The sequence below is a fragment of the Macrosteles quadrilineatus genome, unplaced genomic scaffold (assembly GCF_028750875.1).
Source record: "Macrosteles quadrilineatus isolate MER2022 unplaced genomic scaffold, UCM_ALF_1.0 Scaffold_3__2_contigs__length_128488019, whole genome shotgun sequence".
NCBI lineage: Eukaryota > Metazoa > Arthropoda > Insecta > Hemiptera > Cicadellidae > Macrosteles > Macrosteles quadrilineatus.
Genome location: NW_026542596.1, coordinates 73282276 through 73354364, shown reverse-complemented (window position 1 = coordinate 73354364; position 72089 = coordinate 73282276). Strand labels below are relative to the sequence as shown.

Here is a 72089-nt window from a genome sequence, read left to right as displayed (position 1 = left end):
CATTACCTAATTTTAACAATTTTTATACATTATTAAACTAATTCATAAATTATTAATAGAAATAAAACTTCACCAGGACAGCACTTATAATGAAATTAAAATCTAAAAAAGATGAAAATACCCCACCGCAGCAAACCTGCCGACTAAGCGAATTTCCATTTGTCTTAATTGATTTTCAATTAAATATATTTAAATAACATTAGGTTTAACGAGTACCTCGGTTTGCTGCTACAACGAAACTAATAAAGTGTGTTTTTTAGTAAAATGTTGATAGCTTAGTATAAAATAAATAAATTTGCCAAGTTTGATCAAAACATATCCATTTATAATTTTTTAAATGGTTAAATAGTGTTTGCAATCTGAGTGACGTCAGCATATGACGGGAATAGCACACCTATGTATTTTCCTATAATATTTATCAAAAACGTTTTCCAATTATTCTAATTCATTCACAAGAAATAATTAAAACCAGCTGACAATCCAATTATTTATCTGAATGCACATTCTGGTAAACAAACGTATTACACCATGTTAGGAATTTCAAACATTGCAGTTCTTGGCAAGATAACTTTTGAACCTAGCTTCGCTTTGATAATGTAAGAAACCGAAGTTTCACAGCGATGTTCATCATGAACGGTGACAAAACACTTCTATTGACTCTGGCGCTGATTTCTGTCTTCACTCTAGGTTAGTCACTTGGTATTTTAGACGTACAATATCACTGTAGATATCATAGTTTGTGAAACTATCCATGTAATATTGTGCAGAATGGTTCTAAAAGTTTTCCATACATGTTTTGTTACTTTATTTATTTATAACTTAAACTTTACAGTACTGATCATAAAAGTCCACTATCAACTTAAGGATTGTGAGTGTATGGACAATAGGCTAACTTCATTATACTCTTACCTAAATGGGTGTTACCTATGGTTTAAAGTTTTCATTACCATAAAGTACTAACATCCATACTGAAAGAAATAATATTCCGGGTAGTATTACCGTATCATAGATGGGTATTATTGATAAATTTACTCTACGGTAGAACCGTGCGAAGCATATTTCGGTGGCAAACCTCCAAGCGACCTATTCTCCATAAGCGTTTCGTTTCTAATTTGTCGCTACCCGGGGACGTCCTGAGTAGAAGGGTTAACAGGTACCATCATACAGACTATGGTTTTTTTCGTGTCGCCATTGTCATTTTGACTACTTTAACTGAATAAATATGAAGAATATTACATCTTTATGGAGTGATTCTGACATGAATGGGTTGAAGCCGTGATCCAATTAAAATTAGGTAATTGAAGTTGATATTGCTGTTTTAAAACTCAAATTATCAAAACTCACAATGCTGGTGCAGTTATAACTAAATAATAAAACACTATTCATTGAATGTAATACATAGGTACATAAGTCATTCATAAAGTTATACTTGAAGTGATAGATGACAATAGATGACGATAGACGATAGATGACTTAAGTGATACAGTGATAGATGACTTTCATAATAGTACTTGAAGGCATGTTGCTTGCTTCGAATAACCTTTCATAGGGAACGTAATTTTATAAAGTTTTCATACTGTATATTAGGCCTACCTATGATATATTCGTTTTTTATACGACACATATTGGCAGCAATGAGTTTTTTTTTACTTTTGCAAGAATTGAAATTATAAGCTTATAAAACAATGTTATTAGATTATCCCCTGATGAAATAGCCTAATCTGCATAAAGACGGTTCTAATAAATCTACTTAATCCTCATGGAAATTAGATGAGTAATTTATATATTTTAACCAGCCTAAAAGTATCACGTTTTTTTTTTTTATTAAAAAAAAGCTTTTAGACAACCTGATATTAAACCTGATATCAGTTGGACCTTGTCGCTCGATGCGTACGGACGTCCTTATCAGTGCTTAGTACATAGGTCAGTAGTGTCGTGCGGGTCTGCCTCTAGTGGATAAATCCTGTTTAAAGTTGCCTTTTTTGGTCGTTTTAAGCAATTATTCTGTTAAACCGTTATTTATAACTATTGAATCGTTAAACTTCGATTTATTAATCGTCCTTATATTTTAAGGTATGGCAGATAAGTGCGGTAAGTGCCATCAAGACGTTATTAACGTCAGAGATAGTGTTAAGTGCGTGGACTGTGTGTCTAGTTATCACTCTAAATGTGCTACAAGGAATGCCTCTGACGGATTGAAGAAATTCACAAGATCTACGCCGTGGAAGTGTGAGAGTTGTGCTCCCGATAATTCGCCCAACTGCAGAAATGTGGGACAGGATAGAGATGTTGGACAAGCCACCGTTTTGGAAGCCATTGCAGCATTTAGGAAAGAAAACAGTGACACTTTTGCCGCCTTGCGAAGTGAGATAAACAGTAAGTGGGAACAAACTAACTTTAAAATCGATGAAGTTAAAAATAATATTGCAAATATTGTCCAAGATGTTGACGAGGCAAAAACTCAGGTCAGTAATATTAAAAGCGAAAACGAAGAAATGAAAGGTAGGATAGAAATTTTTGAAGAATCATATATCGATTTACTAAGAGAAGTGAAACTACTACGTAGAGAAATGAATGACATCCAGCAGCACTCACGTGTAGACAACATCATCATCACCGGTGTACCTGTTACTAAAGGAGAGGACATTAACGCGGTACTCGCGAGACTTTCTCACCTTCTGCGCATGTCTTACTATCCATATCAAATTTCAGCAGCCCATCGCCTCCCTGCAGGAGAAGGTCAACGTCATCCCCCTATCGTGGTAAAATTTGTTTCCCGAGTCTACAAGAACGACTGGATGATTGCAAGGAAATCTAAACGGGTGTTACATGCAAACGAGCTCAACGATAGGTTCCCAAATACTCCGATATACTTCAATGAACACTTAACTGTACATACGAGGGAAGTGTTCAACAAAGGTAGGGACCTCGTGAAGGATCAAAGACTCGCATCGGTCTGGGTAGCGGATGGACGTGTTCTAGTGAGGAAAACACCCAACGGAAGGATTGCTAGAGTGCGTGAATTAGGCGATCTGAACAGAATCTGTGGACCATATCGCTCCCCAGCCTCCTCAACAGGTGACAACATGGACTCCGACTCCGCCCCCGCCGCTGCCAGTACCTCTCCTGATGTGACTCCACAGCCTCCACTCCCACCCTCGCAGCCAACTGAGTAGCCAGCCAAACAAGACTATGAAATGCAGTAAATAACCATAATTATTCTTCATACGGTAATATAGTTTAACTTAAAATCAACATTTTTTCTATACAATCATAACATTCCAGACCCATTATGAGATCTCAATGTAAATATTAATACTTTTACCACAATATTACAGTTAAACTCAAAGCTATTGTTTATAACTTTACTCTAAAACCTCATAATCCTTAATTAAAAATAATAACTAATCGTAACACTAAAGCACTATCCATCTCAACTGTCAATAAACTAAATAATTCAAATAAAATATAATAATAATCCTAAAAAATAACAATATAAATAATACGTGTTAACCAACATTGCTCATTATCAACATTTGCATTGATGGTAAGCCCCATCTCTGCTTTTCTTATCTGATGATTGCGAGTGCATTATCTTTGTAATGATAACCATACACAAATTGTGAATGGTCACTAAATTCAGTTTTTTTGTTTGTATTTGTAGACTATTCTAAATAAACAATCACTACACGTCATTTCACAGTGACGTTTGCATTTTTGTACATTAATACTTGATAAATTATTCTATCTTTAAACTAACATACATTTTTATTTACATAGTTTCCCAGTAAAGTTAGTTTGTGAAGCATTTAATTTAATTAGTATATGTGACTGAATATGTGAATTTTTATTTAAGAGACAAGAGTGTGTAATCTACGCATCATTATCGTGATCAGTAATTTTCTTTAACTTCAAATAGTGTTATTTTATGTTCTTAATTACCTTACTCTCATGTTAATGCCTTTTGTTATGATATTATTAGAATGGTGTCTTACTCCACACCTGCAATTTTTACTCTTGCCAACCAAATTTATTCATATGTTATTTACAATCAAAATTATAGTTAATTAATTAAATTCATTTATACTACTTCCAAAAAACATTTTTTAGGTTTACTCTGATACAATAATATATGCAACTTGTCTGTTTATTAATACTTAAATCCATATTTTTTATGCCTAGCTAGATGGCAGACTAGCACTGGCTGTTGCCTACCACCTGATTATATATATATATATTTTCTCTTTATTGTTTTAAAGTACTTGCTCCTTAATTCATTATTACATTATATTTTTTATTTTTATTTTGAGGATATGGTAAACCTCAACAAAGATTTATTTGATGAAGCCTCAATTAATAATAACTTTAAGGTAATTGAAGACTTGAAAGATGTGAGAGGGTACTTCAGTACTGAAGTGGGACATTCTAAATTCAAAATCATTCACATTAACATCCGCAGCTATCGTAAAAACTTTGATGAGTTCTTAGTATTCGTCCAAGGGTTAGATATTAAATTTAATTGTCTTGTTCTATCTGAAGCATGGCTAGGTGATGATTGTGATCTTTGTAGCGTTGATGGATACAATTGTTATCGATCGTACAATAGTATAAACCAAAATGACGGAATTGTTATTTACTTAGATAGTAATATTACAGCATCCTGTAGTCAGTTGTCGGTCGGAGGAGTCGCCACCGCCTTATCAGTGACCTTCGACTGGGCCGGCAATCCATGTGACATATTAGCCGTATATCGGAGTCCGAGCTCTAGTCTTGAGCACTTCATCAATGGCGTTTCTGAGCATTATTACTTAAGCCGAGATTTCCGAGGCATTCGTGTTTTAGTTGGTGATACAAATTGCAACATTTTGGCACCTGGGCAAAATAGTCTAGAAGAGCGCTTCTTAGACGAAATGTATGGATATGGATTTATACCGTGCATCAACTCAATAACACGACCTGCTAGTAATACCTGCATTGACAATTTTTTCGTCAAAATTGCTAATCAAATCCTTACTAAATCAGCAATCCTTCAGTCAAGTTTAACTGATCATTACCCCATAGCACTACAAATATTTAAGCAGCGACACTACAATAATGATAAAATGGAAGCTTCTTTTTACAAAAAGACCAACTGGAAAATTGTCTATAACCTTTTAACAACTGAAAACTGGCAAGAAGTACTAGCAAGTGAAGACGTGAATTTTTGTGCCGAGATAATTACAACAAAAATTGGCAGGGTGATTGAAAACGCATCATCAAATATTAAAATTAACGCTAAAAATACAAAAATCAAACCTTGGATAACTAGTGGTCTTATTACTTCAATAAGAAAGCGGGATCTCCTTTTTAAACAATTAAAAAAAGAACCATTCAACCTGTATCTTCGAAATAAATTCACCCAATATCGCAATAGATTACATTCCCTAATCAAGCATATAAAGTTTAATTATTACAAAACCAAAATTGACGAATCCGTGGGTGACGCTCGTAAATTTTGGTCAGTTGTAAACGAGGTGGCTGGCCGACCAAGTGCCAAAGCGCCGTTTCCGGTTGAGGCGTTTGTTGTTAACTCTGACACTGCCACCCCCCCAGAAACAAAACACATTTGCAACACATTTAATAATTTTTTCTCTTCTGTGGGATCTGAGTTGGCAATGGGTATCACGGCTTCGGGACGACCGGAGGTGGATGACGCCGACCACGCGGTTGATTCTGTATTTGAGATGGTGCCTGTCAATGAGCCCCAGCTTTCCAATTTAATAAATAGTATCAAGGGAGGTTCAGCTCCAGGCTGGGACGACATTCCAGTCAGAATTATTAAAGAAAATGCAAGCCTTCATATTCCAATTCGGCACTTAATAAACACAAGTATACGCACGGGGAACTTTCCTGATATTTTCAAATTAGCTAAGGTTATCCCGATACACAAATCTGGGCAAAAATCTGTTATTAATAACTACAGACCCATTTCATTGTTACCTGTGATAAGTAAAATTCTAGAGAAATGGGTAAAAATTCAGCTCTTAGACTATCTGGAGAAAGAGAATATTATTACAGAAAATCAATACGGCTTCCGAAAAGGATTAAACACATCGGATGCACTCTTTGATCTCACAACATTTATTACCCAAGAAATCAGTAAAAAAAATAAAGTTATGATAACATTCCTGGATCTTGCTAAAGCGTTTGATTCTATCGATAGAAATTTATTACTCAGAAAGCTAAACTTACTAGGTGTCAAAGATACTTCCTTAGCTTGGTTTGAAAACTATTTTTACAGTCGAAAACAGTTTGTAGCAATACGTGGAGTCAACGGTGACAACACAGACATTAACTATGGAGTCGTCCAAGGAAGCACGCTTGGCCCTCTTTTATTTTTAATATACATTAACAATATCTCAAATCTGTCAATTAAAGGTAGGTGTTCCTATTTGCAGACGATACGGCTCTAGTCTCCTCCGGGCCAAATTGGGACGCCGTATATGACAGGGCGTCCTCCGACTTGGGCAAGCTCAAACTATGGTTTGACCACAACATACTATCCTTAAATGTGTCCAAGACCAAATGTCTGCCCATTTACTTTAGATGCGACAGTGGTCCGGGCCATAGAGTACTCAGGTTGCACGGCTGCGGGGGTCCATGGACAGCGCCGTGCCATTGTGAAATCATTGAGCAAGTCGAAAATTACAAATACCTTGGGGTCATAATTGACTACAAACTTAGCTGGGCTCCACATGTTGATTACGTCAACAATAGATTAAGAAAAATGATCTTCGCTTTTTCACAGCTTGGTTGTGTGCTGTCTGTGGACCATTGCAGGTGTGTATACTTTGCGTATGTCCAGTCACTGTTACAGTACGGGATACTTGCGTGGGGGGCTGCGTCTGCCTCTGTCTTGGCTCCTCTTGCTGTTACCCAGAAATCCATAATTAAACACATACTAAAAAAAGACCAAAGATACCCCACCTACCTACTTTTTCAAAATTTTCCAGTCCTTAACATCAGGAAACTATTCCTAAAAACAGTTATAACCTTTTCAAAAAATAATAAAAGCAAAATTTTCTCCGATTCGCTACATTCTTATGACACTAGATCTAGAACACACATAGGCATCTCCGTTCCCAAATTGAACAATAAAGCACAGCTTCTTACCCCTCACTATCTAGCCCACATTATACACACTAATCTCCCCATACAGATAAGAGAATGGGAGGGAGACAGTGTCACGGTTTTCAGCAGAAAGATCGGGCGCTGGCTTCTCGGTCTGAGCGATGATGCTGCCGAAGAGCTCATCAGATCCCAGTACAGGGCATAATGAAAGTCGATGACAATTCTAAAACTAAATTAGGCTAATAATACCAAACTACTTCAGTACTGGCACCCTCATTCAAGTACTTCAAATATTGTTCATGTTCAGTCTTTTTTTGCCAACAATATGGCAAAAAAAAATACTTCTTTTTATTTAAGTAATTATTTGTTTATTTTGTTATCTTGTCTGTGAAGTGGTGAGCGACGGAGAAGACTCTCCCCACACGCAGATGTACAGTCTTTGTGGGGATTTTTTTCCTTTGTACTTTGCTTTACAGCCACGATTGTAATTTTTGTCATTTGTAATTTTGGAAATAAATATATTCTTATTCTTATTCTTATTCTGATTTTTGCTAGGGAAAATTATTTTTTTTAGAAGAAAGAATTTTAAAAATTACGCATATCGGTAAAAATTAGTAGTCTTACAAACCTTTCAATTTTGATTTAGAACTTTTTGTTTACTATGTTATCAGAATGCTCCATTATTTATCACTTACTACCCAGAATTATGTACTTCTCTTATCATAACAAGTGATGAAACTTATTCTCGCTACAATCCTTTGTATACAATCTTTTAAACTCGACATCGCCATTCGGTTCTTACGGACTCTTCAGTCCCACATGTTTGAAAAAAAAAAACTGCTGAATAAGCCTAAACGTTTAAAATGTAGGAATTTATAACATAACTGAATATCGCAATTTCAGGAAATGTAATTTGACCAATTAGTAACGTGCACTCTTAATTGCAAACAGTCCAGAATTTGAACAGTACAGAATGCGAACAGTCCAGAATTCGAACAGTCCAGACTGCGAACAGTCCAGAATTCGAACAGTCCAGACTGAGAACAGTCCCGACTGCGAACAGTCCAGACTGCGAACAGCCAGACTGCGAACAGCCAAGAATGCGAACAGTCCAGAATGCGAACAGTCCAGAATGCGAACAGTCCAGAATGCGAACCGTCCAAAATGCGAACAGTCCAGAATGCGAACAGTTCAGACTGCGAACAGTCCAGAATTCAAACAGTCCAGAATGTAAACAGTTCAGACTGCGAACAGTCCAGAATGCAAACAGTCCAGAATTCAAACAGTCCAGAATGTAAACAGTCCAAAATGCGAATAGTCCAGAATGCAAACAGTCCAGAATGCGAACAGTTCAGAATGCGAACAGTCCAGAATGCAAACAGTCCATAATGCGAACAGTTCAGACTGCGAACAGTCCAGAATGCAAACAGTCCAGAATGCGAACATGCTTGGGTTTATCGGGTGGGGGGGACGGTCGTCTGTAGGTTGGGGAGGATTCTCGATTGCGAACACGTTTCGAGCGGTCTGGGCTTTCAACATATTCGTAGAAACCCAGACTGTTAACAGAATAATTTGACCATAATCACAAGCAAGAATGGTAATATACATACTGGAACAGGACGGATTTTTCTGTGTTCTTGAAGACACTTCTGCTTGAGACGTAGTACGTAAAGACGCGTGTATAGTAACAGGCAGATTCTTTCAGACTCACAAATCCGCTCTGATAATAAAGTGGCTGGTTTTAAATACGTTCTGATAGTAATGATCAAATAATATTTAAATAAAAGCTACAAAACATTAATTCATATGAATACAGCAGTTTAACATAATTAGCCTAAGTACCATGCGTACATTATAAACAAAAATATCAGCCGGTCTCTCGTGTTTAGAAGCAGTGCTAAATATTTGTTCGTAGTCTGGTCTGTCTGTACGACTCATGTTTAGGTACCAAGTCCTCAACATGTTTAGGTGTTCGCAGTCTGGACGGTTTTATCCTTGTTCGCGATTTGGACTGTTCGCAATTAGGACTCAACCTTCAGTTAATAGGGTATGCTTAGAAGCGATGTTTTTGGTTAATGAACTAGATGTAATCCAGAGGTAACTAACTGCAATAACGGACCATGAGGCTATAACTTGTCTTGTTTAAATAAATATTTTTATTTTGTCAAATGAATCGCTAGTGAACATCTATGATTTACGACTGTTTTCGATATTGAGAGCACTTCAATGTTATAAAGTAAGAATGGAAATGTTTACAGTTTGGTGAATTAAACTTGATAAAATAAGGCTAATATTTTAAATTTTTATGTTTACCAGGACACTGTCTAAAGTGTTATTATTGTGAATCCGACTCTGACCCGACGTGTAAGGACCCCTTTGAAACGGCGACTGGAAAATCGAAGGATTGTGTACTGGACACGAATATCACCAAGTTTTTGGGGGAATTGGTCGAAAATTGGGAACCCAAGTGTCAGAAGGTGGTCTACGAAAAAGCAGGTGAGTATTTGGAAATGGCTAAGTACAAAAGCACACATCTGTGCTTAATCTGTGGATTTTACATTTCTGAGTGTAACTTATGTTTATTTACTACTTATGAAATCTATTTCATTCACAATAGTAAAATAAGCTTTGCTTTTTATTAGATCTTCCTAATAAAAAGCTGAAGAAGCAAAGACTGTAAGACGCAGAGCAAAAACAGTTCATTTATAAAATGAATTATTTGTATTTTTCTATCAATTTTTTGTTCTCTCAGAAACAATACAAAATGCATTTTATCTGTTCACTCATTTTGTTCTGCCCCACCGTTGTGTTATTAATTCAACTTTTTTTCAATTTTGTTGTTTTTGTCTATACTATAACAATGCTCACTATAGACCAAGATTTTTAGGGACAAAAATGCGATTTAACCTAACAAATTCGGACTGAGTGGAAATTTCGCACAGTTGTTTAGTAAGCCTAATTGAAGAAAATTTCAAAAATTCCCGATAAATTCTAGCTGTGTTTCCTGTTCTGGTTCTGTATTACCAAAGGTTAGTGAAATATTGTCAAAAAAGTGAAAATTGACCGCCATTTTCCAAGATGGTGGCCGAGGCACAGCCGGGATTCATGGGGACTTTTGACATTTTTCATCCACTTGGCTTATTTAACTACTAGCAGAGTACCCGTCCTTCGTACGGGGTTGGCAAATAAGTATAAAATGCTTATTGCGGTTATACTCGATCTTTGCGTTTGCAATGTGAGAAGACACGGTTTGAGAAAATTGTCTTCATCAAATTCACTGTATGCTATAGGCTAGTATTACACATCTACCATAGCCATAATGTTACCACTTCATCACTTATCTACCACTTCACCTATTGAGAAAGAGGGAACTGCAGAGCCACTGGGGCGGAGCCCGAAATGATTTTTGAGCTAAGAATATGCCTATATGTTAATCGGGAATGTGAACTATCATGATGCCAAATTTCAGCCCAATCCGACCAGTATCTTTCGCGTTCACTTGTCACAAACATACATCCATACATCCAAACTTTCTCATTTATAATATTAGTAGGATTACAGTATTTAATTATTTAACTATTATATAATTATTTAACTATTTAACAACTGTGAAAAGTTTCCATTTAGTCCAAATTTGTTAGGTGAATTTTTCTAATATTCTTTCACTACTAAGCGATCATAAATTAAAGGGGTCATTTTTTATATCTCTGTCTTGTAACACAGCTGTGGATTTGTGGGGCGATATTGAATTGACTTGTGTTAATGAAATCACTTTGTTCCACAGATCAGTCCTTGTTCTACACACGGGCGTGCTCGTTGCCCGACACTACTTGTCAAAAAATAAGAAACATAACAATAATAATGCCTGTGAAATATTGCGATATGTGTGATGGGGACAACTGCAACATTTAACATGTTGTTAAATGTTGGCTACAGTGTTTGTGAACTTGTTTTCAGTGCTGCGGTTTACTTTTGATACTTATTATTGGTCAATTTTTGTGGCTTGCTGAATAAATGTTTCAAGATTTTGTTTTAAGTATTTTGTTTCAAGTATTTTGTTTTGAAATCTGTAGTGTAGCTGTATTGTTCTAGCCCTTGCAGACAAAGTCTATTATTAACTATGCTAGTAGGTTACTATACTCTTTATGATGGAAGCTGTCTACGGGAGGCGAGTGGCCAATTGTTTAATGTCCAGGCTAGCCCAGACAGACATGTTCCATCCTACACACTATAGTGTGGATTTGTATTGGTGTTTCTATATAGCAGACAGTAAACGAAAATACGCCTAAGAACACTTAAAACATATTTACAAGTAAGATGTTAACTCACAAGACGGTAAATATATAAACAAGATGGTAAGTGGTCATCAAGTTTGGACACTCCAATCATCAGACCCAATATATGCGAACGATGTCTGGTCTTTAGTGATTTGTTTGTTGTGTCATCATAGGCTAGAAGCTAAACAGATGCAATATTTGATTGGGATTGTTTTATTGCCAGTTATAGTAGGGTACAGTATCTGGGAAAGCTGTTTATGTATAAATAGAAACCATTTTACAGTTGTATTGACCAAACACAACTTGAAGGAATTTAAAAAAAAATGTTTAGTGAAAAAGCTCGGTGATTTTTATGTAAGAGAATTCGAAATTGAACAAATCAATGAATTGCATGGTAAAAAGAATACATCCCAAATACATCTTATTAAACTTTCACACTTCATTCATAATTCTAATATAAAGTTAATTCAAAAACATGATTTGAAATACCAGTATTGCGGAACTGATTGAGAAGTTACGTATCTTACGTTTAATTCAAACGAGATTATGACGTCATCTAGGATTACGTCATCGCATTGCTCAGCTGGTCTTGCAGCGTCTTCGTCATTGTCGTCTAAAACCAATGCCAATAAATTATTGATGAACAAATCATTATCGAATACATTTTGCATAATATATAAATAGTAGGCTACATCAATTTTCTGCTATGTCTTATATTTTATTAAGAATTATTTTTTAATTAAAACCATGCTAATCCTGTAAGAAAGTATTTAAAAATTACCAGTTGATGACCTTTTACTCAATATATGTTTACGAAACATTACAAGAAGAAGAAGAATTTCGAGAAACTCTGGAAAAATGATGTGAATAATTGTAATTTGATAAAATTACAAATATTTTCTTCTACTTTCTACAATACAAAGTTTAAGAAAATATCTCCTTGAAAAATAAAATCCCTTGTGAAATAAGCCTACTTGTGTTAGTTTGTTTATGATAGTACAAAAGCAATATATTTATTTATTTATATGCATTTATTTATATTTATATATAAAGTAATATTCTATGTAGTTCAATTTTTACTATCTGAACTATCTACCTTACTGGCCTGTTCCCATAACCAATCAGGTGATTTCTACATACAAATCGGGTGATGTGACATATTTTGCAGCTGGAATAAGGTTGTTTATTTTGGTTTGCAGTTAAGGTTTATATGGTTAATTTCATTAAGAATTTTAAAATCTAAACCCAATTTATCATGAATGATGGTGCCTCAGTTCTATTCACGTTTTCTCTATTCTCCTTCTTGATTCCAGGTCAGTTTTCAAAATACATTATTGACTAAACAGTTATTATATCATAAGTACTATATTGTATTGCACACGTTAACACTTAGCCAAAATGCAAAGTTCTTTTAGTTGTGATTTAGGCTCTATTAATGCTACTGTAATTTAAACTGAAACTAAAGCATGAATCGCCTAACGATTTATTGTAAAAAATAATAGATACTCTCTTCTGCAAGCTGTATAATCAAAAGTAAAAATGTCCATGATAACTTTGCTTTTAAGACCACAGGTTTAGTTTGAGCACCCACTAGGTTTTTACATTAGAGCTATCTCTGTCTCAGATGTGTTTAGATTAACTTCCTCGACAGGGGTTTGTGTTTCCTAAAGTCAAAATAATTCTACTTTGCGTGGCTAGAAAGAGGTAAAAAACGTGTACCATATCAATCTAGAGATATGTTTTTATGGAGTATGGAAATCGGATAATGTCAACGATGTTTAGTCATCAAAATACGGCTGCACTTAAGTATCTGTCCTACACTCATTCGAATGAAAAATATCGATAATAGATTATTCGATATATCGATTATTTCATTCAGTTAGGTTAGGTTAACCTACTAACCAAACTTGTATTCATACTAACCAAATCGATATATTCAATCGTAATGAGTGTAGGACAGATACTATGGTGCAGCCCAAAATACTTTTAACAATCTCTTTTACGCTGCGGGAAGTTAAAAGATAGTAGTTTGTATTTGCATACGTTTACAGTTCTACCATAATATATAATGGTTCTAGACCTTTCAATTATTATCTTTTTGTCGTAATATTCATAATTTATTAGAGAACTTAGAATTTAAGTTACGACTCCAACTCAAGTAAAATTATTAGGTAAACCCCCCCCCCTTTTTAAGTACTCTAGGCTAATTATTTGTTGTTATTTAATTGCAAAGACAATTTTGAAATACTAGCTTTTGTTTATTATGTTACATATTAATATATTTTAAAAATTGTATATGTAAGCGTGTATAAAGGTTCATTCTTCAAGCTTCTAAATTATATCCAATGCCCATATCATTCCAAAATAAAACATTCAGCATCTATGTCGCGGTCCAATAGACCAAATACATAAATGCAATTTACGTATTTTGTCGTATATTCGTTATTTTACGCTTTTTATCTTTTTAGTTAAAGATCTAAGATACTTAAACCAGAAGGTAAACTTGCAAAGATAAATGAGACTATTGAATCTATGTCATGGAAGAGACTACTTTGTTGAACCTACAATAAGTGGCCGACGTTTCGGATACGTAGTACAAAGTATCTTCAGGGCAACTACAGTCGTCATAATCTTGTATATTTCAGGACTATGTATCAAATGTCATGCCTGCAACTCCATGGTGGATACCGGCTGTGTCGATCCATATCCTAAAAACTCCACTTACTCGATAGAGTGTCAAAACTCCAACAAGTTTCAACAGATGCCCATAATTCCTAATGACAATGGGACGATACCATTAGCCTGTCAGAAGATTGTATACGATCGTAAGTATCACCTTTGTGGATAGACACTCTTTTCCCATGTTAAATATGTAGCTAGTTTACAAATAAAAAATTTTTAAATTGAACTTCCGACAGAGTGTGTTGGCACAGAGAAGTTACAGAGGAAGTATTCAATGGTACACTGTAGTGTCTAGCACTAGTGCTGGTGTCTAGGCCCACGGAGAAGTTACATGGAAACATCCAATGGTATACTGTGGTGTCTATAACTGGTGCTGGTGTCTAGGCCCACAGAAAAGTTACAGAAAAAGATCCAATGGTGCACTGTGGTGTCTAGCACTAGTCGCTGGTGTCTAGGACAAAATATATTTTCACCGTCCCCCTCGCTCTCGTGTCCTACAACGCTCACGGGGGAGGAAGACCCTTAGGAATTTCCGCACTGTGCTTGCCACACGGCCTCTTACTTGCTCACCACATTTACATTTCCTACATATACCAGAGCTGAAAGCTCACAGTCGTTCCATATGCAAGTTTTCTCTGTTCCTTACTTATCTGTTGTGTGGCTAAGTAAACTGCTGATTAATGTTGTTCTTATTCTGGTGTTATATCCAAAGAGATAAATAAAAAATTTAAATTAGAGAAACATTTAAGTCCACTGAAACTTAACAAATATTAAAAAAAAATTATTTTAATGTTCATTTTTACAAGACAAGCGTGTTTACATTAAAAGTCTCCTCGTTCGCTCAACGGTCCTTGATCATTGAGCGTTTTATAAATGGTCCTGAATAATGAAACAGCTGGTCTTAGTCAGTAACAAATCTACACAGATCATCTCACTCCATTCTACACTCATATTTGGGATAAAACACGCACCTAGGAGTCGTCCCCATCTCAATAATTGCTAACTGATCAAGTCAATGCTATTATTCAATAACGTGACAGTTTTCATGGAAATCCTACAGCTATTTCACTAGTCCTTAAACGTTAAACTGTTCTTATTTAGGTAACGTAAATTTAGAAACAATCAAGGAGTGCATTAATCAACAATCTAATTATCTTTCATTTAGTTTCAGGTAGAGTTTTGGTTGTTCGATCCTGTGCATTGACTAACGATGCTTGCGACGCTGTTGAACAAGTTACAAGTGAAAGACTTGTGTTTTGTGGAACTTGTGACAGCGACAACTGTAACACAGGGGCCCGACCGGTCTTTGGAGCCCCAGTGACCCTCTTTGGGGCCCTAGCATTGGTTGAGTCCTGGTTTGTCGGTCTATGATACAAACTACGATTCTTCATATTTTCATCCTGAGGAAAACAATTTCCACTTTGTTAGTTTTGTTTAGATTGTGTAAAATATCAAATTAAACGTTAGATTGCAATCGATGTGTTAATTTAGTGTTTATAATTTTGTTTTATTTAAGATAAGGTCTTACATCATTTTATTTTATTGATTTATTTTATCATACAATTATTATAAATTTTCATTATTTAAGTTTACGGTTTAGTAGTAAAGACATTGCACCATAGACTTACCCAACTCAAACCGAGGGGTGTTTAATCATAGATAAAACATACGTTAGTCTATGGGTTTATCTATGATTGACGACGTGGAACTTCAATTCTAGGGGTTGTTCCAAACCGTTTCAAACTTGATAATAAATTGACTACGTACTTGTAAACCAATTTATACTCAAATAATATGCTTCCTCGATCTGACTGTGGAACTAGAAATTCCATTAACGTGTTTTAGCATAGATAATTAAAACGTACTCCCTTAGTAGATTTCTCATTCATATGGATAAGCTGAAGACAATTTCATTGTTAGTTCCGTCTGGTGCACTGTAGGGGTCGTGTTTTGTTTACAATTTGTTTCTTGTAATTCCACTCATTTAAACCCTCTTTTAACCAGATAAAACTATCTAATCATAAACAATAACTCGTCCCCTAATTATATAACCAAACAGTAAAGCACAAATCATGAAATCAACCCTATATAATAGAAACAAAATTTTGTCGACGCTAGCGATCAGTGTCACCGGACATGAACTTGACACAAAGGAAACAAGCTACAAAATTTACAATGGGATGAGAAGTCTACTGGGTTAGTCTAATGGGTTACTCTATGATAAAATCTACAAGAACACGTTTAATAGACTCGTAACTAAGCATCAAGTAGGAATGAACATGATTTATATGAAACCTTCACTTGGAATATCCAAAGTCTATGTTGAAACGGATTGCCGAATGCAATCATTGAAATACATTAAATCAAATGAACTGAAAAATGCTCAAGTAGATCATAGAATAAGGAACACTCACTAAGGAAGTATGGCTTAACTATTGTAGTTTCATTATTTCGGGGTGTAGGAGGTTAATTTGGCCGTGGGTGTAGCGCCGTGTAGCGCAACGTGGAATAAAGTACACTATATAATAAACTAGGGTTGCTTTCAGAGAGGTGAAAGCCAGTTGAGCGGAACAAACGTGATTTGATATTTGTATAAGTAACTAAATGTAAAAAAGTCAATAGATGTACTAATGCTGGTTTTATTGTTTAAAATTATAATAATTCAGATTTGTTTTTACTACACCTTGTTATTCAGATACCTCTTCCAAAAGTACATTATGGTAGTTTTGACCAGGAAAATATTATCAGTTAATTTGGTGCAACACAAATAAACAACTCGATCTATTACCTATAACCTACACTTTACCTTCCTAATCTAACCTTACTTCAAAACACTTAATGTAGTCACGAATACTCATAAACCCCGACCTACCTTCCCCACATGCCTAAATTAGATCAGTGTTCAATCTGCGTTTTATTAATAAGTGTAATAACTTACTGCACCGTCGATGTAATTCAACATAATATAACCTGTGATGTATTATCGGATTAAAAATCTATTTCGATTCGGTTCAATATATATCGCTTATTAAATCCTGATTTCTAACATTGGCTGTTTCTAATCAGCTGGCAACACAAATAGGTTCATGGTTTAAAAACGTTTAAAAGAAAAGTCTAGAAAGTTCATAAATACCTTATGATTCTCTTGTTTACATTTTTCTTGTAAACAAAAAACTGTCATATGGCTACTTTAGTCCCATAAGCCTAATGTTAAAATTTGGAAATTTTAAGTTCGTTTTAAATTGCATTAGCATTATCTAATTGAAATTTGTTTGTTTATTAACCATCTCACTATTAGTCTAAGCAATCTTGTTAAGTTTAGCTGAAATGTGTTCTGCCGTTATTGAGTGATGTTGCTTTATTTGTTGCATTGAAGTTGATCCCAAAGAGCTACGCTCGCTTCGCTCGCTCCGCTCAACAAGGGTATAGTAATAATGAGGCTTTATGGAATGTATTTGAAGGTGCCAAAACGTCAACAAACTTAATTACTAATTTCACTTTCAAAAAATATTTTTTTAATCAGCTGGCTTGTGTTTGTTTTGTAGAAATGTCAAAAATAACGCTTCGAACATCGGAATAATGGTTGAAGATCGTTAAATGCGTTTCTCTATGACTTAGTGAGTGTATTTAAAAGACAATTCTAAACATTCTGTGAAAATATGATGATAGTAGAAGACTATGTAACATTAAATGAATTTACTTTATTTGGCTCTGTGGTGCGGAATATTGCTAACATATGCAGTTTCACTGCCTAGAAGGAGGTAAGTTTAGCGTATATGGGCTAAAATATGGACTAAACAGATACTATGTTTAGGACAATTTGTAAACATTGACAATCAAATTGATTACTTTTTATTTCTGTGTAGAGATTACTTATTGATGTCCCATTTAAATAATATACCAGGCGTGCTCGTGACGGAAATAAAACATTTTTCATTAACTTCCAAATTTTAAATGATCACTGGTAAAAATAATCGAGTAAAATAATATTATTTATTTGATTAATCTCTTAATTTCTCATAGTCATTTCGCTCAACAGTTTTCCAAAAAGTTCTCCCCGTCACAACGTGTGTAATGAGTTAAACACTACGAAGGTTTACATATTTTTTCCTCAGAAATTGCCTTTCCTAACAACTTGTTCGAGAAACTTTTAGTTGAGTTAAGCTTAACACCACAGCAGGTGAAAATAAACCAATGTAGGGTACCATTACGTTTTCCTCAATTAGGCCTATATGAAAAAGGTGATACACAATCCAAAGATAGAAATAGTTTTTAATTTGTTCAAATCACTCCAATGACTAAGTTAACTTCCTGAACTATAGGAAATGAGGGAAATGTTGTTAAAAAAACAAAAGTGCCTCAGTAAGTGAGTTAGTTATAGTTACAGACGTAGAGACAACAAAACTTCCCCTACAGGGACACACAAATTTATATCATCATCGGTTTTACTCGAATGTGATCGTGTGCTCCATGACATGCAAGTACGTAGCAATCCGATTATGTAGGCTCTCTCTTGTAAATCCTGTAAGTCTTAATTGCATCAATAACCTCTCTACCTTGTGATCCTTTTACCCTAATTGGTTTGATAATGTTTCACATGGGTCATGAACCACACAGATCCAGTACAGGGTTTTTGCGTTCATTTTTACATAATATACATGACGTGAAATGACCTTTGAATATGAATAGAAATAGACGCTTTTTGAGCAATTTATTTGTTTATGACTGACAAATGTTCTTTTTCAGGCATATAAAGTATCCCGTGACAAAAATTCCAAATTCAGACAACGAGCGTGGTCACCCAACAGCCCTTGAGGTCCTGGAAAACACGCTTCTACAAACAAACGTCAGAGCACGTAGATACAACCGTCGACGATGCGGACGCGGAGACCGATCAAACCAGTACTTTGACAAAGAACCGACCCAACCTTTACACCGTGACTTGTCAAGAAAGGGAAGTGCCACAATAACAAGTGATATTGACACCTGTAAAGATTCTTTTGGAGAAGGAAGTCCATTGTGCATGCCAAGAAAGAGGCGGAAAAAGTCTTTTGTGGGGATTCCAGATGTTCATAAAAGGTTGTTTCGATCAGAGTTAGGTGCTGTTAAAAACATTACATTGTCAAACTCTCCCGAAGATTTCTTTGGTGTCTTCAAATCTTCGGTTGATAAAGCATATGCTGCACCACCTTCCAATGTCAATTCTAAATTAAATTCATCATCAGCATTTACTACTCCAGTGTATACAACTACTGGTTCCACTTTCCAAAATGCAACGTCAACAAAGACTACTATAAAGGTCTCAGATGGATCATCGTTTCCACCATCTATGAGCACATTTTCTAAAACTCCTTCAGTTGGGTCTGTAGGGAGAGCAATGAGGGATCAAAATACCCACATACAGCCTCCAGGAAACTTCAGAAACGTTGAATCCCAGCCTCAGCTATTCTATCTGGAGGAAGTTGGTTCAATGCAACGTGATTTTGCAGATACCAAGGGAGTTGAAGAAGAGGATAATGGAGTTTTATCAGAACAAAATACTTCTCCCGAAGAAACTTCAACAGAAACTACAACAATCGAGGTAGAAAAATCGATCCAGTCAACTTTTGCCCCAGAAATCACCTCCGTAGGACAAACGTACAGCAAGAGTCAATGTGAATTGGATACAAAGAAACGCTGTATTTGTTCCTTTTCTTCGGTCGAAGCTGATATTCAGAATATGTTCAACCAGCCTTCACCTGAGTTCACAGAGGAAATAATGGAGGGAATTGTCAGCGTGAAGTGTAGAATTTATACTCCTATGCCATCAGACTTCAACCTTAACACGAACGCTAAACCTAGAGTATTGAAAGGGAAACACACTCCTTTTGCTGTGGACAATCGTCAAGGTGCAAAAGAGGTTACTGAGAGTTCACTAAACGAATACATCATGTACAGCGCTGTTGATGGTTAGTATTTTCTTTATATACATCACTATTACGTTCTAAAGTGTTAATCGAATTAACATTTCGCTTCACACAATATAACAGTTAAGACCTAAAAGACATACAACACGGAAGGAGAGAATGTAAGAGAGAGTTTATAACCAAACACGAGAATGTTAAAAAGGGTGTAAAATTTATATTTACGGTAAATAATTGACTGTAATCCAATAAAATAAGTATTTATATTTCAGACGGCATCACCCGAGTTTTCGTCACATCGGACGTAAAGATACCTTGCTTCCCAAAATCCGACATCCACCTTTCGTCCTCAGACGCCGACCATGTGAAGTACACTTGGACCTTCGGCAAGAAAAAGCAAGCTATCACTCGTAAGTCTTAGGACAAGGATATTATTTGCTTTCAAAAATAGTCCTGACTAATGAAACAGCTGGTCTTAGCCAGTAACAAAGCTACACAAGGCATCACACACCAACACTCATCCTTCACTCTTTGGTTAAAATACGCACATGGCGTCCCCATCTTAAATAAATATGAACTCGCATAACTGATTAATGCAATTGATTTCAGAGGGACGAATAACAGAGGACTCAGACGGCGACGGTTCCTTGACTATAGAAGACGTTGAAGTGACGGATGCGATGAACTATAGCTGTGAGATCGACTATATCCATCCTGACACTGGGGAAAGGACTACTGATGTTTTCACACACAGTCTCTCTGGTGAGATAAGTCCTTGAACTATCTACTGTAAAATTATTTTAATGAATAAACAACTTACATGTTGGAACGTGATATTTTGAAGCCAGGAAACAGTTTTAATTTGTGTTTTCAAATTATGACCGCTAGAATCTTGTTGCGTTCTCAGTTTGATGTTTTTACAACGATCATTAGCTTCGTAACAAACCTTTGACGATTGTTTAAACAAATCTACTTGCGTACAGTATACAATGTTGATCCAGTAGACTGTTTACTTACTGTTTTAGGATGCTTACGTGATCAGTCCAATAGATCAATCACTGAACTGAAACATCACTGAACTGGAATCTATGGTGTGACAGAATTGAAAATACATGTACATGCAAGGGATTCGAAAATTAAATAATGAAACTAGAGGCATCCCTGAAGCTAGAGTATAATAGGTGTTTAATTTTGTAACTGATATTATATAACACGTTCTTAATACCTACTATTTAAATTAGAGTTCCAGAATTTTGAAATTTTACTGCTGTACTGCATGTAGAAAAAGGGGGCTGGGAGTGCCATGTCAGTTATAATTTTGCACTAAATTAACACATTTGTTTGTTTATAAATTACTTAACTAATGACCTTCTCATAAGTACGTCTGTTTCCCTTTCTTAAGAAAGTAATTTTTCACTTTAACCCTGAAAGCAACTTCTCCTCTTAGATTTACGTAGTTTGACATATTTTCTTTTTCCCTAGTGGTGACGTTACCCATCGTCAGCTCCAGAGCAACGGTCCACTACAAGTCTACGGCGTCGTGTGACGAGAGCCTGCTGGAGATGTTCGAGATGTACCTTCCTCAGCAAGTTGAGCGGACCATCTGTCCAGCAGACGACGCACCTCAGCTGTGCAGCGTGTCCATTCACAGCCCTGTGTGTCACATTGAAGCCCAGGACGATGCTCAGGTAATAACGTGCTGTATGATGTGTATTCTGCCCCAAACATTTTCCCATTGGTCCTCCACTGTTTTTGTCCGTAAGGTGCAGCTTCTTCGACTTCTCAATGCGGTCAGTCTACGTCTCTCTTAATATTATAGTCAAATAAACTTGTACAGGGATCTCTACATTTCCGCATATCAGACACTCGGCCCCAGAAGGTGGTCAAAGTCCCACCGGAAATTAAACTGATGTTAAGGATCCACACTCCCCAAGTGCATGCTGCTGGGGCTCCACACGCCTCAAAGTGTGGGGTTCCAGGCCTCCACACACCTTAAATTGTGGGGTTCCGGGCTCAACTCAACACGCCTCAAAAGTGCGTGGTTCCGGGGTAATGAATACAGAACCTTTTAAGGTTTTAAGGTTTATTCATTGGTTCCACACGCCTCAAAGTACGGGGTGCCGGGGCTCCACACGCCTAAAAGTACGGGGTGCCGGGGCTCCACACGCCTAAAAGTACGGGGTGCCGGGGCTCCACTCACCTCAAAGTGTAAGGTTATATTATATTGTTATATATTAATAACAATGGATATACACACACCTCAAAGTGTGCGGTCCCGGGGCTCAACACGCCTTTAAAGTCCGGGGTGCCGGGGCTCAACCACCTCAACACGCCTCAAACTGCGAGGTCCCGGGGCTCAACGTGCCTCAAAGTGTGGTGTGCCGGGCCTCAAAGTAAGGGGGTTCCGGGGCTCAACACGCCTCAAAGTGTGCGGTCCCGGGGCTCAACACGCCTTTAAAGTCCGGGGTGCCGGGGCTCAACCACCTCAACACGCCTCAAACTGCGAGGTCCAGGGGCTCAACGCGCCTCAAAGTGTGGTGTGCCGGGCCTCAAAGTAAGGGGGTTCCGGGGCTCAACACGCCTCAAAGTGTGCGGTCCCGGGGCTCAACACGCCTTTAAAGTCCGGGGTGCCGGGGCTCAACCACCTCAACACGCCTCAAACTGCGAGGTCCAGGGGCTCAACGCGCCTCAAAGTGTGGTGTGCCGGGCCTCAAAGTAAGGGGGTTCCGGGGCTCAACACGCCTCAAAGTCCGTGGTTCTGGGGCTCCACACGCCTCTGATTATTGTGTGCCGGGATTTAACACGGCTCAAGGAGCGGAAGCCAGGGCTTAATATATATCGCAATGAAACAAATTACAATTTTACCTGCAGTCAAGAAGGGGAAAAGTGAGAAAAAGTATGTTGAAAAGGCGGACTAAAAGTCATAGGTGTAGCAAAACATTATAAATGTCCGAAGTTAAAAAAATAAAGTTGTAGTTTAGAACTATAGATTTGAAATAGTTTTTAGCGAATTTCCCATATAGGGAATAAGCTATTACCGTAGTACTCATGGTAAGACCTGGACGCGGGACCGATTTTTTTTTTCGTTTTGAGGTCCCTAGAGGCTAAAAACAGAATCCGTTCAAATTCATATATATATATATATATATATTTATATATTTATATATATATATATGTGTGTGTCCGTTAGCACGATAACTCGAGCAAAAATGATCCGATTTTGATGAAATTTGGTACAAACGTGTAAACCTACGTTTATTTGAACGAGTTCGCGATCCAGCATGATCGGACCATGGGAACGGGGGTTTATGGGGGGTTTTATGGGGTAAAAATTGGTTTTTCCCATTTTTGACCCAAAAAACATAAAATTTAGCAATTTCATTCCAAACCATTTTGTAGAGCTCAAAAAAACAAATAATTTAGTATATTGAAGCGTTATTATGCGCCTAATGGTTACGGAGAAAATTCCAAAAAACTGTAAATTTAAAATTCCCATGTTATTCTTATGGAGAATAAGTAAACTGTTGTAGTTTGCTTGTTTATGAACATATTTTGATCAAATTTGGAAAATGTTTTTATTCCTTACTAACTATTAACATTTTACAAAAAAAAAAAAAAAAAAAAAAACTGTTTTACCCTCCCTGATGCAGCAAACCTAAGTACTTGTTAAACTAATTATATTTAAATAGGAAATAAATGTTATATTTTTAAGTAGACATTTTAGTTTAAATCCAATCAGGCAAATGGAAATTCGCTTAGTCTGCAGGTTTGCTGCGGCGGGGGTATTTTAAGCGTTCACTGTGTTGTTTTAACATATAGCTTACACAAAACTTGTTTACCGTTTAGGCCCTATTTGAACGATGATTGAAAATATATAGGCCTGTATGGTATTACCCAGAGCTTTACTTTATACTAAGTAATAAACCACTAGAGACCCTAAAGCATCTCCAAAATAGTTTAGAACAATAAACCATTCCTAGCTATATGTATTGATAACTCTCAATTAAGTTGAAACCATCCTCAAAACTCACTTGAATATCTGATGAGCTGAATCGATGGACACTCGAAAAGTTGGAAACTTTTTAATATCCCTGGATCGATAGAGAGCTTTGGGGATATTGAAATAATTGTTTCTTTTACGATAGTATTATTTAGTAGCTATTTACTCGCAAAAGACTGGATAAGAAAGTTTAAACATCAAATGACATACCGTCTTAATGCATGCAGCATGCGTGTATTTATTTCATCCAAGATCCTAAAAGCATGAAACAAATAAATAAAACTTGTTTATGTTTAACTTGTTTCACAACGATGAGAATTTCTCGCGTCAATTAATATCACTGAACAACAGATTTTAACTCTAAACCATTACTTAATAGTTTGTTGTATGGCAATGTTGTGAAAAACTTAAGTTCTTAAGAGTAAAGCGAGAGTAGTGTCTACAGATGAAAGTTCCAAATGGTAAAATTTGCTTGTTCCCACATTTATTGTAGTTTATTAAGTGTACGGACTATAATGTTAAACAGATTTTTGGTACCTATTTTCATTGTGGCAAGTTACACGTGTCACAACACTTACCTTGAGAATCTTTAAGGTGTTCCCTTCTTCAATTTTTTTAAGATTTTTTGATTATTTTTAAGGCTACAATCACGCAAGTACTATTTTGCAATGCAAGATTGCGGTGCTTCACAACTCACTCGAGGTTGATGGTTCAATGCTGAGAAAACTCCGTAGCTTTTTGAATGTACACCTTTCCTTGATCATTTGGTTGTGATTAAAATTGTTAAGAAACAGCGTATCATAGTCAGTGACAAAACTACACAGCTCACGCCCTCATCGTTCATTGCATTGCAATTGCAACTTACGTAGCGTTATCTCAGTGATTTGTTGCAGAACTCCATGGAGTTGTCCCTCAACTTCGACGTGTTCATCCACAGACCCGGAGTGAAGGAGTTGGCAAAGTTGAAGGCGAAGCTGTGTGACCCCGACTGTCATCTGTTGATCACATTCAAACTGCTGCAAATCTTCCGGGAGAGCGTGCAAGAAGTGGCTATGGTTCCAAGTATGTCACTTTGAAACTAAGACACAAATTGTAATTTGGTTAATTTGTAATTTGGCTTTTATTAAGGTTAGTTTTGCAGGTTAGCTAAGCAGTGTTAGGTGTAATTTTTATACCTAATAGTTTGTTGTACCTAATACTTCCACTGCTTATCTTGATGTATTTTAGAAGTATATAAAAACAATTGTTTGATCCGTTTGCATTTTGTAAAGTTGATGTATAATCAATGTGCAACATAATTTAAAAAATATAAAACTGAACAACTACGTTTTACAGACTACGTGTACAAACTGAACAACGTACTGAAAACTAGTTTTTTTTTTCACATTTCTGTTATTATTTGATAACAAACTTGTTAATTCATAAGGCTCTACGTTGAAAATAGTAAAATGTGAATTTTCTCTCAACAAATGTACAGTTCATACAATATAAATCCATGATATAGTTTACACTTAAAGAGCAATACCTCATCTACATGTAAAGTTTCATTAAAACCATTTAGAGCTGTACCTGACTTACGTGAACCAATTATACAAGATTTGTTCATTTAAATGGGTTTGGTTTAAGTAGTTTCGCATTTAAGGTTCAAAAGTTCATAAGTGTTGTATACTAGTGTTTTAAACCTTTTCTGTATTTGCTTCTTTTTGAAAATATGCCATTATCCATTATGTATACCGCAAATTGAAACCTCACGCTACTTTGGTAATGTTGTTGCAGTTAGCTTTTAAGGTGGTCAAGCAGAATTTAGGTTTCCAACACTTGCAGGTATTTTAATTACTGACTTTCTTCTGGCATTTATTTTTGTTGTCATTTTTTACGCTCGCGTATTTTGCGTTCGTTTTTTTCTAGCTCCAGGTAAGTTTTGACAGTTCATACAAGAAATGTAGTGTTTATTTGGTTGCAGTAAAGTCCGAGATCCAGGGTGGAGGAGTGTTTACACCACTTCCAAACTCTGTCAAAGTCAAGTACATCTTCGGTTGCATTGGCGGGTACTACTTGGACAACGGCTTTTGTTGTAAGTAAAAGTGCTGTGTTTCCATGAACAGTTTAAAATATAGAGTGTGTTTCATGGAAAGCCATGTATGTAGCATAAAAATAAATGTACCTATCCAAATTAGTTAGGTGCATTTATTTTAAGTTGACAGACACAATAATGTATGCTAACTTATTACTAATCAGACAATTCTAAGAACTTCGATATGTTAACTAATTTTACCTACGACCGTTTTTTAAGGTAGCCGTTTCAGTACAGTTCTTAGAATTGAAAAGTATCCCATAACCGCATTGTTTACTTTCATAACAGCATTGTTTACTTTCATAACAGCATAGTTTTACTCATAACAATACGGTTAACGGACCAATGAGGTTCAAGGATTGAGAGAGGAGAAGTAAAATTGTAATGATTCAAAATTCAACTAATCAGCTGTTCAGGCCAATTTAATTGTTGATTGGTGCAATTAGTGTGTTTTTTTGCATCACTGTCAGTGGCAATGAGAGGTTATAAACGAAAACCTCTTAAATTATAAAAAGTGATTTTTAGTAATTAAAACAATGTCGTAGGTAAAGTAGTGTACGCAGCTCGCGTAAATATTGTTAACGACACTCGTAGAAGTGTTTAAGGCACTCGCCAAGGGTCGTACCTTAAATTTTCTACTCGTGTCGTTAACACTATCTTTACGCAATCGTTGCGTAAACTACTATTACAAGTTAATAATAGTTGAACTGTACGTCGATAACTTGTACTGCAAACGAGATGTGCTGCGCTCAACCGAGAAAACGGCGAACTTCCAGGCTACAATATGTTACAGTACATTTCGTTCAACATTTGTCTAATTTTTCCCCTATAAATCTGTTATGAGGTCCTTTTGGGTCCATGTCAACACATCTTAATACTATGGTGCTTCTAAAATGACCGACGAACGTTTTCTAGCTATCCAACCTATATAAAGGTTCGTCTTAATCGATAAAAAAATCTGAAATACGGGTGAAATAGAAGACGTTTCCTAACACATCTATATATAATGCTATAATTACAAGACATGTAGGCCTAGTATATATTCTGGATGAAATCGCGATCGATTTCGAACAGTCGTCATCAGGTCCAAACAGGAGAAAACATACAAAATGTTCCATTATTGTTCGGGGTGTTACCAAACGAATTAACATTGTTGATTCGTGGAGTTGAACACTTGCTAAATGTCGGTTTATTACATTTTGTGTTTACTCGTGTGGTTGCAGTGGCTTGTCCCGAGGGCACGTATAGTGACGACGGTGCCACCGAGTGTCAGCAATGCCCGCTACACACATACAGTGTCAATGTGGGCACTAGGAGATGCACACCATGTAAGAACCTATGGATGCCCATCTGCAACGAGCATGTAAGTCCTTACTGCACCAACCAACCAAGTCTCACAATTAACCGAGCCACACAATACCCACAACAAAACATTCAACCGTAATATCCAACCAACTACAACAACACAAACAATGGACAACCAAACCAACAATAACAACACAAACAGTGACAACAACCAAACCAACTACAACAACACAAACAATGACAACAACCAAACCAACAACAACAACAACAAACCAACTACAACAACCCAACCAACCACAACTGTCAAAGCAACTACAGTACATCTACCCATCCAACCACAACAACTGCAATAACCCAAGCAACTACAACAACCCAACTAACTACAACAACTCTACCCCCTACAACAACAGATGTTAACTGTAAGAAAGGACCATGAGGTCCTAAGTTCGCCTCAATAAAGAAGCATTTTCATTTCATTTCATTTAAACAACCCAACCAAATACAACAACACAAACAATGACAATAACCAAACCAACGACAACAACACAAACAGTGACAACAACCAAACCAACTACAACATTACAAACAATGACAACAACCAAACCAACAACAACGACAAAAACCAACTACAACAACCCAACCAACCACAACTGTCTAAACAACTACATCTACCCATCCAACCACAACAACTACAATAACCCCACCAACTAAAACCAAAAACACCCAACAAACCACAACAACAAGATACCACATCTACTACTATAATCCCGTGGTAAACTTACCTCAAAATCTATAATCAAACAACCTTAGACCAACAGATGCCCACAAACTTGTATTACTGATACTGATACATATTTCCAAAGACTGTCCCTATTTAAATAAGCTTTTAACTATTAATTTAGCTAAACAATTGATTCTTTGTCGTTTTTATTTAAGTTTGTGTGCAGTTACATAGTAATAAAATACTACACAGTGAACATTATGTATACTATTTCATTGAATATTAAATTAGTTTAAGGACATAAGACTGGTTACGAATAAAAAAATAACTGAAGAACAGCATTTACAGAAATTAACATGTATGCTTATTACAAGCACAGTTGTTAAAGGCCAATTTACACTCGCCAAAAGATTATTAAAAGGCAACCCAACATTGATAGAACTAATAAGGTAAAGCTCAGTGCTGTAACTGATTGTACTGGACAAAGTACAAACAATTACAAAGTATAATATATTCTTGCACAGATTTGGATGAGCTCGGATGAGAATTTGAATGCAAATGCAATATGGAAGATGAGTATTTCCAGATATTCAAGTGCATATGTCTGCATTTTGTAGCCACTGCTTGTACATGATAAAGGTTTTGAAAAGCTGATGTTTAAAATTGTGTGTAAGGTTGCTGATACCGTTTTTAACACTTGTTTGGATGATCCTTTCGGGATGTCGTTGGATGTTCAATATTACTGGCATCGAGTTTTAGGGATGAACAGCATACTGGTTTTTGAGGGTTTTATTTTAGACAGGTATTTATTAAATCTTAGTTTAACACTAATCACATATATATTTTCAGTTTGAAACCGTTAACATAATGATGATTGTGGTCATGGTTGCTGTGGTTATTGTTTTGCTGGGAATATTTATTGTATACTACTTCTTCTGCTACAAAGGACGGAATTGTGAGTATTACAGGACTAAATATGCTTAAGGGAACAAACTAAGGTATAGCCACCATAATATACTGTTAGTAGATTTCGTGTCATATTTCGAAAGTCTGCAGTCTATTTCGACGTGGGTGTCGTGTCTGGTAACATTTGAGTGCGCTGGTGTCTACTAAATGTAATTATTTCATTTCGAGGTATATTTTAAAATGTGTGCTAAGTCATTGGATATCATACCAGAGGAAAATAAATACACAATAGTGTATGAACAGATAATTTTAGGGTTAAAATACTTTTAAAGTTAGATAAATAAGCTCAATATTTAACATAATTACACACCTTAAGAATACCAAAAAGAGAGACAGAATACGGAATGATACATATTGTTGTAGAGGGTCTTCTGCCGATCTGTAATTATTAAGCTACATGTTCTACCCGTGCTTTGCAACGGGAAGAGGACACAAAATAGAAACATTTTAATCTTTACATCTGTTGCATATAATAGTTAGGTACACATCCGCCAACGCTTTTAGAAACAAAATTCAACTTTTATAGCCTTAATAGAAACGTTTAAGTTATGACTTTTAAATCTGGTAAGTAGTGGATACCACCATTTTGGTTTTGATTAATTTTAAATTTTGTGTAGGCTGATATGAGAAAAACTGACCAAATCTTTGAATAAAACTTTGACATACATGATTTACCTTCATCTCCCTTAATAACATATCTTTTAATTTATTATTGACATTTTAAATTTCAATTTGGAAGTTGCAAAAATACTAATTATTAAATTTAAATGAATATTTTTTTTTAATTTCACTCTTCTTTATATTAAATCACAAATTCTTCCATCTTCAGTTTCTTCACTCACAATAAATCATTAGCAAAACTAAGTCAGCTGTTATAAGCTTTAGAAATATTGCTGTGCCTTATCAATACAGTCTTTTGAAATATAAAAGGAACTATATCTAGAGGTACTATAAAAAATGTTAAACAAATAATTTTGCATTAAAGACAGCAGACAAAACTAATATGATTATCAAAGCATCAAGGACTAAAAAATGTAATAGCAAATACAGTATGTTTCATTGCATCTCTGATTTTACTCTACAAAAATATTATAAACATCTTAAACCAGTTCTTTTAATCAGTTCCATCGTACATTTCCTTTACATTTTCACACTTACCATTAAGTAAACATAGTAACAGATATTTCATTAATTTTAGAAACAAAAGAACACTGTGTACTGCTTAGTTTTATGATATTTTCCTTGGTTTAATTTAATCAGTGGTGTGGCAAAACACAAATAACAAAAGTATCAAATAAAGTAAATGTGAACTGAAAGCTATGTTAAGATAAAATAAGAGTATTTTGTATTACCATTTGATAATTAAATATAGTTACACGTATACAACAGATTTAAAAAAACAAAAATCGACTACGTACAATTTAGTTATTGATGATATTCTTTAGTTAAATTAAAGCATAGGTTTAGCAAAACACAATAACTTAATTTACCTAAATATACATATAAAAAACAATGTGATGTGCAAGTTATGTTAAGTTAATCTAAGACATGTTAAGTAGTTAGGATTTATTTAAAGTAGCCTCCAAATGCATACAAAACATCTATACATTGTAATTTTCATACTGTTTCCATGAAAACATATCAATAACATTATTTTCATAACTTAGACGTTTTAAAAAATCCAAAGCAGAGCCGGAGTTGTAGTGGGGCCTTGAGTTGATACAGCAACGGTTACAGAATCAGTTTTTTTTATATAATCATCGACATAGTTTTAGAATAAATAATCCATGATAAAAGGTTAGATTAAAATAAACCTACCTCATAGTTATGGAAAATATTATATTTAATTTCTTTGTATCAGCTGTCTGAAATTGTGATATATGCAGTTTAGCAGTTTATTCTTGTTTACATTTAAATGTCAAAGCAAATGTAAACAAACATTGTTAGTGTTCTCATCCCAGCCATGGAGACCTATCAATATTTACTTTTAAAATGTTCACATCAGAGCTTTTAAAGCCAAAGGGGCAAAGCCTACGGTCAGTATTGAAATGTGAATAGTCCTATAATGGTCCTTGGTATGGTAGGTATATTTTTGTAATATTTAAGCCCGGTTGGTTTAGTAGTTTTTGCACCTATTAGTAACACACATACAGACAGACACCATTAGATTTTTATATAATAGTACAGATGAATGATTATCTGCATTTACTAAGCTGCCGATTGTATTTCTTTCAATGATATTCAGACATCTTCCAAACTATCGTATGTGTTTTTACTAATTTACGTCATCTACCTTTGAGTTTACTAAACGTGAAACTAAAACCACCAAACAAAAATGTTTGTTATATAAGAGCTTCCTTTGTACGCTTGAAATATTTTACCATCTATACGAAAACTCAAGTTACAGTATAACAAAAACACAGTAAAGAAATATGAGTACATAGATAATGAATGTATAATACTGTACTAGATAATTACGTTCATATCCATTAACTCTTATATTTTGCTTACTTTACTTTTTTAATAGCGTTGTTGTTGGTGATGCCCAGGCAGGTTATAAATACATTCGACAAGGAGAGTATGTGAAACATTGTTACACAATTATTGTTTGTGCTTTATTATTTCGGATTTGTAGTGAAAATTCTGCGATAGGCTACATGGTACGAACAGCTGTTTTACAGTCAAAACACAACTTGTTTAATCTCACTGGGCGCTGGTCTCAGTTCGCATGATATCATCTCGAGCCCAGAGTTCACGTTACGCAAAATAACCATGACATCATCTCACCGGCCACCAGACCAAACCTTGAACAGCTTGAATTATTCAGTAGATTACATGTTTTCTCGTAAAATTACTAAAATTGTACTTTTATACGTGTTTGCAGGGCAAGAGGTGTTGAAAAGAGGCCAAAGAGAGAAAATGGCAAAGTCTGAGGTATTATGCTACACATAGTTATTTTAGGACTTAGTGGTAAACATAAATGGTTAGTTCCTATATCTTCTGCTGATCAGAAGCGCTCAGAAAATGTCAATATATTCTATATAATGTAAAGGTATGCTTCAGCGTTTAAATAGCAGCACTTGAAAAATCTCTTCTCAAAGTAAGCCACAATGCAGTTGTCTGCTAGCAATATTGAGCGGAGCTAGCATATTAATCCTGCAATAATCTTAACTGACTACTTGAAGTATCCTAATACAATGGTTCATTTGATTCACACAAATGTAGGGTTACCTCCCGCTATCTCCGCGTCCCGCCATCTCCGTGTACCGCTACCTCCGAATTTCAGAGTGACCCCTACAATCCTCGGTTACTTCCTGCGTTAAGTCTTTCCGTCCAAACCTAACCTAACCTAACTTAACTTAACCTAACCTAACCTAACCTAACCTAACCTGGCCTAACCTAACCTAACCCACGGGTTAAATTTTCATTAAATCTTCCATCCACGGGGCTTTGCAGCCGTGGATGCAATGACAGCTAACAACGCAGGCAGTGACGGGATTATAAGGGTCACTCAAGAATTCGGAGATGGCGGGACAGATTTGGGTTCGGAGATGGCGGAACGCGGAGATAGTGGGAGCACACGAAATGGAGTGCCTAATTGCAGTATCCAAAGTCAATGGTGGTTCGCATAAATGGAATTCCTATTTGCAGTACCTATTCATAGTCTGCATTAATGGTACGTCTAGTTCACATAAATGGAAAGTATTTAAAGTCAATGGTGCATCAGCCTACTTCTAGCTACCCTAATTATTGATTATTTATTTTGTTGGGTATTATGCTCAAGGATATTAATCCAATTGTGCTTCCCTTTTCTCCGAACGGTATTTGTAATGCCCTATTTTAGATGATTCGTTGACTAGCATACGTTGCGACTCTTGTTTACCTTTTTAATGTTATCTCGCAAATAATGTCATGGCAACCAGTTATCCCGTAAGGCCCTCGTTAAATTTCTAAAAGTCTAAATTCACGTAGGGAAAAGCCCTGTGGTCCGATTTGCACCATTTCAGAGTTATACCTTCCCATGGTTGGTTACTATGACTGTGCTAAATTTCTTGCAGATCGCTTCAGCCTTTCAGGAGGAGTTGTATTTGTAAAACAAAAGCAGGAGTGTAGGGCTTCGCTTCGCTCCACTCAACAAACGAAGCTATTTCAATTTCTTAGTACTGACTTTGTGGTTCAGTCAAATATAAATGATGATCATTGAACTTGTGGGTTAATTGGGTTGATAATATTGGGTTCATATTTTTGTGATAATTTTCTTTACCATGCAACCTAACCTTTCCAGAAAAATATTACACAAAATCGTGACCGGGAGCTAGTAAATATTATAGAGATTAAACCTTGAACTTACGAACACCAAGTAAAATTTACTTTCATTAACTCTTCCTTTATTACATGTAAAATTTATTCATTTATCACAATTTCAGAGAATACGGTCAAGAAAAGAAGTCAAGCGTGCAGTAGGAATGAGAGAAGTCGGAGGAAAAAACGTCAAAGTATCGAGGAAAAGTGAACTAAGCGAAGAGGATCTTCAACGTCTTTTGCAATCCTCAGGTAATACAGTAACACCACGGATATTTGAACAGAGAAGGTAGTGGATGATAAACGTAAACAAATTACGTCACTGGTCCGAAATAAAACTAAGTTGGTATTAAAATGGCAATAGCATTAGACAGTCAAAATGTGAAACAAAACCAGGTGTTAGGTTGGTTCACATTCGGGTTGGTGACGTCATTTGTTTATGTTTCATTCATACGGTTTCTGTTTCTATAATATCAATATCCGTGAGAACTACTCATCATCACTGACCCGTCACCGTATCTAAAATCAAGACGTTGTAATGTTGATAGGTTGATTTGGTACCAGCTAGGGGAATCAACTCATTGTTTAATGGCCTTATGTATGTACAATCCCACAATCCCCTAGACAAATATACTAAGTACAATGTACTTAATCCCCTACCCCTAGTGAAAATGGCGGCCAACGTCTCGCAATTCTCTCATTCAGTGCTCCAGTTAGCTCAGTGCTCATCGATCAGACTTTATTTTATACTACAAAGCATTATTTATTTAAAATTGTATGTTTAAGGTGAATCTGCAGACGAATCAGAACCTAGGGAGAGCCTAAAAGAAAAACACGTAAGAATAAAAAAATAAACACAAAGATGTCAAATATCTATAAAATAAACAATCATCAACTGTCTTTGTTGGCGTTTGCATCGAGGAGATATGACGAACCTTATACAGTACAAGAATATTACTGTGTAAAGAAGTACAACGATATTTGTAATGCTGTATGTATGAAATAAAACTAATTAGTAATAGTATACCTGAGTTACTGTTTTGTTTGAGGTATTTTTGTATTATTATTTATTAGCTATACAACAATATTGCACAATATAATAATGTCTATGATCAATAATAACTGCTACAAATTGATACGGTTTAACTATGTTGAAAGCAAGTAAGTGTGGTTTTGTGAGGGTATGACTGATGAGCATGACATGCTGAAACCGTGCTTGACAAGTGATAAGTTATTGTACAAATCACTTTAGTCACGTATTCCATGTATTGTTAAACCTGTATTCAACCTGTATATTTTGTGTTGATAATGCTGTATTAGACGGCAAAATAATATTTGACCCTAGCATGTAAAGTATTAAAGTAAAGCATTAAATTACATGTCGCATCCAATAATTTCAATTTACAATAAATATAATCCAAATTGATATAAAATCACTAAAAAGTTTATTTGGTGAACACATTCATAAAATTTATTTAAAGGTAATTAAAAGTACAAAACTTTATACTAGGATGGAATTTACTGTCATAAAGGAAACATTTACTCTTTTTCCATCACTGTCAACACTACGAGTTTTGTTATTAGCATAGCATTTTCTCTATGTCTAATTAATGTAAAAGACATGAACTAGAAACTATGTAGGCAATTGTTTTGGAAACTGTTTTTGAATTCTTAATAGAGCTGTGATAGATTAAAGTTTTAAGGAATAGTTTTCTCGGACTATAAATAAAATTTCAATATTCAAATGTCAGTGATACAAGCTAAATCTCCTGGGAAATATTATGTACACAGAGGCACAACATGCTTCTTTGTAAAGGTATGCTTTTGTCTGGTACTTATAGAGTTGGTTTTCAAGTTAACTATTTTTTGTTATTCCACAATCTTGAAAATGTTTTTTTATACGTTTTTGAATGAAAAGTGATTAATCGACGTATGCGCACTTCAACATGGCTGGACATCAAATTTACATTTTTACCTGCGTTAAATTTTTCAATTGAATGCGAGAAGATGAGACATGTACTTGCAGTATCATAAATTAATAGCACGGTATGTGATAAAATGTGTTATAGGCCTACACTGGCTACACGATTCTACACTCATGATAAATTCATATAGGTCTAGCACCGTATGTTGTTTCGGTTTTCATGTGTCATAAACAACATTGAGACAACGTAAAGCTGGCTTTGAAGGTCAATATGCAGATAGGCCGTATCTACATTCACGAAACAATATCTGTGTAAATTACGTTTGGAAGCTACATGACACACATAGTGCATACGCTCATCAAGTACAGTTGTATTTATAGATGCATTTATATCTTTATTGTATTTTGTACCATTAGTTAGATTACTCCAGCACTAATAATAATGCTAATCACACTACAAACAGATCGGAACACCCTGTAAACTAGTGCAAACATTTGTTAGAAAATACACTTTACAATCGACTAGAACCGTGAACTTAAACATGACACATAAACATCTTATCCATTGATTAAACATGTTTTCATAGAGATTTATCATTGTTATCAATCAGCTGATGGCATTTGTTTCAATTATAAATTAGGAATGTGTAATTTTGGGAATGTTTGTGATTTTGAATCTTATGTTTTATACCTATACTACTACACCTTCAGCCTGCAGTACCCATATACACCTAGTACACCTATACTATTTACTTGTGAGCTGCTTTCTGATTGTTTGCTAGTTTTCTAGCATCGTTAAAAAGAGCTAAATGCACACTATGGAGAAACTGCGACGCACTCAAGCGTACCCTTACACGAAAGATACATTATAGCAGAGATACCTTCTTCAGACTATAAAATAGGGCGAGAAATCTACTGTATTATTTAAGGTGAACGTTTGAGCTAAAACCATGTTTATTTTTTATTGAAATTATGGTGAAGGGTTATTGTCAGGCGCCCCTTTAAACCCAAAAATATTTATCTCGTTAATGATATGTTTTAAGCTTTTACCTACTATATTCTAATTAGTTCTTTTACACCAGACATATCTTTATCGTATATTTATGTATTTACTGGATTTAGTTGCCCTTTGTCATTGGATTTTTTTTAAATAATGGTCTTGTATAATGAAACAGCTGATCTTAGTAAAAAAACTACACAAATGCATCCCACTTCATTCTTTCATTCCTTCACTCATATTCTGTTTAGAATACGCACCTAGATGGCGTCCCTAGGTATTATAATAATTAATATGATATTATACTATAACCCAAAATGCAATAACCCAAATATGAATGGAAACATTGTGGGATTTTGTAACTATATTTACTGACGAAGATCAGCTGTTTCTTGGACCATTTTCACCATGACCAAGGACATACAGTTAGGTTTAATTTTAAACCATCAAAATGCTTGCAACTTTTCTCAAGAGGTTAAACCAGTTTAAGTTAACCAGTTATTCCATTACAAGTTCCCTGCTAAAATACTAGTGACGGAATATGCAAGCAGTCTACTAACAAATAGGTAGTCATACTAGCCATGAATGGGAGACGTTGGTACATCGGAGAAGAGCACGAGACGGTTTTGAAAGTCCGCTAATTGGAGTAATGAGGTCCACCTACACAACGTCAATTATTCTCAATTAAATGACAAAAACAGCTGATTTGGTGACCATTTGCATGAAGTAGCTTACTGTGAGACTTATACTTCACCATGCTTCATCTAGTGACTGTCGTCCTGCTGGTCCTCTCCGTACACTCAGGTAGGTCTGGTGACAGATGATTTAACAATTAAATGACAAAACAGCTGATTATGAAGAAGTGTGCATAATAATATAGGTTAGGTTTGAATTTAGTTTGTTTTCGGCTTTTTTATCATTGTTTTGAATAGTTTAGATCTTCTTAGTACTTTAAGTAAAAAAATATAAGTTTAATTGTATACTTCGTTTTTTTTTAATATATTAAATTTGCCTGTAAACTTATTTCAATCGTCTAAAATTATTTCTTTTGAAAGCACTATCATATCAAAACATGATTTTTTTTATTCACCATTGAAGATTGAAGTTAAGAATCTATTACCGTTGATCGTATAGCATAATGTATGATTAACACTTACGATAAATACTTTTAACAATTTTCTTTTCAAAAATAAAATATAAATAAGTTTTACCCTGTTAACAAATTTATTTCTCATATTTCTTACATAACACGGACATTTTTGTTCATTCGTTGTTTATTTATACATACCTCAAGAATAAGCGGTTGAACTATCGTCCATTGGAATGACTTCACCTTTCGATCGTGTAGGGAGGAATTCGAGTCGTATTTTATTATTGTGTGTGTTTTGATAAATTTTCTTTTTTTACTACTAAGTTACTTTTTTAACCAATACACTTTTCAATATATCTAACCATAATAATATAAATAATATATATTATAGTAAAAACATTTTTATTCCCATCTAATTATTTAGCAGTATGACTCAATCATTAGAAATAGTACATAGCAAACTCATTTTCATTTGCAGCGTACAATTTAATCATTAAAGTACTTTTACTTTGAGGTGACAAAGGTCAATTGTAATATTCATTACATGAGTGAAGTTGATGTCTATTTATCAAGTCACTGTTCATTGAGAAGTTTATTAGCAAATGTTTTTTAACAAGTGAGGTAAACAAATTGGTCCACTTGTGATCATTCAATAAATATTACTTAATTAATTGACACAACGAAGTGGAGTTAATGGATTACTTTTTCATTTTATTGAATGAGTCTGTTGAAAAATAATTTATAAATAAAAAACTTTTTTAAACAAAACGTTTTTAAACGCCCTAAAAAGTAGAAAATAATTTACAAATAATTTATAAATATGTTGAGAGAGTATAAATACTTGTACGATTTAAAACGAAAAACGTTGGGTGCATGCACTTAATTTATAATAATACATTAGTTCAGTAGGTGATGGTAATTGTAAACTATCTATTCATGCACCCCACGTTTTTCGTTTTAAATCGTACAAGCATTTATACTCTCTCAACATATTTATAAATTATTTGTAAATTATTTTCTACTTTTTAGGGCGTTTAAAAACGTTTTGTTTAAAAAAGTTTTTTATTTATAAATTATTTTATACTTTTTAGTTTTAATGTGTGTGCATGTTAAATCTATTTCAAGCGTCTATATCAGATTAAGACAGAGGCATGTGGGAAATCTAAGGTTTATTTTTAGTTTCTTTGCATATAATTATGTATTAGATTGCATGTATGGCCTACCTACTAACTATAAATATATAAATATATTTGATTTATTGTTTACTTTATAGAATACTAAATAAATAACAAATGACATTATAAACAAACTCCTTTATATCTGCAATCAGATTGTTTATCTTTATTTTGAAATGTTTGTTTGTATAAAGAATCTCTTGGGAGCAGAACCTGTACCTCTTAACCTCTGCTTTTTGAACTGTCAAATTTAAGTATTTACAGCTGACTTAAATTAGTTGATATATTTACATCCTTTCAAAATGCAAACATGAAAAATTTGGAAGCCCATGGGGCGTAGCCCAAGGGAAATATGAAAATTAAATGATATAATATCGCATTGTCATGCATTTGTGAGCTATGTTTCAAATTTCAAGTCTCTCGCTTATCGGTTACATTGTTTAAAATTGATATCAAAATTTGTAGGAAAGCGAGCTAATAAAAACAAGTCCATGGGGCGTAGCCCGAAAGGAAATATGAAAATTAAATGATATAATATTGCAATGTCATCCATTTGTGAGCTATGTTTCAAATTTCAAGTCTCTAGCTCATCGGGAAGTATCAAAATTTGCAAGAAATCGATTTAATAAAAACAAGCCCATGGGGCGTAGCCCAAGGGAAATATGAAAATTAAATTGTAAAATATTGCATTGTCTTCCATTTGTAAGATATGTTTCAAGTTTCAAGTCCCTAGCTCATCGGGAAGTTAGTATAAAATCGGTTGCAAAATTTGTAGCGGACAAGAAAGCGACCTAATAAAAACGTTTTAATAATAAAATACTTCAAAACTTCATCAACTTCATTTAAATCAAGTGTCTGTTTTTCTTTCCATGACTGTACATGTTCCTGTATCTGTTTCTGTATTGTTTTCCTTTATCGTAAACAATATCAACAGTTTTCGTTTTAATTTTTTATTATTGTTTTGGCGGAGTAATACCCGTTGCATAGACATAACGATAGCCGATATTCGTATTCGTATTAGTAAAACGATACGGTAACCATTTTGGACGTAAATTTATAAAGGTAACCCATGAGTACAAAAATATTAGTTTTGAGTGTACTGAGGTGTTTTTAACGGTTTTTGGTTACGAAGAAAATTAAAAAAATTTAAATTTAAAAAGTTCATGTTATTTTTATACATAATAATTTAACTGTTGTAGTTTACTTGTTTATGGATATATTTTTAACAAACCTCGAAAATTTATTGATTTAACACTAAACTATTAATATCCATATATCAATCCCAAAGTACCCATGAACTTTTGAGAAAACTACATGTTACACCCCCATAAACCATGTACTTAAAATGTTCGTCATGACGAGAAACCTTGTGTAAAACTATCCATTATTTTATAAATTCCCCTTTAAGGTCGTTATTCCTTTCTAAAGGGAACTTTCTATAGGCTATACCTAATGTTAAAAATACCTCAGCTGTACTTATTTGTTTGTTACTCTTTCAATCTATTACTTTATTAAAATCAGAATGATTATTTGTTTGTATTATTCTATTATGTTTTGTTTAGTTCAGCTTAACTTAACCAATCAATAGTTTTATTAAACTTATGAAGTCAAACGGGGTGAAGCCCGTGGGTAACAGCTAGTTTTACTAAAACACACTTTATTTCCCTCTCTATAGCAGCAAACTTAGGTACTTGTTAAACCTGATGTTATTTCAATAGTTTTAATTGAACATCCAATTAGGCAATAGAAATTCGCTTAGTCTGCAGGTTTGCTGCGGCGGGGTATATCAAATTAAACTGTCAAACAGGAGGGAGAAAACATTCGACTGTCGCGCACCCTAAATTGGCTCAAAATATGTCCTATGTGAATAATAAATTATTATAGCTCGTCCATATAGATAGGGAGTCTAATTCCGCCTCAAGAGGTCAATGCTCATGTTAATGAGTTGAATAGTTACTTAATAGGATATTTTACAATATTGAGGATATTTTTTTGCTTAATCAAACGCTGTTGACATTTCAGCACTGCCAGTCTCGTTTATGGCTTAGTTGTGTTGGCGGAGACCGGGGACATATCGACCGATCCTCAACCCCGCGGTGGCGCCCGGACAACCCCTTCGCTGTCTGACTTCCACTCGTCTCGACATCTACAATCGCACAATATGTCACATGTAGAAGACTGACGAGTTGCACATTTGAATAACTAAAACCTAGAAAGCTATGAAAAGATGTCCATTAATTGGACTAGACTTAAAATTCGCAGTAATTTTTGGGCAGTTAAAAAATTACCGTCGAATTTATGTATTTGATTTGAGATTGATTGAGCTACAGACAGGGAGCAATTATGTAAATTTGCGATTTCTAACATTTACGCTTTTGAATCAAGTCATACTTAGAGGACAGCTTTATGTTGCATATTTTATGTCACATCTACTCTACTACCAACCACAAGGGGGAAAACAAGAGGAGGAAAAATAATTTAGATCGTAGTAAACTTTGAAAGCGGTTCGTTCATAAAGTCAATGGCCATATTCAATTGTATCTCTATTTGTCCGGTGAGATGACAGCCTATATTTAGATTTGTATAGCCTAATAAAAGACTAGCATTTCTACTTGACTCTGCTTCAAGGTTACTCATAATCTAATACAAAGTTCTACATTTTGTTTCCACCAGAAGACTTGTTTACATAACGAAAGAAACTAGGCCTAAAATATGGACGGGTATTAATGGCACCAACTGACCTGAGTCAGGTAGTCGGGTATTCCTGAATTGCGCCAACTACACCAGCGAGCCACCCAATAATTTCATTAACTGGGCCGCAAGTGGCAGCCCTCTTTGACTGTATAATTGAGTATGTTAGGTCAGGTTAGTTTAAGTTAGGTTAGGTTTAGTTAGGTTAAGTTAGGTTAGGTTAAGATACGATGACACCTATACATCAGGCTATTCCCTCTGCCGGCAACTCACCCCTATTATACTACCTGGCTTGGGCTTGACGCAACTAAGGAACATTTCTTGGGACCCTTGAGGACATGGCGTAATTAAGGAACTCGTTGGCGCAATTAATTCACGCTCACAGTCAACCTTGTTAAAAATCCGTATTTTGATCATCTTTATAAGAGACTTGTTATTTACCCTACTTATTTATTCGATTAAAGCCGTATTTTGCAGGGGAGAGCCTGAAATGCTACGTGTGTTCTTCAAGAATGGACCCGAACTGTAAGGACCCATTTAACAAGGATTACAACATACATCAACTGGAAGACTGTACACACGAGTCCATGCAGAATATCAGAGAGAAGATTCCCGGTCTGTACTACAGCGCCTACCACGGTGTTCAGCCCAGCGACTTCGTCTGCATGAAAGCTGTCACTAAACGTAAGTATGTTAAGTTAAAGCATAGACAGATAGAATGAAATATATACCGAAAGCTGTGCTGTGGTTAGCATAAGTTCTGGCGTCCACCGCTAGGAGTGTCGTGCAGTTACGTAGCGCATGTGCCATAACTACACGGCGCTCCTAGCGGTGGACGCCAGAACTTATGCTAACCACAGCAATGTCAGTATATATTTAATTCTATATGTCTATGGTTAGAGTGATCTTAAAAGGTTCTAAACTATGTCCTGTTATCCTTGAACACTGAGCTCTTAAAAAATATTCTTGCTTAAAAATAGCTGATCTTAGTCAGTATAGCGAAGCTATCAGCTAATACTTTCAACACTTTGCCTGGGTGTTAATATTTAGTGCTATCCTGGAGCTGACTATGAAAAGATTGAATCAGAATATTAGCAGATTCGAAACTGGGCTCAATGTCCTTCTTTATCATTGTTAGACTTTTGATAACTGCTACCTGGGTAAAAAAAAACTGCTGATTTTAGGTAGTAAACTAAGCAACAGAGATAACTTTATATCCCACACTCACTCTTAATTCAGCTTACTATATGCACCTCTAGCGGCGTTGGTGTGTTGTGTGCCAACATTGCACCGGTCTGCCTATTGCTATGGCAATAACAGAAATAACAAAAGGGTAAACATAAACATTGCCTATACTTGTCCATTATGAATTAAGTGCAACAGCTGTTTCGGTCTGCCGGGACAGCGGCGTTGCCACTTTTGTCTCGCTGAGGCGTTCTGTTAAGAGGCCATAGGAAGAAATCAAAAGGAGTCAAGTTTGTTTGAAAAGACTGAATTGAAAATATATTGAAATCATTGCACATTACCCCACTTAGTATTTACAGTATATGATGTGTCAAAGTAGTGTATACTATTGTATTAATAGCATTGTACCATTCTATTGGTACTAGATATATTTCAACTTTCAATATTCGCAATGTTCTTAGTTTGCTGTTTCCTATGCGACGTTCGTCATATCCAGTTGCCAAGGTAATTCCCACTTGTTAGACAGGATTGCTGTGATTATACTTGTTGCGAAACTTTGCGATTGTTCCTGGTTAGTTTCCACAATGTAACCATCGTTTAGAATGTCAAACTATACATCAACATACAAATGTGACAATACCTTATGCGTCGCGTTATTCCCCTGTAGATAATAAAACCAGTAAATCAGCACTATGGTGCAAATTAATTTAATTGCAAATTGTTTATATTACAAGCCCCGTTAATCAGGGCAGGTCATCTATGCCGTAATTAAAGCAAAATGTTAAAAATGTTTATTCAAATTGCACACTTTGCACTTTTTAAATAGGTTTTAATAGTGGTAATTTAGTTGAAACCCCCATTAAATGATAACCAGGTTAAAGGATGTTTACACAACCGTTTTTTATTAGTTTAAATTATCTAAGGTGAACCGTGCTTATCTCAAGAAGTATTGGTTCTTTGCACTGGACAAGCTATGAGATTGTTGTAACAGTTTATTGGACGACCAACATCGACCGTCTACAGTTTATCAATCACACTTGCCAAGGGAAGAAGAATAAACACGACAAGTCAAAACATTCTTGTCAACACTGGGCTTCCTGTGTTATCGCCAATACAAGCTATACATACTGAACTGAGTAAAATCTTACGGCGACAAAATTATGTAGAAAGTATAAATATTTGATCTTCTGCAGAGAATTGTAATTATTGTACCACACTAAAATAGCAAAAGCGTTGTCAATTAAAAATGTATATATAAAAAAAATAACATCACGTTACTTTTATTTTCGGATTTTTTATCAAATTTGATTTAAAATCACACAAATCTATTAAAATTAACTTCCAAATGATAAATTTTTGAATAATTTATATCTTATTTACGTGTGTGTGTGATTGATATAATTTGAGGAATACTTTGCTATTAACGTATTTAAATTGACTTTTGACATCCTTGCCACACATCTGTCTTCTCATTGTTACTAAACCGAAAGTTGTATAGCATAAAAGCAAGATCCATCCTGAAAATCCAGGTTGAAATTGGTTTCTAAAAAGGGTCAAAAGGTACTGGCGAACTTATTACCAGTCGAGTACTGTGACTATATTCACCTAGCTAACCACCAACTATTTATTTACAGCAATAGACTTTGAGGGTACCCGTGCGCAAAGTGCGCAAATAACACAATCAAAATTTGTTTCCGAGACAATACGAATCCAATGCAATACCCTTTTCCTTTCAAAAGTTATGTTTTGAAGACAGTTATAAGGCAAATAAAACTACTAATTTTTCAATATTTTTTATATTTTAGATCAACATTATGAAGACGTTAGCCTACTATTACCAAAAACGTTGCCTATTTAAAATATATTTTCATAAACAGTTTTGTCTCTACAATCTGTCTGTCGAAAACCTAACTAAATGATCAGCTGTTAAATTGCAATTTCATATACTCTCCTCCATTTTCTCCTCTATTTCTCCAGGAGACGACGGTGATGAAGTGGTTCGAAGCTGCACTATACCCCGTGCGGACACGTTCGACGTCTGCGCCCAACTCAAGTCTAAGGACACTTTCTGCAGGACCTGTCTCGGAGACGCGTGCAACTCTGCGGTCGTCCTGTCGAGGTCTCTAATCATCACCTTCCTGCCTGTATGTGTGGGAGTCCTGGGGTTCCTCAAACAATAGAGTGACGTCATCCAGAGATTGTGGAAACAGAGACTGCTTTGACAAGAAAAACTTTGTTTCAAATTGTGTTATAGATTCGTTATAATTTATCTTTGCAGCCCTTACGACCTGAACTACTCTCACATATACCCAGGATGTAGATTCATACCCAAATGTGTAACTTTTCACAAGAAATACAATACATCGTTTGGTTCGTCCCCGATTTATTTCGATGTAGTTTTGAATTAGTAAGCTTATGTATACTGATTGTTATATACGACAATTAATTTCTGTGTCCTGCACTGTATACCCAGAATGCAACCTCATACCTAAATATTCAATCTATGTCAATCTTTGCACAGAGAATATAACACTTAAACAAATCGCCATCTAACTCATCAACCTTATTTAATTCATGTCAATGTAGTAATATAATTAATTACTAAGCATTTGTACACTCGTTTTCGTAATTTATCTAATACTAAACTGTAGGTAAACTATGTAAATTGTTCTAGCTTGTAATAACTGTTTAGTGTACGAATTAACAATTAAGTCACCTTGTTACAAATGTAGGTTAAGTAGTAATTTACTAATACTGCATAAGGTTCATTTAAAATAACTTAGTAGTGCGTAAAAATACTAATAACGCTGTTTTGTATAGTGTAGACCATGTATTAATAAAAATAACTCTAAAAAGATATCTGCAATCATTCTAAGAACGACGTTGTTTGCCAAGTTTATGCTTAAGAGAAGCTGTTCCAACTAAAATAAAAAAAAAACATTGTAAATAAACCTAATTGAAAAAGATAAATTATTTTACTTATACCATTGACTCATAGTCAAAGCTTATCATTTACTATTGCAAAGCTTTAAACTTCATTTTACTGTTTTTAATTTTATAAGTAAGTGGTTCCAAGCGCTTACGTACGTATGATGTAAAGTAATGCATTAATAAATAATACAATTAGAACACCAGCAAAACTAAAGTAGCAAGTAAAGCAGTACGTCTTGCAAAGTAACTTAAAATCATGTTCGGCTTATTTATACATTTTTGTGCAGAAATTCTTATCTGTGGTAAAATGAAGCTTAATCTTTGGTAAATTCAATTACAGTAGTTTACATGTTATTTTTCTTTAGAGCACTTACTTTTTGTGGACTTGTACCCCATCTCTATCAACCTAAAGGTTGAACGTGGTCATCCAGGTAAACGGTATGTCAAGGGTACATAAAAAAACTTTATCTTAGTTGGGCAACATAACTTACATATAATTACCATCAACTCATCTCGAGGCATTACTAGGCGAGTGTTCAGACGATACCAATATTTGTAACTTATTTAAAATCCATTATCTATCCATCTATCTATACTATTACTAGCTGACCCGGCGAACTTCGTATCGCCTAAGTTATAGGTTTCCCCTAAGACAGACCGATGGAAAGAAAGTACCGTTACGTTTAATTTTCAAGATGATCTCGTTCGCATCGCTCAATCACGTCCTGGTTGAAGTTCGTTCGCTACGCTCACTCACCTTTGGATTGGAGCTCGTTCGCTACGCTCACTCACCTTTAGGTTGGAGCTCGTTCGCTGCGCTCACTTGCCTTCAGGTTAGCTCGTTCGCTACGCTAACTCGCCTCCAGGTTGAAGTTCGTTCGCTACGCTCACTCACCTTTTGGTTGCAAATTAGCTGTTGTCATAAATGTAAAAGAAATAATAGTGCTGCACCCTGTTGATAATCCTTGTAACTTTAATGCTATTGAACATCATAGAACAGAACTAACTTGTTTAATTGAAACAGCTGTTAAGATTCATTAATTCCATTTCTCATAAGGTTAACATGGGAAACTCCAGAGCCACTGGGGCGGAGCCCTTTTAAGAATTTCGAAACGGGAAATAGTTTACGTCCGATTCGCATACCTACAGAATTTACACACCAAATTTCATAACGATCGGTGAAGTCGTTCCGGAGGAGTTTGCAGACAAACACTGTGACACGAGAATTTTATATATTAGATAAAGAAGAGGTGGTGTCTGTGTGTCTGTCTGTCTGTGTGTTTTTATTAGATCAACTCAAAAACTACTGAACCGACTGGGCTCAAATTGCACACAAATGAAGCTACAGCTCCGAGGATACATATAGAACTATTCCCGCTTCGATTTAACCTAGGACTCTGCCCCGCGGGCTTTCAAAGTTCTGAGGTGAGAGTTTTAAAAGTAAATTTTGATTGGTCTCCATGGTAACAAAGAAAAAAACCCACAAAGTTTAATTATATTATTAAACTAATACAATCAAATTTTATGCAAACGGTTAAGACCATTTACCAAATAAAGATATAGGCATATGGCACATCAAAATGAAGCTTAGAGCATGGTGGAAGGAAAATACAGCTTGTGTATATTTGTCGAAAGTCATTGGTATGGAAGAATTTCTTAGCGGCCCTGCCCCACTGTCCGATTTCTAAAGGGCTACGGGTGACATGCTTAAGTTTGAATGATAAAAGTATTCAATGCAACAGCTGGTCAATGAAGAGGGTTATGTTTGGAGAAAGGTTGTATAAGTGTTGTTGACTATTGCTCACAGTTTCATTTGTAATTTAAATAAAATGAAGAGTCGTGGTAAAACATCTCATTCATGAATCACCAATATCAACCAATTGATGTTATTGCTACACTAAGGTATGTTGTCATATTCTTTTGGATCTATTCACATGAAAAGTGGGGTTTTCAAAGTAAGTAGGTTTACACTTTTAGATCGGTGTACCTTTTCAAATTAAATCATATAGTTTCTATATTTTTAGACACACAGCAGCACCAGTATACACTGTTATGGCTGCCTAAGCCGTATTTTCTTCTATAGTAGCTCGTAGGCCTACTTTTCATAGAATGAGACGTTTTCAAACAAAATTGAAGTCCCGAATTGAAGTGAAGGCCATGCTATGTTGGCGAGCATTGGCTTCAGTGTCATTGTGGAGATTGGCTGTATCTAAACCGTGGATAATCGGTTTGTAAACCTTCCTAGCGAGGTCTAGAGGTCCCTCACTCGCTCCGCTCACTACGTAATGCAGTCATTGGCTACACAATTAACTAATCAATTAGTCAAGTAAAACTTGTAGTTCGTTCAATGGTTTTATCTATCAACGTCGAAAGCTCCAGAGACAGGCTAGGTTGTTTGAATACACGTTGAACTGTTATTAAAAAAAAACAGTGAAGAATTCTTATTCGTTTGTGTTTTTTAAGAGTAGACCTAGCACATACAATTGTGTACATTTTACAGTGGATAATTCCATAGTTTAACCAATGAATACAAGAGGGTTTGTAATCTTTGATTTAACAATGGAAAGTAACAGTGGTTTAGTAGTAAATTTTTCAGTGTGGGATTGCTGTCATCGTCATATTCTTAGAAAACACGGATTGTCTATTAATACGGGATTTTTGGAAAAAGGTTTAGTGAATGGGAAGTAAACATGTGTAGGCACGGTATCTACCAAGGAACTTGCCATAAAAGTAGTATTTTTACTCCCTGGGAGTAAACATCATTTTAACCCTAAGGAGTAAAAATCAGCTGTTGTAAGACAGTTGTAAATTTCGATTGTGGCAATCGTATCAATCGCAATTATTTATCGATTGATTTATTAGGTAAGGTTTTAGATGGTTTTAGCCTATTGTTGTCGATTGCTCGACGTACCATTTAGCTGCAAGTCGTTTTGAGAGGTTATCTTTACATAACAAATATTTCGTTTTCTAGCTTTGTTTTTGTTAACGATGCACTATGACGAAAAATATAGTTCACCACACGGGCAAAAAAGTAACTTTTTAACCCTCGCTCATTTTCCAACCTCGGTTTCGTCTCGATCGTAAAACTTGACCTCGGGTCAAAAAGAGTCACTTTAGTAATATACCTCACCTAGTGATAAAATATACTGCAGTTTAAACTACCAACAAAAGTCAGATTACGTTGGAAAAATTAAATTTTTTAACATTGGCCTTATGGATTGCCAAGTAACTACGTTGGTTTTTTTATCACAATTTTATTTACAATCGATTCAGTTTTTTTTTACATTCAGCAAATACAATAACAACTATTATTGTATTGAACAAAATTACAAGGAAAAACGTACACAAAAGAGTTATCTATGGTTGTAGCATGTTTTTATAACAAGCCATCCACAGTATCACAGTATACTTGCAAATTACAAAAAACAGTGCAAAGGTAAAAATATCAGTTGTCACTATTGAGCAAAGATTACACTGAAGATTACTGGATATAGGCGTAATTTAGTGTAAATCTTATTGTTTTTACTTATGTGATAATGGACTCGATCGCCAACCACAGGCAACAGCCCATTTGGGGATCAATTTCAAAATATAAATTTGTATTTTTCTGTATAATAAGTTAATTTTATTTTTGAAATAAATTATGTTTCATTTATTCATTCAAAAGCTATGCCATGGCTTGTGTCCAGGTACTCGTTTATTACTCAAGAAATCTCCGATCCTAAAATTGCCACCACTTGGTTTTGGATCGCTCAAAAAGAGCAAATTTAATCGCCCAGCGGCGTTCTGACATAAAGGTCTATTTTGAGGTGTGACACAGGGGGAGATCCCTCCCCCCTGCAGGGGGCTGTCCCCCACCGACCCCCTATTATTCTCTCCCCTCTCGGTCTTCGCTCGCTCCTCTCCTCGGGACCTCGACCAGTGTAGTGTTGTCTGTCAAGTTGTTCGTACTTTACCGAAACTCAGTTGAAAATGATGTGCAAAATTGCAGCCTTTGCCGTACTAGCCCTCTGCTTCAGCCAAGGTAATATTCACAATTTCAGTTATTTTTTTGTGTTTCGTATAAATATTTGTAAAGCCAATGTTCCAAGGGGTGTGTTCGCTTGTTGCATGCTTATACTTTCACCGCTCGTCTACATGTTAAAAACAATAGTATTCCTAATGGTTGAAATCTGGCATATAATTGTACATTAAAGTAGCTCAATTATTATTAATATGTCTGAAACTATGCGATTTGTCCTTACACTATTACTTATGTACACTTGTTTTTCCATAAACAATAATTAGTTATTTTAGAGCGGATGTAAAATATCCGTTTGTGTATTGACGTAGGCCTGCAAATTAATCTCACTCAAAGTAGTTCAAACAATGATGATTTCGTAATAGCAGGGATTAAATCGGATCAAAAGTCAATTTTATTGCAAAACTGTAACCACAGACAATGTGTGCTGTAACTATATTAAAGTGGAAATTCCGTTCAATTTTCTTAAAAATTCATTTCTCGAAAACATACAAAGTTTGGTTAGTATTCACATTTTAAAACTCATGTAAAATAACTTCACTACACAATCGTTCGGTGAGTTTATAAGTCTCAGATAGTTAAATTTCAAATCCTAATCGTAAGCCACCAATCTTTAAACCGCATCAATCATCTCTGAGTTGATTCTATTAGTTAAGTTATTAGATGTTAATGATGTTTTCCTAACGTCATTGCACAGTTCTAAGAGGAAAATGTAATCGTTTTGGTCCATCATTTATTCATTGGCTATAATACATGTTCCATCTATAAACATGTTTACTTTCGAGGCTTTCTGGCGTTTTTGTAAATAAGCTTAAGCTAGCTCAACCGCAGATAACTAACGAATTTCATTTCATTGATTAAACAAGTCAAAACTCGTTTCTACGAATTAACCCACAACAATTGTAAGTAGGCACCATGTTAAGGCGGCTTCATGTGGATATCCCCAGACCGGAAGTGACGTAATGGATTGTTAAACACTTAAAGCGATTGACCAAACAGGGGTAGTGTAGGGCAGCAGAGACGCTCCTCTCAATGATGAGTCATTGCATTAGATCATGGTGAATATGATCAATAACGCAATTGAATGAGCCAATCGGAATTATAGCCATCTTGTGAATACTTTCATAGCTTCATCTGCATATTTCAAACATCAAACCAATTATAGGAAAAGGAAGAACACTATTGCCAGATCAATTATGAACTGTATTACACCATAGAATAAATAAATAGCTGATTGTTATTCTATGTTCTATGATTATACCTTGAATCACGACAGTTTAGTACTTATTTTGTACTTTAAGCTGGACATAAATATAGAGTGAGTAGTATAGTATGTGTACTCGTAGCTTTTTTTCTGATTCGCTGTCTTTTTGGGAGAGACCATTACAACTTATTTTGTACAAATATCCATTTGAAAAGATATAAAAGAAAAGTAGCTAAACAAGTTTTTAAAGATATATTTTTCCACACCTACGATCAGGTAGGTGTGGAAAGGCCTCAAGAGGCATTGCTTGTATGCAAAACAAAACACTTTTGTAAGAACAGTCACTTTAGCGAACAACAGACCCTCATTACAGTGGCAGGCGAAAATGTGTTCAGCATTCTAATTTGCAGACGCAACATACAATTTGACAAGTTGCGCAAGATTAGAAAGTTTGGCATTTGGCGCATGCGTGAAGGAAGAGGTGGGTCCGCGGGCTGTATCGTGGGATATTTCATTCTTCGCGGTTGGCTAACCTAGTGTCTTTCCGACAGCTGAACCGGAAGTGCATCAACAATGTGATTGTTCCATTGTTGTGGAAAACTCGTGCTATTTTGGATTTGGGTGTAAAGTTTGGGATGCGTTAACAGCAAATCTGAGTCGAAGCATTTGTGCTTAAGAAAACCTCCAATAACTTTGCTTGTTTAGTATTTACAGAAAATATAAGGAAATTAACACTTTTGGTGGTTTTGAAACCCAGAACCATTTTCCAATCTGTAAAAGTAAATCCAAGTTTTTTTTAAATTATACAGTGGAACCTCAATAAGAAGACAAAGTGGTTCCTGATAACAAGAGTCATTTTCAAATACCACCAATGACTTCATACAACCCTTGTTATTGCAAACCTCGACATGTCAACCTTGACAACAAGTCATATTGAGGAGACTTGTTATCGAGGTTCCCATAATAGAATTTTCACATAAATGGAACTTCAGCTGATTTTTTAAACATATATCTCGTTTCATTGTAGGAAATCATAGAACTTCAGCGATTCACAAACTTTGCCCATTAGCTTCAGTCGATAAAACAATGGTTCTACATGGTTCTACCCGTTCTACCTTACGACCTGACTGTCCGCCAATGCAATACCACTGTTTAGGATGTTATATTGTGATATTTTTCTACGGAAGATGATTAAAACCTCTGTCGCAATGAACATGTAAATGAAGCACATTTCAAATTCCTGTACAGCAACTTTGGTTCAGACAACTACATTTCTAACAACACTAAACATTGTAGACAACAATGCTAAAATGTACATCAGTAAATCATCAATGAAGTAGAGGAAGGTTGCCAGCTTAAGAGCTTTTGATTGTAAACAGTGATTATCTGTACTTCTATAGTATGTATGATGGAACCTGTCTCCTCCTGACCTGTTTCTAGCTATCGCCACTAGTTGTACTTTATATACTGGGCGTTCTTTCAACGCAAATTGGGGTCTTTATGATGGAACCTGTCTCATGGCCCTCCTCTACGTGGGGATGAGGACTGCCCTAGCTAGTACCAGATATACTGAGGGTCATGAGACAGGTTACATCGTACAGACTATAATTGGGTTGCGTTAATAACCCTATACATAAATACTATAGCTATAGCTAGAACACTGAATCACTTTACGATCCGATGAGTATATGCATCTAGCTAGCACGTGCTGGTGAGAGTCGTGTTAGGTTACTTGCATGGAGCAGAGTATTTATATGCCTCAGTTGGCAATCCTGATATACTTCCGACAGCTGAACACGACAACCGGAAGTGAATGGAAGGTGATTATTATGTTGTTGTGGTTGAAATGACGTGACAGGCACTATAGTGAAAAGTAATCAATAAGAATGTTGTTTTAGATTTGTTGGAAAGACCGTCGCAAAACCCATATTCAAAAGTAACAGTATTACTTATACAGTAAAAAATACTTTTCTTTAAATTTAAAGAAAACCTTTGGTTACTTTTCTTAAAATTTAAAAAAGTAACTACCAAATATACACCCTAACCAGTATTGGATTTAAAATTATTCTGATTTGTATGTCAAAATTGTGTGTGCTTTCACGGCATTTGCACTTAATTGCAGCTTCCTCTTGTTACCATGTGTCGATGTTTTGCTTCGACTCCACTTACGGGATGAAAACAGCAAACAGCCTTCAGATTTGAAGATGAGCACTAAAACCGCTCGGCTGTCCAGACAACTTTATTTTAAAAACGAATTTAATGGAAACGGATTTACTGTATAGCAAACTCAATTATTTCTTTAAATTGTGCTTTAAATTAATTATTTCTTTAACTATTGTACGGAAATATACATTTCATTACGTACTATTTATTTGACACTATGTTTGAAAATTTTTTATTTCCTCTGTGGGACTTTTTCTAATAATTACATAGCTAGGCTAATAGGGAGGTGTTGCTATCAAAAAGTTACAAACAGCAAAAGTTTCAAATTACAATCAGTAACATTATCGTAATTTTGATATTCATTAGTGATTATTGTTTAGAGTCTAATCAAGCTCCAACAACAATAACGCAAATCAACATTTAAGGTCGCAAAACCTTTGACAAAAAGATCAAAAGTTATCTCAACCACTGGACCGTTAGCAATATCAAAATAACTATTATGACTCAAACACAAATTATGTTAGTCCTAGCGGATCATCTTTAACATCATGAAGTGATCATCCTATAGTAGATTAGGATCAATGGTAAAATCGTCACATAAAAATTAAAAAAACTTTTTTATAAATATAAATGTAAAAATACAAAAATAATCTCAAACAAGAAGTAAAAATTAGATTTTTACAAATCATTTATCATATACAGTGGTTGAAAAGAGGTTGTTATCCAATTACCAGTGAAAATGAGCTATCCTACTCGTTATCACTAGTTTACTTGTCACCTCCTTAAGTAAATTGTTGGTTATTGAATCCTCAAACGTAACTTAGATAGCTGTAGTATCGAGCTAATTACGTGAAAGTTATGATAAAGTTCAAGGATATGTTGGTGATAGGGATGGTCAATTGGCTTATCAGCTGTTTCCTTTGCATAATCTCTGACTATGAACATTAGTAATGTTTAACAAAAATTATGTTTATTGAAAATTAGTTACAGTAAGCATCACGTAGGTCTTGATCGTGTCTTAGTGCAAAGTATTTGGCTTTATTTTTCAATCTGATTCATTACATCAACAATTAATTACCATAAAACGTAAAATCAAACTGTTCATATCGAGTTAAGTATGTTTAAATTTACTTATAATTGTTACAATTTCTACAGTAGGTTTAGTTACGACTGAAACTATATCAAAACATCTAAGGAAAAATAATAGCCGTCCCTCCAATCTCCATTCTATGTTCTAAGCTTTTAATTTACTTAACACGATGCGACTGTCCGTAGCCTTTTCTAACAAGGCCCTGGCAAGCCAAGAGTGGCAACGACAAAGACCCGGTCTACCGAAACGGCTGTTGCATTGTTGCAATAATTTATAACTGAACGTCTGCGGGATGTTTAGGTTAACACATCTGTTATTACTGTTATTGTCATGGAAATAGGCCGGTGCGACGTTGCCACACACCAAAAGGCCATATGGAGCTATGGACTGACGCGTAGTTTTATTACCCGACGTAAATGTAAGACGATACTCCAACACATCACACATCAGCTGTTTATCGAGTTACAACGACCCAGTTTAGTTCCGGCGTCCCAGCCTACCGTGACAAAAGGTACATAACTCAATGTCAGACTCCATTGTTGCTGCCTTATAACAGCTGATGCACAATATTCAGGTCATGGGTGTTAACAATTCATCAATGAAAGCGAGCTGACTGATGGTGTAATATTTCCCTTTCATAGAAGGGAACGTTTTGTATAAACGCCCCAAGTGAAAGGGTTTATTTCATCTATGATGTAGAGTTGAAGTTTGAACATAGTTGGACTGTTTATTCATTCAATTAAAAGGAGCATTGCAACATTTGGTGATGACGGAATATAAAAAAATCAAACATTGATCGAGCAAAATATAGATTGATTATAGATAGTAAAGACAGGTTATTTTTGCACGTGCATTACGGACTGAGTACACAACATATTTTGAAACACCAGCCCTCTCGGGATCAGACTCAAACATTATTCAAAATTTCAAGAAAGGGTACACAAATTGTGTACCATTTCCCGAGCAAGCATTTTACAAAGTGTTTTAGGATTACTAACTGAGACGGATAAGCACACTACTATCCTAATCCAGCTTAACGGAAAATTACGGACTGAGGTTTTAAATAGAACCGAAAAGCAGTATATTCTTGTAAAAAAATAGCCAATTCGAGCCCACCGATTCTTGGAACTAAAAGTACAAATGAATAATGCAAATAGCATAAATTATAAACGCAAACACCTTTTTCTTACTATATTTCTTACAATTATTTGTTTTAATAAACCAATCACATTATTGAGTCCAGGAAAGTCTAACGTGTTTTGTAGGAAATACATTTAGATCGGAAACAGAACCACATATTTATTTGAACGGAAGCCAAATGTAACACATATTAGGAACACGCAGGTAGTGGGCGGTCGGTGCATCGTTTTTGGCACGAAAAACCCCTCGTGACAAATTTAATTTAGTATCTTTTTTGCTGCAATAGTCTGGAGACTTGCGTTTAGTGCATCCAACATAAAAAACCCTTTATTGTACAATCCTATAATCAATAATATTTGACAAAAATGATGTGTGATTTTGTTTTGTATATATTAAACGAGGTATAGCATATTATTTCATTACTAGGACCGAAGGTGGCATTTTCCGGTGCGCACTCAAATTTCACGTGTGGAGACGAGCATGTGACAGTTATTTTCACGTACGAAATGCGGCCGAAAACGGGAACAAAGGAGCAAGTGCCGGAAAATAACTTTCGGTACGAGTTATGAACGATACTTTTCATCACGACGCAAAAATACACACAGATACAGAATACCAGGCCTCACTAATATTAAAACTATTATACAGGGTGTTCCGAAACTCCATGGATATGATCCTTAGGTCAAAACAAACAAAAAATATTATATAAACATATGCCCTATATCGCTTCGTTTTCCTTATGTCGGTATGTATGTATTTTTTATGTTATTTTTATCCACATCTTCTTTTAGTTTTAGACCACTCTTAATAATTTAAAATCTACTTTACAACGTTTATAGTTTCATGATTATTTATTTCTCAGATAAATATATTAATAAATACTTCGTCACTTACTTTATTTAGTTCTACATTTTATACTTTGTACCAGTCCGTAAACGTTCTGTATTCTTCTTCATAATATTTACCGTAATTTCTTTGGTAGAAGATGTTTGGTTATCTCTGAAGATTTTGAATCAAATCATCAGGAATGTTAGATATATTTTGAGCAATTTAAAACTCGTGCAATGTTAAAAACACAAATAAACAAACTAATGCATGTTTACAATTTGCATTTAAATTAAACATTTAAATTGTGCATTTAAATTAAGTTCAACAATGAAAACAGCTGATTTAAATAAACCAAATTAGTTTGTTTTCTAAACCAATTGAATTCATTGCTTCTTCACAGAATATTCGTGAGTCCTTTTTTACTAATTGCAATGCGGTGTTTCTGAAATTTTTTATGATCATACAAAATCTGGTATTAGAGGAATTTCATTTAGCATACACAAGTAAACTAATAGGCTTATGTAAAATTTTCGTTACTAGTATGTATGATAAAAATACAGTAGCCTAATGTTACTAGCGTAAGATTAATAATACAGTATACGATAAAAACATAGTCTACAAAATCCAGTCAAAAATGTAGCCCATAAAATAAAATCCTTAAGATTCCATCCCTTCAAATTTATTTTGTATCCGTCAGGAAGACGGCAGACGGCGGAAACATTTCATAAACTATATTGGAATGGTTTCGTGGGCTTGGAATAGAAGCCGGTCATGACCAAAATAAACCCTAGTTGTCTGCTACAAATGCACTACCGTCAGCCTAAAGCGCACATTACCACATTAATGAAATAGTAATATAACTATATTCTACGCTATTCCTATACTTGTATCAACTCGTAATAGAAAATGCCTGCAGATAATCTCCAGATGCAGAAAAACTGACGTGTTCCAAACGAACAAATAATTAGCACCTTGTGGTATGATGAATCCATTTGAGATTCGAAATAGGTAGCTTAAACAGACTACAGAAATCACTCAGTAAAATGTATTCAAACCACTAATATATATTTAAATAAATAAATTGCCAAATTTGATCTTATTGTGTACATAAACCTGCAAACGACAATAGTTTATTCCCTACTATTTCGGTTTCCCAACAGAATTTTCCTTTTTTTATTTGAAGTGAAAAAATAATATGTTTTAATTTAAAGAAAGGTGTTTTGGATTTGGGTTTGTTAAAAATGTTGGTGAATAAGACATGAAGTTAATTGACAGCAGAACAACCTGTCCGGAATTCCATTCATTAACGTCAATATCTTCTAAAACAGGATTTAGTTTTAAACTAGAAAGTTTGGGTTTATTGCTTGGTAGTGTGGTATATGTAAGAAGTAGGTACATAAATTTACTAGCAATTTAGTAAGCAATATTCACCTGAATCCTTCTTTTATCACATAAACCACGCATTTACTGCAGGCGTTTAATAAATTTACCTATAACTTAATTACTGAAAATAAGACTTTCAAAATTTTATTGATTAAGCTGTATTAAATAATCTTGTATTGGCTTACCACGATTAAGTTTGTAAGTAAGGTCTGTAAGGTTTGTAGGTGCATTTGTATAGTAGAGTCTTCCCTTTCTTTGACCAAAGTTTTGAAACAAGAGCACGTACTGTACATGACATAACGAAACAAAACATCAACAAACAACATCAAGGGGAAACTACTGTAAAGTCTTTCAAAGCCGGAAAAGATATGGTCATAAAACATATTTTAACTTTTGTGTACACTAAAACAAACTCAATACAACAAATAATTACTAGTCTTATGGCGTGTGTGTTTTTGTATTAGTTCTTTGCTCCTAAGAATCGCACATTTACATTGATCGGAACGAAGTAAAGACTATACATTATCATTAAATTTGAACACTAAAAACTGCAAGTAACTTAGCTATTTTCCTAAAGTAACATATGAAGTATACTTTTGTGATTTACTGTATGTCAGTTCAAGAGACACAAAGAGTCATTTGTGTGCGGCTCTTGCATCAACATTTCTCTCCCCATGTGCAGCAAAGGCACTTTGCGCTCGCGTTACACATGCTATTACTACATTTACTATAAAGCATATCGATAATTAGTATTCCCAACACTATACAGCACGTTTTAGGTTAGGTTCAAACCATATGAATACTTGGTTCTGTTAAAGTATTCGTGGTTAAAACCAAGCGTTGAACGAAAATAGAATGTTAACACGAGACAACAGGTTAAGTCGTCAAAATTCTAAGGCTGTGAAACGCTGCACCAGCTGATAGCCAACTTATTTCCAAGCGTACACGTATTACGTGCCTAATAAAATCACACTGTTTTGTGTTGTTTGGTTGGAATGATGGAGAGCGACAAAAGTAAGCTACTTTCCGTGCTATAATCAGTGCAAGGAAGCCTGCCTTGCCCATCGATAGAGTTATTATACATCGATGGCCTTGCCAGGTAACTGTAGGAAAAAATATTCTCTATTATTGTAGAAACACCTATATTGCAATTTTTGGTAGAAATGCCAGAAAACTAGATGGAATTAACAAAATTATTCGCTCTATTGGATCGTAAATCGTGACAAGTAATTAAGATAACCTGTAAATATAGATAAGACATCAACGTAATCATGTGTTACTAAAGCCTGTCATAAACTGAATCGGATGTTAAATGTATCTATAAACAAATTTTAGTCGATGTTGTTTTATTCACTTTATGGAACAGTTTATCCCCCAAAAGTTGAATCCACACAAATTGTTACTAAAAATCGCAGTTACTGGATCATGTTTAAGAATATATCTGATTTGAAATTTAATCAGAATACTAATAATTACTTTTTTTAACCGCAACGACGAAGTCAAACTTCATTAATCATACCACGTGTGAGGATTTTTCACTACATTTTTAATTAAATCAAGACGTCTGCAAAGTTAGCATAATATGAAGTAAAACAAGCTAAGTTATCACGATTACAAGTTAGGAGAGATTACTGGCTCGGCACGCAAAGTTTAGCTGCATTAGGCTGATGAGAAATGATGGGGTATTCCTCCAAATGAGCGTTGGTAGCCATGCTAGGGCCCGCCCTTGTGAACAAACTGGGTAGCTTGGGCATGACTTGTATATTGATGCACCATGAAGAATTAACATTAACATCAACTGTTTAGGAACTACTTCCAATATATGATTTTTTTCATTTTGGTTTTCATGTTCTCTACATCATCCACACATCGAAGTTATATACAACACAATATAAGTTGTGTTATGTACTTCGATGCACCCACATCGGTATGAATATTTTAATGAAAAAATCGAAATATGAGTAAAAATATTGTATGTAACAATATTACAATTCAAAAGTATATATTTGAAAGATTGCAGTATTACATGCAATCTTATACAATATTCAAGATAGTATAACGAAATATTTCCATAAATTTTCAATTCTTAGCGACACTCAGCCAAAAATGTTAAAACCACATACTGTATAGTTGTACTGTGGTTGAACTAATTTTATATCCATGTGTGCAAGTTCCCCTCAGTGCATTGACCTAAACAAATGTTGGTTTCACATTTGGCTTTGGTAATTTTTTCGTTTACTCAGGTTTGTTTACTGCCGCATCAAGCTAATTAAGTAAGTAATTAGCTGCAATTACTTAGACAAACTGTACGACTGAGTGCCAAGCACTTTCAGTTATTAAATTAATAACTATAGAAACGATGAAAACCAAATATCGACTTTTCGTGTTTTTAGTTTTATTAAAGTTTTTTCTTCTAAATTGTTTATGTTTTGATCAAAAAACATAGTTGATATTCTAATTAATATTGTTGATAATCTAGGAAAGCCTCGTTTATAGGCTTGTATTCTAAAATTCGAAATAAAAACCAACATCTAGTAAATATGATTTAGAACTTTATAAAGACGTAAAAAAATATTTTTGTCCACGTAGTTTTTCTTGTAGCCTTATTTGCTTAAACAATATTGAAAAGTTTCTTGAATAAATGTATTTAGAATGGTTAGCGTCTCAGACTTCGGTGCAAATAAGGATTGGTTCAATAAAAAATATCCACGAAAAGCGTATTAGCAATAAATTAAAAGTTAGAGCTGGTTTCCCTTATTTTTTCAAATGCAACTAGAAAACGAAAAATAAACAAATAGGACAAAAATCGCAGTTTCCCCAGCCATGACCTAGGAGGATTTACATTAATGTTGATCATAATGTTAATCCTCCTTGGCTATGACCAGTTACTCCGGGCGAGCGGAAGAAGCAAGAAGATGAAGAGGCGCAGAAGGGGCGGACAGACGGTAAACATTGGGCGAGGACAAACCTGATTCTCTTCACTTAGTGACGTCACTTCCTCAGGGCCGTCTGACATCATCGTGCAAACCTGGTCATGAACCGTCCTTTGTCAGTCTCGCCCTCGCCGCCAGCGCCAGCCGAGCAAGTGAAATGGAACAACCTTTATCTAGTTCTGGTTCCGCCTTCTCTCTGGAACCACTCTTATAAGTCCTCTTTAACCTCTTTTTGACCTTTTTTACCTCTTTATTTTTCCTCCTTTTACCTCTTTTTGTCGTCTTTTCCCCTCTTTATTTGTCCTCCTTTTTCCTCCTTGTTTGTCCCCTTTTTCCCTCTTTATTTGTCTTCCTTTATCTATTTTGTCTTAATTTTTACCTCTTGATTTGTCCTCTTTTCCCCCTTTTATTTTCCTCCTTTAACCTCTTTATTTTGAAGAAGTTAAAGAAAAAAACTCAAGCCTAATCACTGAAGAAAAACAACCAAGGTTATCTCCACTTGATCCCCTCTTTAACTGACCTAGTGAAACTACTTCGATCAATTTTTGTGTAAATTCATTGTATTTTATTCAATTGCCTAGCAGATGAGTGGTCATGTTGCTTGCCTGACATTCAAAATTCGCCGGTTCGATCCTGAAAATAGTTAGTTGCCTTGCTGGTTAGAATCTGGGCATTTGTCCTTATAAGGCTTTAATAAATGTTCCTGACTAAAGAAACAAATAGTCTTTGTCACTAATGATTGGTAAACAGATTTGGCTGAAAAATTGAATATAAATATTTCGTTGAAACGTACCGGTAGTCGACATGTTCTCAGTGTCTAAATAAGATTCTTCTTCTTTTTCTTCGATAAACTGTAAAGTGAAGTAAAATATCTTAAAGATTGCTTAGCCTATACGAAGGATTCCCATTCTAAAATTATATTTGTTGTAAATCCTTTTGTAAATAAATCTGAACTACTTAAGTCATTATTAAAATTCCAAAATAATTTGAAATAAACTTATTTTGTGTACAATATAGCGGTTTGGACATCTTGCTACAAAATAATTATGATTTTAACCTATGGAACCCCAGCTGCAATTATTCTAAAATTGAGCTATTCCAAAAGTCATTTATTCGATTTATTTATTTTAAAGCCACTTGACATATGAACAATCACACATTTTACAACTATGCTTGACTTCCAGTTGAGCCAGAAACACGAATGATAATCCAAAGAATATTTATCCACATGCTAAATTTCAACTTCAAAATTCTAGTTTGCAATGAATAGTATTTTCACACATACGCTGATCAATAGTATTTTGTCAAAGGCCTTGACTATGGAATCATTCTGCCTACATAATGATGTGTCGCCATCGTCATTGTTATGCACGGAGGGTCCAATAATAGGTGTATTGTTGTTTTGTGACTCATACAAAATGTCAAGTGGGCGTCGGTAATGTTACAAACATCAATGGACCATTATTATCATCTAGAAACCGACATATCAGCTGTGTTAGGATAGAATTTTATCTGACGACTGTCGTGGATCGTATGAAATGAGAATCGTTTGAAACCCGGACCCAGCTGTCCTTGATCATTGGAATTTCAATAAATGATCCAGACTAATGAAACAGCTGATCATCAGTAAAAAGCTGCACATCATCACACTCCATTCTACACTCATCCTTCACGCATATTTGGATAAAATTACGCACATTGATTGCGTTCCTATTCCAAATGAATATGAATAGAATATGCTATAGTTAGGAGAGTTTTTTTTTTCATTTAATAACCTCAATCTAACACTTTAGAGCTTCAAAGTGTTCATTAATGATTTATAAAGGAAAATGCTTAACTTTCTTTATTTCAAAAATAACAACACCGTTCATTTCTAAATAAATGTCCAGGCAACATAAATACACCATTATATGCAATGTTTACTAATTTTTCGAATGCAGCCATTACTTCCATTTACCTTAATCTCCCAACATGTTTAGCATGTAAATTCGTACACTGTTTACATCAACATCCTTTTCCCAACATATTTACCACTCAGGCTATACTGGTTATAATTCAAAACAGCTCACAAAATGGTTCATGAATTTTTTTAATTTTGCTAACAGCTGCCACTTAGAAATGTCACATTTAGGACGTAACTTTACTTAATGCAATTGGCGTTGTTATCCTGGGATGGAGACTGGATTGCCACAGTTAACTAACAAGATATACTGTGGGTGTCCTGTAAATCGCCACCAGTGACATTCGCCACCAGTGACAATCGCTACCAGTCCGGTCCGTTCTTGGAAAGAGGGTTCGTAGGTGTTGCGTGGAGGGGGGGGGGGTTGCGAGACGGTGTCGTCATAGTATGATCACGGCTACTTCATAGTTAGTACCACAATTAGCTAGTTCCGATCCAAAGGAGAGTTAGCGATAAGTTCAAAGGACAGTCGATTGCAATAGTTAACGTCACAATGTATTTTAATGTATTTTTTATATTGATTCAAAATTACCCTATTTGTTTTTAGTCAGTATATGTGGTTTTGTTAAATACTTCTTTTATCTGCCGTTGGCATTGAAATATTTACTTCTGGTAGTTGCTGTACCTTTGGACCTTCTAAAGATGATCTAGGTGCGTATGATGATTCACCTTACATGTACTGTGAAGGAAGGTACGCAAAATTATTTAGTTTGGGAAATACCGTATGGCATATTTAGTTCTAAAACTTGCTCTAGGTTCTTTCTCCTAATAATGGAATGTGCCCTGAAGAATTAAAAAATAACCAGTGAAAATAAAATACAATGATGAAGCTTTAGAAGGAAATCAGACAAACCATTTTCTAGCTGTATATTTCTTATATTTAGTAAATTAATGAGTTATCAATTATTTTAGTTTAAAACAAATGTAATGAAACATTTCATGAAACCAATATGTAGCATATTTAAAGAACATAAAAATTCTGCATGAATAAACCCCTTTTAAAAATACTGAAAACACAAAAAAATATATTTTATACACAAAAGTACTTCCTTGAATAAATACTACGTTTTTAGTCGTGACCTTCAGGAAGATTACCCTGGTCAGAATTTGCCGTCATGAATAAGCGTACACCAACAAAAAATATGTAGATCTACTTAAATATATAGTTTCCCATGACTGAAGGCTGGTCTGGGTAAGAACAGTGCTGCTCTTTTAAATGATTGCTCTTGTACTTTTTGATTGTCATTGCAAATGACAAAGCTAACAGAAATTAGCATCTTTCTGTTTTAAATGGTAAGTTTGTTTCCGATGGACACATTTTTGTCCTAGGAATCAAAATATTTCCCCTCTCAACTCACTTGTTCCAGTTTGGACTTAACATTCTATTAATGTTTAACTATTTTGGTCACTTGGAGCCTTGTTTCATTAATGAGGCTTTGATGTATCGATATTCCTCATCAATAAAACCACTGCCCCTTTTTTAAAATCAATATGTGTCCTTGCCTGACCTCTATATTCTTTTAAAACTCTGTTGGGAATTCTAGATGGGTGTTTAAGTCATCTGAAAGCAAACGATCAATTGTACACCTTTGGCTCACCTGCTTAACTTATTTATCCAAGACTTTGTTGTTGATTATTAGTTATTATTTTATTATTATTTATTCATACAACAAAACATTATAGGCCTAAACTGAATACATTTCATACAAAGCTACAACAGCCTCAGTAGGCTTTTCCGCAGCTATAAATAAGAGTCCAGTTCAAAGTCCATTCACAAAAATTCCAGCAGTTTTCATCTGGTACAAGCTATTTTCCTAATCTGTTGCAAATAGATAGTATTCACATTTCATTACCATTTCTCCCATGTTATCCTTATGGAAAAAACTGATTTTAAGGGCCTCTGACGCCATTACCAACGACTTTCTCAAAATTCTAATACCTTTGGGCACAACTACACATTTTAACCTTTATTTTGAGACCTCAAACATGAAAATCGGGCGAATAATAACAGAGGAGTTCGATTAACAAAAAAACGGCTTAGCATATATTATATATAGGCCTATAGATAGATTTGGTTTAGGAAATGCCGTGGCCCTACTGCATAATTGGTCCTAAAACATTCGCAAGGTTCGTTCCCCCTGAATGCGCTATGATGAAATGCTCTGCTAACTTATACACTAGCCTGCATATGTTCTCCGAAAGATCAAAAGCTTGAGATTAACTCATTGCAATGCATCTACGGAATGGATAGATCAACATTAAAATTGTCTTGTGGCATTATATTCTGCAATAATAATAGTAAGTGTGTTATTCCCAATAGAGGGGTTAGTGAAGGGAGAAGAGTAAAGTATGCCGTCACGTAGTGGTGAGGGTGGTGACTCACGGCCGCAGGTAGAGACTGGTAGCGATTGTCACAAAATTTGAGTTGGCAGCGATTGTCAGTGGTGGCGATTACCAGATATTCATACTGTGGCAGACGGCGTCGTGACGCTCTGATGGGGGGGGGGGAGAGAGAGGGTGAGAGAGGGGGTTAGGGAGAGGTAGGCGGTAGGCTGTACCAGTATCGACCACATGCCCACCCGCGATTCTCTTCTAAAAATCCTTTCTTCCCCCTTAATGGGTTATTCGTTTTCTAAGAGCTTTAATCCATTAATCGTTTTAAGGTTTCTATAAGTTTTATCAGTATCTTTTCAAAATCATATCATACTTCATTTTGATAATAAATCACCTACTTCATCATTGTAAATTCAGACCCTAATAGATCCCTTCCTGGCATTTCTAATCCCTTTTTGTTTTCCCCTAGATCCTCCTAGAAATAGAGTATTTTTTCGTCATAGAAATATCCTCCTTGGACTCATATATTGGACATGCACATATGAACAAAAAGGTCATGAGTTTATCTTCAAAAATAATTTGGGTTTTATCTTTGTTATGAATCAGCTGGTCAAAAGATAGATCCAGGTACTCTTTACAATGGTGGGGATCTAATATTTGGGCACCCAGTTGGCATCTTGTATGAAGTATGAAGTATCTATCATTGAGGTGGGGATTTCACCTATGTGCATATTATTATAACCCAAATATGAGTGAAGGATGAGTGTAGAACATCGATCGCTATTATTACTACAGAGATCAAGGTTGTAGAATAGATTATCTGTGTAACATTGTTACTAACTGATCATCTGTTTTATTAGCTAGGATCACTTATTTAAAGCCCAATGATCGAGAACCTCTTAGAACAGAAACTAAAACTGTATGGATCATATCAACACAAACAAATTATGTCACATTTTCGTCCAAGTTAGGGCTATTATAGTACAGACATCACATGTTCTTTTGTTTATGATCCTATTCGTGTCAGGAACAGCTGGGTTCAGTATCAAACCATCAAAAAGCTACTGACTTTTCTCAGGATCGAATGTAGCCAACCTAAAATGAAATATGCATTTTGAATGGATGGGTAGTTATGTGTTGCACCTCAAATCAGGTATTTTCATACCTTTTACTTACCTAACTGAGTGTGGCAACCACAATTAATTAGTGGATTAAGTGTCATAAAAAAAGAAAAACATGGAAAAATAGGCATAGTCAAAAAATAATCTCTTTTGCTAAAGAGTTGGTAAAATAATATTAATATAATCAAATTTTACCAATTTCCTTGATCTCCTTTTTATTAACAGGATAAGGAATATGATGAGAGTTTATAATGACTCCTACATTGATTCTTTGATTGCAGGCTCGGCACTGAAATGTCACTCGTGTACCTCCGTCACAGACCCCAAGTGCGGTGACCCGATAGACAGCAGTCTGCCCCTGACAGAGTGTACACCAGATGTGCTGAAGGAGGCTGGCAACTTGTTGAAGGGCGCTGCCGACGCTGTGTCTGGCCTCTTTGGCAAGGTGGGCATCGACACAAACTTTCAAGTGCCGGACGCCAACGCTGCCTTTGCCTGCGCCAAGGCTGTCAAGCAGGGTAGGTATCTTATAATCGTTATAATGTTGTTCTTGAAAGAGGCCCTTTTGTATTTATTGACTCATGTTTGACTATCTGGTAAGGACCCTGGGCAGAATAAAGTGGTTCTATCTGCTGCCGTTCTCCATTAATTTTTAGAAACAAAACAAAACAGTGAACCTTGAACTATCTTTCACTATTGATCCAAAGTCAATGGTTCTATGAAATTTATTTACTTAATTCAATCAGCTGTGGCTTTGTAGCAAAAAGCCATGGTGTTGCCATGGAGACCAATGACTAATAATTTCTAAAAGCTTCATCAAGAACCGTTTGTGGGTAAAACAGACTGGATATGAAGACAGTCGGACAAGTCGCGGTCGATTGAGAATTCCAGATGGACTTGGCCGACACAACCGACCGCGTCAGACCGTGTGTGGGCTCAACAGACTTGGACTGGCGTACTGACAGAGTTGACTTTGTTCTTTTGTATCTTCTCCGCTGTAGTTCTCATTGAGAAATTTTAATTGTTAATTGGGAAAAATTACCTCCTATTTCCAGGGTGTCCGGAAAGATGGGGACGAGGAAACTTAGGGACACGGAAACTTGGGGACAAATCGGGTTTTGAGCCGAGGGGGAGGCAAACGGAGGCTGACTAAGCTCTGAGAACGACTCTTTAAATAGACTCGTTCTCTATTGTTATTGTACCTAGGTCTAGTTGTAACTACTTGTTAGTTGTTGTATTTATATCTAGTTCTACCTCCCCTTACATTTTTCACCTTGTTTGGATGGTTACTATTTGTAGAGCTTAGGGACAACAGATTTAGTACATTGAAGTGTATTTGTAGGGTTATTTTATTAATCACGGAGTAAACCCGAATTGTAAATGATTATTCAAGCGTACATTTTTTAAATCAAAAATGCGCTTGAATATTTCTAAAACAGTAGCTTCAACTTCGTGAGGATATTATAGCCTCCAATTTATGTTATACGACCATAAATGGGCATGGACAAATTTCTCTCGTTTGTATTAGAACAATAATAGGCTACAATATAATTCAGGAACAACCCGTGACTAGCTATTACTGAGAAAGATTAAAGAAATACCTGTTGTAAAATGTAGTCGTTGGCATCTGGTACAAAGTATTCCACCTGTTGTTTAATCCAAGCAAACCCATAAACATTCAGTACTTGGAAAGGTAAAGGAAATATGAGTGAACAGAATACAGCGATGTCCCGTTAATCCCCTCGCACGTTTCTTCGAATCGGCTTCATTTACAATTTCTTAGATTTTCCTTTCAAACAGGCCAGTTATTGGGGTGTCAGGTCATTTGGGTCAGTTAACTTTTGTGTAGTTGCGAGATTGTGATTTACAGCCAATTTCCAATTTACAGCCTAAAAGAAATATTTATATACAAAATTACCCAAAACACTGATTTGTATGATATTGGACACGTTTTCTTCAATTCTTTACTGCAAACGTCACTTACCAAATACCAATAATGTGACGATATAATATTTCGTCTAAAAACAAATGCCGATCTGTGTAGAAATGTGTTCTTCCTACAAACTTGGTTGGTTTGGTTAGGTTATGACGGTTTAATTTCATAATAAAAAGATATAAAATTGAATTTGAGGCATTTATAATTTTATTCTATGAACAAAAATAATTTTTCAATTACTAAACCTTCGTTATAGTCAATCAGAAGCCTCTAAATGACACTGTTGGCAAAATTAATCCTGAAAAACAAATTGTGCGCGTGGGTGAATATAGAAAAGTCTGTAAATTACATATTTTTGGTCGAGATTTCGACCACTGGACAACCTATAGTTTATTTAAAACCTTTACATTTAAAAAGTTATAAATTTATTACATTAATTTATTACCTCAGCCTACGTTGGGTAATTTATTGCCGAGAGATATAAGGTGATTGATATAAGTGTGCCAGCCGTTTTATTCGAAAACCATAAGAGATAAAAAAAAAGTTAAATTGTAAGTGCCTTGGATTTTTTATTTAAAAAATTATAGTCAAGTCAAAAAAATTATTTTAGCCGCCATTTTTCCAATATGGCCGCCAACTTTGATTTTTCTTACGGAACACCCTGTATTTCATGATGTATTCTGGTAGAAAATGTAATTTTAAGACGATTTTATTCTTGTAATTTTTTTCATAAACCTAACCGTTTCAAAGATAATAATGGTTTAAGTTGTGAAATTTTGAATGGTTTTAGAATAAAACAGCTGGCATGCTTGCTTAGGCCTTTATAGAAACTCTTTCTCATGCAGAAATTTCAAAACTTTAACTATTATTATCTTTGAAACGGTTAGGTTTATGAAAAAAATTACAAGAATAAAATCGTCTTAAAATTACATTTTCCACCAGAATACATCATAAAATACAGGTTGTTCCATAAGAAAAATCAAAGATGGCGGCCATATTGCAAAAATGGCGGCTAAAATAATTTTTTTTTTTACTTAACTACAATTTTTTAAATAAAAAATCCAAGGCACTTACCATTTAACTTTTTTTGATATCTCTTATAGTTTTCGAATAAAACGGCTGGCATATCTATCTATCTATATATTAATAGGCAAGCATGTTTCTTTAAAACCTTTTTTCTCAGCTCGTGTGCATCGTAGGGAAAATCTACGCATACCGTTAGAAAGCTATTTTCCTGTAGGTGTGCAGAATCCCTTTAGAAATTTAAATAGGCTCAAAGATAAGCACAAAAAATTAGTTTAAAGATTTGAAAAAATTAACATGGATCTTATGCGTTGCCATGCTGGTGACGAAATAACAACGAAATATAAACAGGAAATCAAAACAAATGGAAGAAACTCCAATCACATGTTTTATTTACAGTGTGGGGTGAAAATAGAGAAGTGAGTACATTACATTATTTTGGTCGAGTTTCGACCACTGGACGACCTCTCGTTTATATCAATATACAGTACAGTATAGATACTGTATAGTATCAAAAAAAAAAAAAAAAAAAAAAAAAAAAAAAAAAAAAAAAAAAACTGGCTGGGTAGCTGAGTGGTTATAGTGCTCGCCTACTAATCAAAAGGTCGCCGGTTCGATCCTGAAAAAAGTCAGTAGCTTTTTGATGGTTCGAAACTGGACCCAGCTGTTCCTGATCATTGGGCTTTAAATAAATGATCCTGGCTAATGAAACAGCTGAAAAAAAACCCCTTGAACCCTGAACCCCTTGAAAAAATCACTATATTTTTGTTGAAATTATAGGCTATGTCAAAATGACAGCGGATCAGAAATTCAGAGATAAAATGTCTATCCGACATAAAAGTAACCAAATACACGCAATGTGCAAATAAAAATACAATTGATTTCATAACGTTTGTCGTAGGCCTACACAATCACAAAAATATTTTAATTTTAAACTAATTATAACAAATATATCTTAACAATGTGTCATAACATTATATTCAGTAGTATTATTGTATAGAATGCGTTTATATTTTCTGTAATATATATTTAACTTACCCAAAATGGGTAAAAAAGAAATGGGTAAGAAGAATCAGTACTTGACTGACTTTAACATTTTTAGTTTACTGTTTGGAAATATTCAAATTATGATTTTGAAGTCAATCCCGTTACTGTAGCTCTCTGTGAACTGAAACAGGAGAACGATTCGTTCTAAAAGAGTCGTTTCAGAGCCTAGTTCAGCTAATCTCTCCCTCCCCCCCGGTCGAAACCCTATTTGGCCCTAACTTTCCGTGTCCCTAACTTTCCTAAACTCATTTCCTAGGCCCAATAGTATTTCCGCCCCCTATTCTGGTCACAGTTTCTTTTCTACAAACCTTTATTAAAAACTATATCATGCATAGGCCTATGTTAATTGCTTGAACACCACTCATCGTCAGAATTTTATCATTTCAAGTTTTTTTAAGAATTGTCTTGGCTAGCCTTAACAAAATGCCGTCTTAAACACTTTTGGCAATTTTATGTTTTTAGCAAATGCTCATGCTTGTGGGATCGAAACAAAAAAAACCAACGCACAGAGCATTCCTGCAAAAAAGCATGTCCATTGTTTCCGATTTCAGGCCCCAAAACATGAACTCCATAATAGTATGTGATATCGTAGATTAAACATACTCCTTTAGTAGATTTGTCATCCTTAGGGATTAGCTGAAATCAATTCTTTTTATTGAGGTTATTTTTAAAACCTAGTTTGTCCAAAATAAAACGATCTAAGCATAAACAATAGGTCGTACCCTGGTTATATATATTTTTTTTAACAAGTATTTATTTACAATCTATTCCATACTAGAACAATAAGTAAATTTAATAACCATGGTTATATTACAAGAAATTAAACACACAACATAGAACTATCCCTAAAATAATAGAAACAAGATTACGTCAAAACTAACTTCCAGTGTTACCAACATGAACTAGACATGAAAAAAAATATTTAGAATTAACAATATGGTAAGAAGTCGACTTGAGTTTATAGTTAATCTATGGTAGTACTGCATCCAGATTATATTTGCAAAGCAAAACAAAGCAATAGTCCGGCCAACCATAATTATCCTCAGGTCTGAGCTGAGGAGAAAATGACACCATTATTGGTGCTTTGGAGGGGATTAAATTTTTCTAAAGCCTGTTGCAAACTCAGATAAATATTTTTTCGTTATTGAATTTTAAAGGTAAACTTATCGTATTTTTAATATTCAACAAAACGTTTTATATATTTTAACTTGACCCTGCAGGTTGTTGTAAACTGATCAAAAGATTAGTTAATAAATTTTCTTTATGTGAGGTGAGGGTGGTAACACGAATGCCCCCCTAATCACTCTGATCAGTAGTGCCGACCCCGAGGCAGCATAGTGGCAGTGCAAAGAGTACAGTGGCAATACGAAGCGTACCGCTCGGGCGCTCGACAACATCCCTATACAGCCTACTCCATAACCAATGTTTGTTACAAATATTGTAACGAAATTGATGCGTAATGTTGAAAAATAGTTTAAATATTCTAACAATTATTTCTCCCAATGAGTTTCAAAATTATAATGCTTTATTAACAAGAGTTTTTTTTATCAACTTGCAAAAAATATTTTAAGCTATGGCTATTTATTATATTTTTAGATATGAAAAAAATATTTTTCCTCTCGGCCGTGCACCCTCTGGGAGCTTGCGCCCATAGGCCCGGGCCTACTGGGCCTATTGGGAAATCCGGCCCTGCCTATTTCATTTAATTCTTTTTTCATTTTTCAAATTGGTTAGTGTTAGTATAACACTTTTTACAAGATTTGAAGAAAATCGTCGGAGCCGTTTTCGAGATCTTTCTGCAAGCTAGCATATTTACATACATACATACAAGCAAACATTGCTCATATTAGAGTATAGGATTTTATGTCACATCAACTATCAACTATCACAATAACACAAATAAAGGAAGGAAATAGAGATTGTAGCTCACTCTAAGTTACTCATTTAACTATATTCTTTTAGAAAAAAATTAACTATAGCTGGTCAATATTTGGATAGTTAAATTAACTGTTACCTACCTTTATCTTTATCAATATCCTCTGATTCTTCTTATGACGACCGGTTTTGTGACAACAGTCACATCATCAGGTCACAGGTCAATTCTCGTACAACGATTCATTAAGTACACATAAAGTTTTAACCGAAGACAACACAGATTATATTAGATTAAGGTATCTACAATCCTAAAATGCTATGGGAAGAGAGGAAAACAGTTCCGAGACGTAGGAAGTGGTGAAGTAAGTAGTCAAGGCGAGCAGTCTCTGGAGCGTGGGAACTGATAATGAGGATAAGATCAAGGTATCTGCAATCCAAAAATGCTATAGGAAGGGAGGGAAACAGGTCCGCGACGTAGGAAGAGGTCAAGGAAGTAGTAAATGCGAGTAGTGTGGAGTTTGGGAACTGTTTGTGGCAGTTAGATTAATGTATCTGTAATACTTAAATGCTATGTGAGGGGAAGGAAACAGCTCTAAGGCGTAGGAAATGGTAAAGTAGTAAAGGCTGGCATCGTAGGGTGGGGGAACTGTTTGTGTTAGTTATATTAATATGTCTGTAATACTTAAATGCTATGAGAA

The 72089-nt window shown here is 35.1% G+C and overlaps 4 protein-coding genes across 4 annotated transcripts in view; all 4 read left to right on the top strand.

Moving 5' to 3' along the window:
- Positions 1-539: 539 nt before the first annotated feature.
- LOC128990085 (uncharacterized) lies at positions 540-11149 on the top strand. The gene is made up of 3 exons (XM_054412321.1): positions 540-687; positions 9427-9606; positions 10895-11149. The coding sequence occupies exons 1-3, from the start codon at positions 621-623 to the stop codon at positions 11020-11022; spliced, it is 375 nt and encodes a 124-aa protein (XP_054268296.1). The 5' UTR covers positions 540-620; the 3' UTR covers positions 11023-11149.
- A 6469-nt stretch (positions 11150-17618) lies between these two features.
- Positions 17619-34312, top strand: LOC128991054 (uncharacterized). The gene is made up of 12 exons (XM_054413776.1): positions 17619-17830; positions 18816-20017; positions 20245-20382; positions 20582-20734; positions 21455-21660; positions 24866-25034; positions 25936-26046; positions 27270-27409; positions 28922-29027; positions 31923-31972; positions 33466-33592; positions 34127-34312. Exons 1-12 carry the CDS (start codon positions 17760-17762, stop codon positions 34192-34194), a joined length of 2541 nt encoding a protein of 846 aa, XP_054269751.1. The 5' UTR covers positions 17619-17759; the 3' UTR covers positions 34195-34312.
- Positions 34313-36957: 2645 nt separating this feature from the next.
- On the top strand, positions 36958-45359 carry LOC128990205 (uncharacterized). The gene is made up of 3 exons (XM_054412495.1): positions 36958-37065; positions 41695-41901; positions 44380-45359. The coding sequence occupies exons 1-3, from the start codon at positions 37017-37019 to the stop codon at positions 44580-44582; spliced, it is 459 nt and encodes a 152-aa protein (XP_054268470.1). The 5' UTR covers positions 36958-37016; the 3' UTR covers positions 44583-45359.
- A 3885-nt stretch (positions 45360-49244) lies between these two features.
- The window catches only part of LOC128990823 (uncharacterized), a 24341-nt gene continuing 1496 nt past the window's right edge, over positions 49245-72089 (top strand). Inside the window, exons 1-2 of the mRNA XM_054413428.1 lie at positions 49245-49357; positions 65792-66028. Of these exons, the coding sequence (XP_054269403.1) occupies positions 49306-49357; positions 65792-66028 (289 nt within the window). The 5' untranslated portion in view covers positions 49245-49305. The remainder of the gene's footprint in view (positions 49358-65791; positions 66029-72089) is intronic.

Excerpts from the sequence above, each read along its gene's own strand:
- LOC128991054 (XM_054413776.1), top strand. The coding sequence starts at position 17,760 with ATGAATTTACTTTATTTGGCTCTGTGGTGCGGAATATTGCTAACATAT. Across the intron at positions 20,735-21,454 it reads TTTCACACACAGTCTCTCTG|TGGTGACGTTACCCATCGTC; the intron begins GTGAGATAAGTC and ends CTTTTTCCCTAG. Across the intron at positions 29,028-31,922 it reads CTGCTACAAAGGACGGAATT|GGCAAGAGGTGTTGAAAAGA; the intron begins GTGAGTATTACA and ends ACGTGTTTGCAG.
- LOC128990205 (XM_054412495.1), top strand. The coding sequence starts at position 37,017 with ATGCTTCATCTAGTGACTGTCGTCCTGCTGGTCCTCTCCGTACACTCA. Across the intron at positions 37,066-41,694 it reads GGTCCTCTCCGTACACTCAG|GGGAGAGCCTGAAATGCTAC; the intron begins GTAGGTCTGGTG and ends CGTATTTTGCAG. Across the intron at positions 41,902-44,379 it reads CATGAAAGCTGTCACTAAAC|GAGACGACGGTGATGAAGTG; the intron begins GTAAGTATGTTA and ends CTATTTCTCCAG.
- LOC128990085 (XM_054412321.1), top strand. The coding sequence starts at position 621 with ATGTTCATCATGAACGGTGACAAAACACTTCTATTGACTCTGGCGCTG. Across the intron at positions 688-9,426 it reads GATTTCTGTCTTCACTCTAG|GACACTGTCTAAAGTGTTAT; the intron begins GTTAGTCACTTG and ends TATGTTTACCAG. Across the intron at positions 9,607-10,894 it reads GGTGGTCTACGAAAAAGCAG|ATCAGTCCTTGTTCTACACA; the intron begins GTGAGTATTTGG and ends TTTGTTCCACAG.